Genomic DNA, 72,089 nt, shown 5'->3' with positions numbered 1-72,089 from the left:
GAGTTGCTGTTTGACTCTACAAGCTGTGTGGAGACTCGTGATTTGTGCCCAGCCAGAGACTGTGGCACCCTGGCATTTCCTAGCCTACCCTTTCCTGCTGTGGTGTGTTCAATTTGGAAATAACATGTATTATGGAATTACACTGGCCATGCAGAGGCTTTCGAAATCTTGTTGAATATATTATCAATCTAAGTTGCTACCTCCACAATGCTTTAGGTGTGAAGATATTGTTCAACTCTACCTTTGCACCTTTTTATTACCATCTTTAATTTTGAAGTATTTGGGTTTCTTTAGATTTCCTAGCAATCATAACATTGCTATAGGATATTAACTTCAGTCAACAAGTTGCTAGTTTGATACAGGCCTCTCACAAGAAGGAAATCCCCACCCCGTCTTTTTATGGTAGAAGATCCAGTGGTCTGAAGGTGAGAAATTTGACACATGTGTAAATAAGATTATTAAATAAAATGATTACCATTCATCTCTTTAGTTGTCCATAAAGGTAATGGGAGATCTTGTTATGGTTCACATGCATGCATAAATAATGGTGGAGAAGAATATAACATTCTAAAACTTGAGTCCTTGTAATTTATTTCTCAAGAGATAAAATGTCTTAGAAGCATCCTGTAATGAATCTTCATATCTCTGGATTTTGCCTGTTATTTTGATTAACTGGAATTAGCAGTGCATGTTAATTTTATAGGCAAATCAAGTCAACGGTATATCTAGTGGTTAAGAGTGATTATGAGTTTCTGATTTGGCTCTGCTATTTACCACTGTGAGACCTTAGGCAGGATTATTAGCCTAATGTCTCACTTTTTTCCATATGCAAAATGGGGCTTGAAAATAATAGCACATATTTCAAAGCTGAGTAGCAAAGTCTATAGTAAATCAAAAAGTAACGGGAACACGGAGGGCAATCAATGACTATTAGCAATTATATTTATTTAAATTATTTTTTGTTGCTGGATATCAAACCCAGGGCCTTGAACTTTCTAGGCAAGCACTCTTGACACTAAGCTACATCCCCAGCCCTTAGTGATGATATTTCAAGGAATCTTCTACAAGTCAAAATGTTCCCACCACTTTATTTAGAGAGATAATTATATAGTTTAAGTCTTCCGAGGCACAGAATAAGCTTAAGAAAGAACATAAGAAATGGTATGAAATCAAATCAAATATTTCTGAAACATGAAGACAGCAAATAAATTGCTGCCCAGAACATAGTTAACACACATATGTGTATTTTTATTTCATTTTATTGGTACATCTCAATTATACAGAAGAGTAGGTTTCATGGTGGCATATTTATACAGGCACATACCAGAATCTGAGTTCCCCAGTACCTCCCACCCCTTGTCCTCTCCTCTTGATCATCATCTTCCTATTCCTTTTTCCTATTTATTTCCCTTATATTTTCATGGGGGTCCCTTCCCTACTTTTCTTTCCAGCTTCCATATTTGAAAGAAATCATACAATATTTATCTTTCTGAGTCTGACTTATGTCACTTAACATGACGTTCTCCCTATCTACCCATTTTCCTGCCAATGACACAATTTCATTCATTTTTATGGCTGAATAAAATTCCATTGTGTATATATGCCCCATTTTCTTTATTCATTCATCTGTGGACAGACATATAGGCTGGTTCCACAACTGGACTATTGTGAATTGTGCTCTTGTAGACATGGGGATACATGCATCTCTAAAGCATGCCAGCTTTAATTCTTTTGAATAAATACCAAGGAGTGGGTTCTCTTGATTATATGGTAGTTCCTTTCCTTGTCTTTTGGGGAATCTCCATACTGATTTCTATAGTGGCTGTACTAATTTATGTTCCTGCCAACAGTGTATACAGTTCCTTTTACATCCACATCCTCACTAGCGCTTATTGTTATTTTTACTCTTGAATATTTCCTTTTTAACTGGAGTGAGATGACATCTCAGTGTAGTCTTGTTTTACATTTCCCTGATGGCTAAAGATGTTGAACATATTGTCAGATAATTTTTGGTCATTTGTACTTCTTCTTTTGGGAAGTGTCTGTTCCATTCATTTGTCCATTTATTGATTTTTTGGTATTGAGTTTTTTGAATCCTTTACATATTCTGGATATTAATCCTCTGTTGAAAGAAAAACTGGCAAAGAATCTCTCCCTTTCTGTAGGCTCTCTCTTCATGCTGCTAATGGTTTCCTTTTCTAGGTAGAAGCTTTCTAATTTGATGTCATCCCATTTATTGATTCTTGGTATTATTTCCTGAGCTTTAGGAATCCCATTGAAGAAGTACTTACCTATATGTTGGAGTGTTGGCTCTATGTTTTCTTCTGTCAATTGCAAGGTTTCTGGTTTTATTCCCAGGGTTTTGATGTATTTTGAGGGGCTTTTGTGCAGGGTGAAAGACAGGAATCCAGTTTCAATCTTCTACAAAAGATATCTATTTTTTTTCCAGCACCATGTGTGAAAGAATCTGTCTCTTCTCCAATGTGTGATTTTAGTGCCTTTGTCAAGAATGGTATGAATATAGCTGTGTCTGTTTTTCTCTGTCTTTTATTCTACTGATCTACATGTCTATTTTTGTGTCGGTACCATGCTGTCTTTATTACTACAGTACAATAGTAGTATCACTTGGAATTGAAAATTGCATTTTTTTTTTGCTCAGAATTGCTTTTGCTATTCTGGGTCTTTCAGTTCTTTCGTATGAATTTTAGGACCGTTTATTCTCAATAGAAAATGTCATTGGTATTTTGATGAGGATTGCATTGAATTTGTAGACTGCTTTTGATAATATGGGCATTTTAATTGTATTAATTCTGCCTGTTCATGAACATGGGAGATTGCTCCATCTTCTAGTGTCTTCTTCAATTTATTTTTTCAGTGTTCTATAATTTTCTTTACAGAGATCTTTTACCTCTTTGGTTACATTATCCCTAAGTATTTCTTTTCTTGAAGTTATTGTTAATGGAATTCTTTTTCCTGATTTCTTCTTTTTTATTGGTGCATTATAGTTGTACAATAATGGTGGGATTTGGTGATACATATTAGTACATACACAAAATATAACAACATAATTTGGTCACTATTCTTTCCTGGTACTTCCCTTCTCCCACCCCTCCTCCTCCCCTCTGATCCCCATCCCTAGCTCTTTATCCTCTATTCTACAAATTTCCCTTTGCTTTTCATGGGATCACCCTCCTTTCTTTTTATCTTTATTCTCTAGCTTCCACATATGAGAGAAAATATATGACCCTTAACCTCTGACTGACTTATTTCACTTAACAAAATAGTCTCACGTTCTATCCATATTTCCTGCAAGTGACATAATTTCATTTTTCTTTGTGGCAGAATAAAACTCCATTGTGTCTGTATAACACATTTTCTTTATCCATTCCTGATTTCTTTTTCAGTAATTCATTATTGGTACAGAGTAAAGCTATTGATTTTTGTGTGTTGATTTTGTATCCTGCTATTTTGTTGGATTTGTTTATTAATTCTAGTTGTCTTCTGGTCATGTTTTTGTGTCTTCTAATTATAGGGTCATATCATTGCAAAAGGGGATAATTTGATATCTTTCTTTCTTATATGTATACCTTTTATTTCCTTTTCTTGTCCAATTGCTCTGGCTAAAATTCCAAGTACTATATTCAATATGAGTGGTAAAAGGAGAAATTCTTATCTTGTTCTGATTTTAGATGAAATGATTTCAGTTTTTCCCTATTCAATATAATGTTGGCTTTGGTTTTTTCATATATAGTCTTTATTAGGTTGAAGTAAGTTTCTTCTATTCCTAATTTCTTCAAAATTTTTATTACGAAGCAGTGTTGAATTATGTCGAAGGCCCTCTCTGCATCTATTGAGATGATCCTGTGATTTTTGTCTTTGGTTCTATTTATGTAGTGTATCCCATTTACTGATTTGTACATGTCAAACTATCATTTCATCCCTGAAATGAAACCAGCTTAATCATGGTATATGTAATTTTAAAAAGATGTTAAATTTGGCTTGCTAATATAAGCATTTTTGCATATATGTTCATTAATGATGTTGATCTGTAGGTTTATCTGGTTTGGGTATCACAGTAATACTGGCTTCATAGAATAAGTTTGGGAGTGTTCCCTCCATTTCTGTTACATGGAGTAATCTGAGGAGCATTGTCATTAGTTCTTTAAAGTTTTGTAGAACTCAGCAGTGAATCCTTTTGGTTTGGGGATTTTCTTTGGAAAGCATTTTATTACTGCTTCAGTCTCATTGTTTGTTACTGGCCTATTCAGGTTTGCTGTATCATCTAGGTTCAATTTAGGTAGATTGTACGTGTCTTGAAGTATATTCATTTCTTCTAGAATCTCCAATTTATTGTAACATAAGTTTTCAAAATAGTCACTAATAATCCTCTGGATTTTGGTGGTATCTGATGCAATATCTTCCTTTTCTTTGTCCCTAATTTTATTTAGTTGGGCATTCTCTTTCTTTTGATTATTTTGCTTTCTCAATTTGATCATCTTTTTCAAAAAACCATCTCTTTTGTTTCATTGATCTTTTTCTTTTTTTGATTATTAATATCATTTATTTGAGCTCTGATCTTTACTCTTCATTTCCTTCTGCATGTTTTAGGAATGGTTTGTTGTTTTTCTAAACATTGAGGTATATAATTAAGTCATTTATTTGGATTCTCTTTGATGTTTTTATACAAGCACTCATAGCTATAAACTTTTCTATTTTCTCTTAGAAATGCTTATGTTGTATCCCAGGGATTCTGGTATTTTGTATTTATATTTTCACTTCATTGTTAGAATTTTTAAAATTTCCTCTGATTTCTTTGAAGGTCCACTCATTCTTCAAAAGTATATTTTTAAATCTCCATGAGTTTTTTTTATAGTTCCTAAAGTTTTTTTCTATTGATTACTAAGTTCATCCCATTATGATATGATAACTCAGGGAATTATCTCAACTTTCTTTTTTTGGGGGGTGGGTGGGTATTTGCTGAGACTTGCTTTGTGGCCTTAAGTATCTATGTTGGAGAAAGTTTCATTAACAGTTGATAAGAAATTGTATTCAACTCTTGTAGGCTTAGTAGTCATGAATTCCTTTAGTTTATACTTATCTTGAAAAAGTAAAGTTTTTATATCTCTCCAAGCTTTATGGATAGCTTTGGCAGAGATAGCAATTTAGGTTGACTGTTATTTTCTTTCATCCCATTCCCTTCTAGACTTTTTTTTTTTTTTTTAAGAAATCTGCTATTTTTCTGATTGGTTTCTCCTTGTGGATGACCTGGCATTTCACTCTTTCACCTTTTAAAATTCTTGATTTTTTGGCATTTTAATTATAATGTATTATAGAAAATTGAGTCAATGTATTTGCTTTGTAAACATTTATTACCTTTCCAGGTAGATGAGGGAAAGTAAATCAGTTTTTACTCAGGCAATTACAAGCCAGCTGGGGAAGGCTGACAGGTTCTGAGAAACAAAAATAAACTTCTGAAACGTCAGCATGAGAGGAAGATGGCAACAGACATTCTGTGAAGGATGAGAGTAGGCGAGCTGGAGAGGAGCAGACTTGGAGGATGACAGCCCTGAGCTTGGAAAGTTTGACTAGAGAAGAAAAGATCCTTTAAATGAGGGGGCTTCATGGTGACAGTAAGGCAGGGATTTTTTTTTAACATCTTTGAAAAAATGAATCACGGGTGATGTTGTTAAGATGTGGAGGCTGAAACATAGATTGGGGTAGAAACCCCAATTCGGCATTCTTAGGTGATGCCACAAAAAAAGTTAGCACCCTTCTGGTTGTGCAGCAAGAAAAGGAACAACTTGTGTTCTGGAGACAGTGCGCAGAAGGCTTAGTGGTGAGGCTGCCAAGTAAGGACAGAGTAAGCACAGAGTGGTAAGGAACCAAACTGAGGGAGTGGCAGTGGAGGCAGAAGGATAGGGGGAAAATATTCCAAAGAGGAATGGAATGTTGCTGAATACCCAGGGCAGAGGAAAATTATCAAGATCCTCTTTGGGAGATGAATAATGCCATTGGCACTTGGTACGAAGGTCAGAAGGAGGACTGGGTAGAGGGGAGCAGGGAGTGGCCAGCTTGATTTTTCAGATGCTAAATTTGAGGTGTGGTGTTCAAGGCAAGGGCTGGAGAAGAGTGTTTAGAATCCCCTGCTGACATGGTAGCTGAAGTATCCAGAAAGAATTCTGGAGATCTCTGCAGACCAACAAAGAGTGGCGGAAGCTGCACTGAGGACAGTACTAAGGGGTAAAGTTATCTTCTAAGAAATAGGAGAAAATAAAGTTATTTTAAGAAGAGAATCAGATTTTGGCATTTTTCCTGAGTGCCTAGGTCTAGAGAATTAAAATGGTATGAGGCAGTCATAAATGAGTGCACATTGTATATTGTCACATGAACTTGGAGCAGAATATAAACAACTACATATTTAATTATAACTACATATGATAATTAGTGGTGTGTAGATATTATTTAAATAAATTATTTGAATTTACTTGGTCCTGTTTTCATGCTTCAAGTTCTTAAAATATTCTAAACTTTACTTAAAGAAGAAAACAATTGTCTGGGCTTGGGGGCTCATGCCTGTAATCCTAGTGACTCAGGAGGTTGAGGCAGGAGGATCACAACATTTTATTACCCCCTGCAAGCCCCTCTCCCTTTCTGTCTCTTTTTGTCTATATGTAGGTAAATGCTTTATGTATTTCCTTTACAGCTGTGCATATTTTTTCACAATTTGGAATTATACTGCCTATATTATTTTGCATATGCTTAAAAAATATATCTTGAGCCAGGCACAATGGCACACGCCTATAATCCTAGCAAATTGGGAAACTGAGGCAGGAGACCTGCAAGTTCAAGACCAGCCTCGGGAATTTAGTGAGGCCCTAAGCAACTTAGCAAGACTCTGCCTCAAAATAAAATAAATTGAAATGCTGGGATGTAGTTCAGGGGCAAAGTGTCTCTGAGTTTCCCCTTGATATTAAGAAATCCGTTATAATTGTGCTTTTCGATGGATAGAATTCAGTTTGCCTGGAAATAAAAAAAGAACTTGAAAAGAAGTTAGGGTCAAATAAGTTTTTCCCATTCAGGAGTAACCAGGACTGAGGGGAAAGAACTCATGAGGTGACTGGACAGAAATATCTGTTGAATGAATAAACTGAATGCAGAAATAGAAGAAGACAGCAGAGCAAGGAAAGTGCTAGAATAGCCAAGGTTGGCCTTTGGAGGCAAAGGTATACTTAGGTGAAAAAACATGTATTTGAAGCTGAATAGATAAAGAAGAGAATGCTGGATAGTGTTGATTAAAAAGGGCTGGGGATGGGGCTTTGTGGTTAAGTGCCCCTGCGTTCAGTCCCCAGTAAAGAAGAAAATCATTGACTGATAAGGCTGTGGGGAAAGAGATTAGTATATTTTATTTCTTGTTTATTTATTTTAATTAATTAATTAATTAATTAATTTAGTACTGGGAGTTGAACCCAGGGGTGCTCAACCAATTAGCTTCATCCCCAGCCTATTTTATTTTTTTTAAGTTTTTTTTTTTTTTTTTTGTAAAGCCAGGGTCTTGCTAAGTTGCTGAGGCTAGTCTTGAAAATCTGAGCCTTCTGCCTCAGTCTCCCAAGTTCCTAGGATTATAGATATGCATCACCATGCCAGGCCTCTTGTATTATTTTTTTATTTTTACGTTTCCCATGGATGTATAATACTCTGGATTCATTTCTAGGTGAAGTAACTGAACTCAGACTTTTTAGACAAATTCTTTCATATTATTGAACTCAAAAGTCCTCACTTCTCATTCAGAGATACATGGCAACAGATCTAAATCCCCACTGTTTCGTTTGTTTTCTTTTGGGTTTAGCTGGTATATATAGGAATTATTAATGAATATTTCTGTACTTAAAGAATAAAAATGTTGACTGACAAGAAATGAATGATGAATATTTTCTATTCTTATTTCTCTGTGTTTTAAAATTTTATTTGTTGTTTCTGTTATATATTCAGACTGGGGCTACAGTCAAGATAGCAGACTGTTTCTGGAACAATTTATTCTATTAGTGTCAGTCAAAACTATTAACTGTGGCCTGTCTAGCGGTGACCTTGAACATAGGAGACTCTGGTTCTATTCTGGGCTCAGAAACCAAAGAACCCTGTGGTTTGGGGAAAGTTATTTATCTTCTCTTGCTGCTTTGCTAAATGAAATGATTTCACTTAATTGTTTTTATGGTCCCTGGTATGGCCTGGATATGGTTTGTCCCTGCCAAAACTCATATTGAAATTTAATTGCTAATGTAATGGTATTGATAAATGGAGGGCTTGTAAGAGGTATTTGGGTCATGGGGGCACCACCTTTAAGAAAGAATTACTTAAAAAAAGAAAGGAAGGAAGAAAGGAAGAAAGAAAGAATTACAATAGTCCTGTGAGAGTTTGTTAATGGTCAGAAGAGAAGATTTTTATAAAGTATCTAGCTCTTATATACCCCCTTTCTTCTGCACATACCTGTTTGCTCTTTACTTTGCACAATGAGTTAAGGCAGCATGAGGCTCTCACTAGAAGTAGAAAAGATACTAGTGTCCAGTCTTGGACTTCTTAGGCCCCTGAAACATGAGCCCAAATAAAATTCTTTACAAATTACTCAGTCTCCAGTATTCTGCTATAGCAACAGAAAATGGACCAATACAATTCCATTCAAGGTCCTGAATTCCATATCTTTATTTAAATTGCATAATTATACATCAGAATGGTTAACAATTGTGGTTGTGGGCTGCTTACCACGACACTGACTACTTAGATTATACCAGAACACTGTGTAAAATGACTACTGGAATGAACCCTAAAGTGACTTCACAAAGAACATTGTTACTGGGGGCCTTAGAAGATCAACCCGTGGTTTTGAAGACTACCTAGGCAAAATTATTCATATGATGAGTATGATTCTTTCCCTACCAGATAATCCTCTTAAGGTGCTGCCGAATATCACTGAAAAAGATCACGCAGGGCTCACTAATCCCAAGAAATGGTCACAGTGTACTAAAGAAAATTAAAGCAACAAGAGCAATTATTAGAGTCACAGCAGCGAGGTGGAAGAGAAGGTTGAAATGACATTTCCAATTTAGAAATTCTATTTATAGTCACTGGAACTTTCCAAGACTGTTCAATTCTGGACTAACATGTTTTGGACATATTCTCAGCTTCAAAGTAAATGCAACTGAAGAACCTTTGTAATTCTGTTTGTCATAAGTTCCTTTGAGCTTCTGTAGTACATCAGGAAAGCAAGTTGATATCTTTGGGGGAAAAAAAAACCCAAAGATGTACAACTTCCATATAATGACTTACAACACAATTCATTTCAAACAAAGATCTTCATGAGGTGACTTTAATTAAGAAGTCCTAGCAGATAACATATATTTGAATATTTATCTAGAGTTTCTCCATGACAAATGCTTTTTCTGCTATTAGTATATAAAGAGGCATCCATTTTATTCCAAAAAGATAGTTTTTTTCAGAGAAAAGGCATCAAGTGATTATAGTGCTCTTTTCTAATATACCACTCTAACAAGAAAATTCATGTAATCAATCAGCAAAATATACTGGCAACTCTTACATCTATTAAGGAGCAGGGGACCAGCTGCATATTCTCCCAGATTACTTCATAAATACTTAATAACACATTCTATCATCTGCTTTTGTGGTTTACAACTACTTGGTCTGAATCTGATTCGCAATTTTTGTGCCAGAATATTTAAATTGTGTCTGTCAGAACAAAGTGCCATTGTCTTGTAAAACAAAACAAAACAAATAATAATAATAATAATAATAATAATAATAATAATAATAATAATAAAGAAAGAAAGAAAAGCAAAGAGTGTGTCAGAAATGGACGTTTTACAATATTAGGAAGTAGGATAACTGGGGAATGTTCCTCTGAGGAATTTCTTTAGACAAGATTAAAATAAGATGTAGAGAATAATTTGTTTATCATGTTATCATTGTACATATTTGTTGGAAACTCCCATAGCAAGATGAGTAAATAAATGAAAGCACTAATTCTAATAATTTTGTCAGCAGAGCTGCTCTAGAGGGATTGCTGTCCAACTAGTCAGCTCACCATGAAATGGAAATGGAGCAGACAGAGAAGGACTTAGAGGTGTTCTCTCCGTTTCTACCTCTGGAATGTGGGTTTTCATGATCACTACTATTTGATATCCGCAAACTGTGGGAATTCTTGGCCTCTTCATACCTTGCTGAAGTACCAGAGAAACTCACAAAGTCAATATTGTTTGCCTTAAAAATTCTCATTTGATTCTTTAGGTTAGAAAAGGCCCATGGGAGCAAAAAAAAAAAAAAAAAAAAATCCAGAATCTTCTATGCTTCCTGGGATTTACTTATTTAATAATCTATAAACTAAATTGTTAGACAGTAGTATAGGGTTCCCAGAATAAATGAAGTTTCTTTTTCACTTATTTAAATGTAACCAGTCAGAGAAAACAGATTAAAACAATAGGAAATTACCAAAAGTCAACCAGCTGGACTAAAGATGCACATCATTTAAAAAAAAAAAAAAAGTTTCTCACGTATTTTTCCTTTGTGGGTATACAGTACTTTTCTAACTGCTTGGTGCGCCCTTTCCAACTTTATGAGAATGAGAATTAGACTCTCTCTTCATATTCCTTGTAAAGTTGATGGGAGGTCTGCTCCCTGAAGTACCTAGAGGGATATATTTCCAGGAGCAAATATGTTCTGCTGTTCTTTGGCCAAGTTTGAGAAACAAGCAGGGGTGCCAAATGAAATTAAGATATCCATGTTTTCCAGAAACAGTCACAGTCTGGGGAGAATATCATGAGAGGGCACTTGGTACTTGCCTAGGGTGGAAGCCCAGTAAACCAGGAGTGTAAGTTTATCAAATTTAGTACTTTTAAGAGTTTTCACTTTTAAAAACCTTTCCCCCTTTCACTCCATTGACCATACTTGGGAATTAAATCCAATTCTTAAACATTTACTGAGTGCCTCCTTTGCAAAGCACATCATAGTGGATCCACGGTAGCGAGAGCTTACTTTCTGATTCCAAGGAGCATGCAACTCTTATTTGATCCTTTAAGCAAATAAAGAGGTCAGTGACTAATTGATCAACCTACAGGACACAGTTAAAATTCCTTGCAAAAATATTCTCCCTAAATATCTGTACTTCCCCTTGTCCTTGTTGTACCCATCCCCTTCTGTAGTACCTGTTGTTTAAACACACACACAGGAATTGTTTCCCACTCAAAACAGCTTGTCTTCTCTTCTAGGGAAAAGACAGCCTGGGGTATTCTCCATTGTACCTTCAGTACTTTGAATAGATGGAGAAAGAGGCACTCAATAAACACTTGCTGAATTTGATTGAATTGAGTCTTATATAAGACATGAAATTTGATATTTTAATAACTGTAATTATATTTGTTCTTAAGGAGAAAGTCAGTAGGTGAGTCAGGAGAAGCTTTGATTACCTTCATGTTGGCTCCACCGGAGTGCTGTGGGTAAGGTAGAAGTCTGTTCCAATGTAGAAACATCTGTTGATTTTGCCTGAACAGTATGTATTCCCCCTTCTGGTAACATACTCTGATTTTGCTTTTGCTTGGAAGGATTACTTTTTCATTGTACAGTGAGGTCCTCCATATCTGTAGGTTCTGTGCCTATAGATTCAATCAACAGCAGATTTTAAAATATTTGAAAAAATAATTGTGCTGAACATTTATGGATATTTTCTTGTCATTGTCCACAAAATAATATAGTATAACATCTATTTACATTGCATTTATATTGTAATAGGTAACCTAAAGATGATTTAAAGTATACAGGAGGATATACATAGGTCATATGTAAATCCTATTCCGTTTTATATAAGGGACTTGAGCATCCACAGATTGTGGTATCTGAGGGGTACTGGAAATGCTCTCTTCTGGTTGGTTCCCAAGGAATGGTTATATAATCCTGGTGGCACTGTCTATTAAGATAACCCACCCACGAGAACAATAAAAGGTCATGTGACTCAGCGTAATCCAATCAGATACATTCCCTGGAATTTAGTCTTTCTGCTTAGCGACCTAAAGAATTTGTTAGGAGTTGATTCATTCTAATTGTATTTTTTTTTTCTATTGCTACTGTAACAATTTATTGGCTTAAAACAACTCAGCACAATTTATTGCATTTTTATCCTACCTGGAGAACTTTGGATACTGTATTTTGTAGTGTGAGTCTATGGATGATGGATTATTTCAGTTACTTACCTTTATTTTTTAAAAGATATATTCCACAAATATGGAATAATAGAGTGTGTTAGTTAGCTTTTCATTGCTATGACAAAATACCTGAGGAAAATGACTTAAAGAAGGAAAGATTTATTTTGGCTCATGGTTTCAGAGGTTTTAGTCCTCAGTCAGCTGGCTCCATTGCTGTGGGCTTGTGGTGAGGCAGAGTTATCATGGGTGAGGGGGCATGGTGGAACAGAGCTGTCAAGTCATGGAGGCCAGGAAGGAGAGGGGCATAGGGTGAGATATACCCTTCCAGGGCATGCCCCAGCAAACCTCTTCCTTCGACTAGACTCTGCCTCTTGAAGTTTCGACCATCTATCAATAATACCACCATCTATGAACCTATCAATGGATTGAAGAGTTCAGAACCCTCATGATCCAATTACTTGCAAGATTCACACTGCTGCATTAGGAACCAAACCTGCAACACATGAATCTTTGGGGGACAGTCCAGATCCAAACTATATCATAGAGTGGAAATATAATAAAAAATAAAGTACAGAAAAGTCAAATAAGTTATTATTTTTTTGAATTGACAGATAACATTGTATGTTTTTATTGTGCACAACATGATGTTTTGGAGTACATATACATTGTGGAATGGTTAAATCTAGCTAATTAACAAACCCATTATCTTACATAGTTATTTCTTGTAGTGAGGGCTCATAACATTCTCTCTACATTTTTCAATAATACTAAATATGACTAAACATAGTCATCTTATTTTATAATTGAGCTCTTGAAATTTATTTCTCTTAAATGTAATTATGTATTTTTAGACCAATATCTCTTCCTCCAATTCCCTCCTAACCACCCCAGGCTCCAGAAGCCCCTGGATATTCTCTGCTTCTATAAGATCCACTATTTTAGATTCCACATGTGAGTGAGCTCAGGCCATTATTTGTCTTTTTGTGATTCCTTTCTGTACTTAAGAATGCTGCTTTACCATCTTCTTTCTTGGATTGTTCCTGGTGGGAAATATTTTGTTTTAATTATCCTTGATCCTCTTTATGCTTTATACTCAGAGATTTGAAGATTTTCTTTTTATCAATGATTTTTGACCGATTTAATTCTCTTTCTAAATAGTTTAACTAGATGTTGTTTTCTTCATGTTTCTTGTGCTTGAGTTATTGATATTCTTGGATCTGCTGGTTTACATTTTTTATCAAATTTGAAATTTTATTTACTTGGTTTTTTTGAAAAAAATTTTTAAAGGGTGGTCTTAAGTTCACAACAAAATTGAGAGAAGAGATATTTTGTCTTAGTCTATTTTGTGCTGTTAGAACAGAATGCCATAGGCTGAGTATAATAAAAGAAAACAGTTCTTACTAATCTGAAGGCTGAAAAGTCCAAGGTTAAAGGATCCTCATCTAGTGGATTTCATGGCAGAAGGTGGAAGGGCCAGAGAGCATATGAGAGAGAGAGAGAGAGAGAGAGAGAGAGAGAGAGAGAGAGAGAGAGAGAGAACACAAGGGAGTAAGAGAGGGCCACGCTTTCTTGCTAAATATGTCCACTGTTTTGATAACTAGCCCACTTCCACATGATGACATTAATGAAGGAAGAACCCTCATACCTTAATTGCCTCTTATTAGGCTCCACCTCCGAACATTGCTGCATTGGGATTAAGTTTCCAACACATGAGATTTGGGGGGACACATTCCAACCATAGCATATCCCATATACTCACATATATGTGTAGCCTCCCCATTATCAATATCATATCAGAGTGGCACATTTGTTACAATTGATGAACCTATATCCACATATTGTTACAACCTAGAGTCCATATTTTACCTTAGAGCTTACTCTTGCACATTCTTTTGGGGATGAATGAATAATGACATCAATTCATGATTGCAATACCATTCAGGATACTTTCGTTACCCTAAAACTTCTCTGTGCTCTGATTTTTCATTCTTCCTTTCCCTCAAATCTCTGGTAACAACTTATTTTTTTTTTTATTGTTTCTATTATTCTGTCTTTTCCAGAGACTCTCATCGTGGGAATCATACAGGAAATTTCATTCATTGTTGATGAGAATGCAAAATGGTACAGCCAACTTAGAAGACAGTTTAGCAGTTTCTTACAAAACTGAACATACTCTTACCACATAACTCAACAATTACACTCCTTGGTATTTACTGAAAGGAGTAGAACACATGTTCATACAAAAATTTACGCTTGAATATTTATAGCAGCTTTGTTCAAATTGCCAAAACATGAAAGCAACCAAGATGTCCTCCAGTAAGTGGATGGAAAAATGAACTGTGGTATATTGGACCATGGAATCTTATGTAGCACTAAGATAAAAAGAGGTATCAATACATTAAAAGATATGGAGAACCCTTAGGTATCCTTATTAAGTGAAATAAGTCATTCTGAAAAACAATTGTATGCAAAGGATCTGATTAAAAAAACCCAGAAAGTTAGCCTTTGGTTAACTAGTTTTCTCCAAAGATAAACCTTGCTAAGAAGAATGTGGTGCTCTAGCATATTTCAAAGTGATCACTTTCCCTTGCTTCTGGCTAAAAACATGAGGGTTCCTTTCTTTTTCTTTTTATTCTCCTCTTCTATTTCCTGCAAGAACCTATTCGAGCTTTGGAGGTAAAACTTACGAAGCAAGAAGGCATCCATGTGACTGGGTCACCCTGGAATTTTTAACTCTCAAATTATACACACCATACTTCCAGCAACTGTAAATTACAGTTCAGATTTTTTAAAACTCCCAGATCTTGGTCCTGAAGAGGTACTGGTCTAGTAAGTTATTATTCTCTGAATCTTCCTGTCTCTCCAGTTTTGGAGTCAGCAGTATGCTCTGCCACCTCAATTCTCATGCCGATGTAAGTAGAGTTGTTGATTTTTAAGTCTGTTCAGATTTTACTTGTTAGGAAAAAGTGGTGATTTCCAAGTTTGTTACATGTGAAACAAACTATAAATTGGTAGTTTTAACACTGTAATTTTTGCACACTAGCAGGCGGTTGTTGTTTTTATTATTGTTACTAGTAGGGATTAAACCCAGGGATGCTTAACCACTGAGCCACATTCCCCAGCCCTTCTTAAAATTTTTTATTTAGAGACAGGATCTCACTAAGTTGCTTAGGGATTCCTAAATTGCTGAGGCTGGCTTTGAACTCAAGATCCTCCTGCCTTAGCCTTTGGAGCCTCTGGGATTATAAGCATGTGCCATGGTGCCTGGCTAGATCATTGTTTTTTCAGTATTTTTTTTCTTCCCTTCCTCTTATGCTTCAGGACTCCAAACACAAGTATTAGCAGCTTCTTGCTGTTTTCTCAGACTTTATGATGCTCCCTTCATCCTTCCTTTTTTCTCTTTCTGTGTTAGACCAGGACACAAGAAAAGACCACTGACTCCAATTAAAATCAAATTAAAGCAAGCTTATTATTTCGACTGGCCGGGCTGCCTCTCCCTCCCAAAACCACGGGAACAAAACAGCACCCCCAGCTTTCCTGCAGCCCAGCTTTATAGTCCAGAAAGTTACACAAAGGGGGGTTACAGATAACAGAACTCTGACAAGCATCACACTAATGGTAGTTTACATGTTTTGCTGGCCCCAACATCAGAATTTATGAGGACCATTATAGCCTCAGAGAGGGTCGTTGTCTGGCCAGGGAAGGCCAATATTTATGAGGTGTCACTAAAGTTTCAGAGAGGGCTGCTATCTGGTCAGAGAGCCAGGCATGGGTGAGTTCAAGGCACGGGCAGGTATTCCAAGCAGGTTCAGAATTTGCAATAATTTATAGTAAAGCCGAAATTATCTTTTTCATGGCTTTGTGGCGAGATGGCTCCCAATTTTAAGAAAAGTTCAGGTTGGGTCTATCATCTGCTCTTTTTGGATAGTTTCTAGTACTATGTCTTCAAGTTCAGTAACTTTTCCTGTTGTAATATTTAATAGGCTGTTAATTTTGCGTGTTTTTCATTTCAGACATTATAATGGTCATCTCTAGAAGCTTGTTTTGGATCTTTTGAAAATATCCTCCATTTCTGTACTTAAGTTTTGGACATATGGAATGCAGTTGTAATAACTATCCCAGTGTCCTTCTCTACTAATCCTAATATCTGACAGTTTGGGGGTCAGTTTCTGTTTACTAACTTTTCTCCATGGAGGGTTTGTATTTCCCTACTTCCTTAGATGCTTGATCATTCTTGATTGGTTGCCAGACTTTGTGATTTTTTTTTCCTCGATGAAGGCAGAGTATTTAAAAAAAATTCTTAGAAATGTTATTGAGCTTAATTTTGGGATGTAATTAATTTTCTTGTCAGCTGTTTGATCCTTTTGGATCTTTCTTTTAAGACTTTCTAGGTGGAACTGCATGAGTGCTCATATTCATGCTACTTTTCCCTACCATCTAATTCATGATACAGGAGTAATGACACTTCCCAGTAGGATTTGTGGTAACAGGCACCATTTCTGGCCCTGTGTGCAGATAGGGCTCTGCTCATTCCATTGCTTTGGGTTGTTTTTCTCCTCAGCCTTGGTAGTTTCTGTCCACATGCACTGAATAGTACTTATCGGCCTTCTCAAGAGGCATCTCCCTGGTCTCTGATGGTCCGTCCCACACACCTTAGCAGCCTTGTTCTTTTGGTTGCACAGTTTTATCTCTTCCACTTGAAGAGTCTGCTGAGCTCCTTTTGGATTCCCATTTGCTGTGTTGTGGTCTGGAAAACATCTCAAGACAGCTGGGGCTATTGTAAGGTTCACTTCATTTGTTTCCTATCTCTCGTGGCCTGCTGTTCTTCATTGTTTAATTTTTTAAAATTTTGTTTTAGTTTTTGCTTGTTTCAGGTTACCAAATAACCCTTTAGAATTGTTGAAGAAAATATTAATAACAAGAGAAAATTTGAGGTAAAATAATAAATCATGACTCTTATTCTGTCTTATAATTTACTTTAAAAATGTAGTAGAGGAAATGTTTAGAAGGATAGAGAAATCTGGGGCATCTATACATGTGCTGTGGCTTTTATGAGAGGAAAATATTTGTTATTACTCTAGAACAGAGATGTAAAACATTGCTGTGTGTGTGTGTGCGCGTGTGCATGTGTGTGTGTGCAAGTGCACGCATGTGTGTGTGTGTGTGTGTGTGTGTGTGTGTGTGTGTGTTGGTACTGGGAATCAAACTAGGACCCTTTGCATGCTAGGCAAGTAATCTACCACTGAATCATATCCCAAGCTCCAGACTACTTTTGAAGGACCTATTACTCTTCTGGTCACATTTTTTTTTCATTAATGGGGAGGAATTTGTGGGGTCAAATAGCCTGATGCTAGACCATATCTTAGATATCCAGTACCTCAGAATCTTCTGCTCAATTGGCCCTGAGATTGCTTCCAGGGCTGGCATGGGCTCCATCTACCTCCACTGAATTCCCAACGGTAGATTACAGCTCTAATGTGCACACGCTGTGCTTAAGGGGAGGCTAAGCGTCTGTGCACAGAACTTGAGTTTGAAGCCCAAAGGGATTACATACATGCTAGGGAGAGACTTACTGTGCTCAGCAGAATTACAGGTAGAGCCATGAGGCAACACAGACTACTCTTCCTCTCCATCATGTCCTATCCTGGAGATCTGAGAACTCTAAATTAAAACCTGGATTTCTGTGAACTGAAGTTCTCCAAAGAAGCTGCATCTATATTGAAGATCCTGCAGATTGTTTGGTGTCAGTCGACTAGAACATCGTGATAGCGGAAAGATGGAATTTTGCAGGTAGACAGCCAATATGATCTTGAGCTATCTTTAGTCACTTTAATACTCATTTACTCTCAACTTCTGTATCTGACCCAATGTCCTCATACCTGCTAAGTAAAACTCTTGGAATGCATCACTAAGCTTAGCAGACCTCTAGCTTCTACCAACCCTAAAGCCCAGAATGCTATAACGTCTGAAATCTATGGAAGAGATTTACCCTTTTTGCTGTAGCCCACCTATCTGACACCCCCAACAATGTAGCTGATAAATGCATTGGTTTGTGACTTTCTTTTGTTCTATGACTATAAAAGTTCATGTAACCTCTTCCACAGCAGAGCACATTATTCAGGCTAATCTGAATCCACGTGCCTGGGCCTTGGCTGTTCATATTTGGCTCAAAATAAACTTATCTCCTATTTCCTTTGGAGCAAGAGCTATGTTTTGTGTTGACCATGTTGCTATGTTTGCAAAAGTAGATGATGGAAGCTATTTTGTGAAAAGTTTTGTTGGTGATAATGATAACTTCAAGATATTCAGATACAGGGAAGCAGGCCTCCATTTGTAACCTGGCCTTGGGCACCACAAACATTAAATGTGGGCCTGCTCTGAACAATAGGCAATTTTCCAGAGCTACCTGTAAATAAAGAATTACAGAAAAGAAGATGGATGGACCCTATAGTGCCTTTCTCCTAGGCATTAATGAGGGTTGGATGTAAATGGCTGGACTTTGAGCCCTGAAGCCTAATCAACAACATTCAATGATAAGGTAGCCTTCCCTTAGTAATAGAGCTTTCCTGGAGAAGATTGTATAAAGCAAGATTTTAAAGTGCTTTGAAAATTGGTCTAATTGTATTTTCACTGAAAAATGTGAAGGGAAGAAGGGTAGAATTAAGGGTCCTACAATCTATGAATAGTACTACTGGTCACTTCAAGAAATTTAGAGTGACTTTTTAATAAGTTTTGGACACTTTTCAAAAGACACCTCTTGTTTTAGGAACACAATTATGTTAGTTTTTATTTGTTCTGTATTAAAATAAATTAAAAATTCAGAGAACTTAATAATCCAATGCATGAAACCATCTGTTAAAATCTACAAAAATATATATGCATAGTCTTTTTTCTCATTTCAATGGCTTATGGCTTATTATTCTTAGCAGTACATGCCTCCTTACCAAAGAATCTCATTAAGTTTTACCCACAATCAGAAACTTAAAATATCTACCAAAATCTTTAAATTGAAACAAGCACTATAATATACAAGCTTAGGAGAATTGGCGATATGAAATGTCAAATATTAAAAGATTATTAATAGTAGAGTTTTTGATGACATTTAAATACTTAAAAGCAATGTTTAAAAAATTAGTGTGGAAATATCAGGGAATGATATTCAAATTAAGGGAATGAATTTAAAATGGCAGTGTCGAATTTCACATCAGAGAAATTAACCAGAGTTCAGATTTTGCCACAACTTTCTCTCTGACCTTCAGTATTCTTTCTGAGGATCATAAATATGATCTATTTTGTAGGGTTGACTGGAAGAGGAAATAAGATGATTGTTTAAAGAGTACTTGTAAGTTCTAAGATTTACATTACATTATACAAGTGTTAATCCCTAATAATGCTGCTCCTTTGGGTGAGGAGAGAAGGAAAAAATTATAATAATCACCATCTGTGTAACTGAATTTTGCTTGGCCTATGTCACAAAAGTCTCAAGAGACAAACATTGTTTTCCATATTTTACAGTTGAAGAGACTGAGAGATGCAATAATCTGCTCAGGATCATGGCTTTTGTAAATCTGTCCAATGGAAGTCTGTATTCTCATTCACCATTTGGTAATCTATAGTTTTATAGAATACATTCGAGAGCTATATCTCCCTATTACAATTCCCTTCCTTCTTCTAATGTGTGTAGGATCACAAAAACCTTCCCAGAGTAGGCTGAGTCTTGAAAGATGAATAAATTATCAAGCAGACAGAGAATGAAAGAGAATTTCAGGAGAAAGAAAATCATTTGCAAATTCAGAGGCTCATGAAAAGGTGTGTTCTACTCAAGGAATTGTTAGCAACTTAGTACGATTGGTGCTTATATTCCACATATGTGTGAGAGGACTGGATGTAGGAGACTTGCAGCATGTAGATCTCCAGAAGCAGATAGGAACTAAGAGAAGACAACGAGGGGACTTGTGAGGTATACTCAGGACTTGGGGATGGATCCTGCTGGGGATGGGGAGCCATCATGGATTCCTCCAATTCTTCGGATAAAATATAACAACACAATTATGCACTTTAGAAAAAGCCTTACTAGGGGAGTTATTGATTACATTTCTGCTATCAGTTCTTAGAAAATACATTTACTAAACTTACTTATATTTGACATAAAGAAAATGAAATTTACTCTAAATATCTTTATGCCCAAAGATCTTTTATGTTTTTTAGTCTAATACCCATTTATAGAGTGAACCTCAAATTTATTTTCTTTTTTTTAAAATTTAATTTTAATTTTTTTATTGGTTCTTCAAAACATTACAAAGCTCTTGACATATCATATTTCATACATTAGATTCAAGTGGGTTATGAACTCCCATTTTTACCCCAAATACAGATTGCAGAATCACATTGGTTATACATCCACATTTTTAAATAATGCCATAATAGTAACTGTTGTATTCTGCTACCTTTCCTATCCTCTACTATCCCCCCTCCCCTCCCCTCCCATCTTCTCTCTCTACCCCATCTACTGTAATTCATTTCTCTCCTTGTTTTTTTTCCCATTCCCCTCACAGCCTCTTATATGTAATTTTGTATAACAATGAGGGTCTCCTTCCATTTCCATGCAATTTTCCTTTTCTCTCCCTTTCCTTCCCACCTCATGTCTCTGTTAAGTGTTAATCTTTTCCTCCTGCTCTTCCTCCCTGCTCTGTTCTTAGTTGCTCTCATTATATCAAAGAAGACATTTGGCATTTGTTTTTTAGGGATTGGCTAGCTTCACTTATCATAATCTGCTCTAGTGCCATCCATTTCCCTGAAAATTCCATGATTTTGTCATTTTTTAGTGCAGAGTAATACTCCATGATGTATAAATGCCACATTTTTTTATCCCTTCATCTATTGAAGGGCATCTGGGTTGGTTCCACAGTCTAGCTATTGTGAATTGTGCTGCTATGAACATCGATGTGGCAGTATCCCTGTAGTACACTCTTTTAAGGTCTTCAGGGAATAGTCCAAGAAGGGCAATAGCTGGGTCAAATGGTGGTTCTATTCCCAGCTTTCCCAGGAATCTCCATACTGCTTTCCAAATTGGCCGCACCAATTTGCAGTCCCACCAGCAATGTACAAGAGTACCCTTTTCCCCACATCCTCGCCAGCACTTGTTGTTGTTTGACTTCCTAATGCCTGCCAATCTTACTGGAGTGAGATGGTATCTTAGGGTGGTTTTGATTTGCATTTCTCTGACTGCTAGAGATGGTGAGCATTTTTTCATGTACTTGTTGATTGATTGTATATCCTCCTCTGAGAAGTGTCTGTTCAGGTCCTTGGCCCATTTGTTGATTGGGTTATTTGTTATCTAATTGTCTAATTTTTTGAGTTCTTTGTATATTCTGGATATTAGGGCTCTATCTGAAGTGTGAGTAGTAAAAATTTGTTCCCATGATGTAGGCTCCCTATTTACTTCTCTTACTGTTTCTCTTGCTGAGAAAAAACTTTTTAGTTTAAGTAAGTCCCATTTGTTGATTCTTGTTATTAACTTTTGTGCTATGGGTGTCCTATTAAGGAATTTGGAGCCCGACCCCACAGTATGTAGATCAGAGCCAACTTTTTCTTCTATCAGATGCAGAGTCTCTGATTTGATATCAAGCTCCTTGATCGATTTTGAGTTAACTTTTGTGCATGGCGAGAGGAGGGGATTCAGTTTCATTTTGTTGCATATGGATTTCCAGTTTTCCCAGCACCATTTGTTGAAGATGCTATCCTTCCTCCATTGCATGCTTTAGCCCCTTTATCAAATATAACATAGTTGTAACTTTGTGGATTAGTCTCTGTGTCCTCTATTCTGTACCATTGGTCGACTCACCTGTTTTGGTACCAGTACCATGCTGTTTTTGTTAGTATTGCTCTGTAATATAGTTTGAAATCTGGTATCGCTATACCGCCTGATTCACACTTCCTGCTTAGAGTTGCTTTTGCTATTCTGGGTCTTTTATTTTTCCATATGAATTTCATGATTGATTTATCTATTTCTACAAGAAATGCCATTGGGATTTTGATTGACATTGAATTAAACCTATAGAGAACTTTTGGTAATATCGCCATTTTGATGATGTTAGTTCTGCCTATCCATGAACAGGGTATATTTTTCCATCTTCTAAGATCTTCTATTTCTCTCTTTTGGGTTCTGTAGTTTTCATTGTATAAATCTTTCACCTCTTTTGTTAGGTTGATTCCCAAGTATTTTATTTTATTTTTTTTTGAGGATATTGTGAATGGAGTGTTTTTCCTCATTTCTCTTTCAGAAGTTTTGTCGGTGATACACAGAAATGCCTTTGATTTATGCGTGTTGATTTTATATCCTGACACTTTGCTGAATTCATTTATTAGTTCTAGTAGTTTTTTGTAGACCTTTTTGGGTCTTCTAGGTATAGAATCATGTCATCCGCAAATAGTGATAATTTAAGTTCTTCTTTTCCAATTTTTATGCCTTTAATTTCTTTCATCTGTCTAATTGCTCTGGCCAGTGTTTCGAGAACTATATTGAATACAAGTGGTGATAGAGGGCATCCCTGTCTTGTTCCAGATTTTAGAGTGAATGCCTTCAATTTTTCTCCATTCAGAATGATGCTAGACTGAGGCTTAGCATAGATAGCTTTTACAATGTGTAGGTAAGTTCCTGTTATCCCTAGTTTTTCTAATGTTTTGAACATAAAGGGATGCTGTACTTTGTCGAATGCTTTTTCTGCATCTATCGAGATGATCATATGGTTCTTATCTTTAAGTCTATTGATGTGGTGAATAACATTTATTGATTTCCGTATATTGAACCATCCTTGTATCCCAGGGATGAATCCTACTTGATCATGGTGCACAATTTTTTTGATGTGTTTTTGTATCCAATTCGCCAGAATTTTATTGAGGATTTTTGCATCTAGGTTCATTAGAGATATTGGTCTGTAGTTTTCTTTCTTTTAGGTGTCTTTGTCTGTTTTCGGAATCAACGTGATGTTGGCCTCATAGAATGAATTTGGAAGAGCTCCCTCTTTTTCTATTTCCTGAAATAACTTGAAAAGTATTGGTATTAATTCTTCTTTAAAGGTTTTGTAAAACTCCGCTGTATACCCATCTGGTCCTGGGCTTTTCTTGGTTGGTAGTCTTTTGATTGCTTCTTCTACTTCATCCATTGATATTGTTCTGTTCAAATTGTGTGTATCCTCCTGACTCAGTCTGGGCAGATCATATGACTTAAGAAATTTATCGATGTCTTCACTATCTTCTATTTTATTGGAATATAGGTTTTCAAAGTAGTTTCTAATTGTCTTCTGTATTTCTGTAGCATCTGTTGTGATATTGCCTTTTTCATCCCGTATGTTAGCAATTTGAGTTCTCTCTCTTCTTCTCTTTGTTAGCATGGCTAAGGGTCTGTCGATCTTATTTATTTTTTTGAAGAACCAACTTTTAGTTTTGTTAATTTTTTCAATAGTTTCTTTTGTTTCAATTTCGTTGATTTCCGCTCTGATTTTAATTATTTCTTGCCTTCTGCTACATTTGCTGTTGTTTTTCTCTTCCTTTTCTAGGGCTTTGAGATGAAGTGTGAGCTCATTTATTTGTTGGTTTTTCCTTTTTTTGAGGAATGATCTCCAGGCGATGAATTTCCCTCTTAAAACTGCTTTCATTGTGTCCCATAGATTCTGATATGTTGTGTCTGTATTTTCATTTATCTCTAAGAATTTTTTGATTTTCTCCTTTATGTCTTCTGTAACCCATTGATCATTCAATAACATATTGTTCATTTTCCATGTGATGTAGCATTTTTCCTTCCTTCTTCTATCATTGATTTCCAGTTTCATTCCATTATGATCAGATAAAATGCATGGCATTGTCTCCACCCCTTTATATTTACTGAGGGTTGCCCTATGGCATAATATATGGTCTATTTTTGAGAAGGATCCATTTGCTGCTGAGATAAAAGTATATCCACTTGATGATGGTTGATATATTCTATATATATCAGTTAAGTCTAGGTTATTCATTGTGTTATTGAGTTCTATAGTTTCTTTATTCAACTTTTGTTTGGAGGATCTGTCCAATGGTGAGAGAGGTGTGTTGAAGTCACCCATAATTATTGTGTTGTGGTCTATTTGATTCTTGAACTTGAGGAGAATTTGTTTTATGAACATCGCAGCACCATTATTTGGTGCATAAATATTAATAATTGTTATGTCTTGTTGGTGAATGGTTCCTTTTAACAGTATATAATGTCCTTCCTTATCTCTTTTGATTAACTTAGTCTTGAAGTTGATTTTATTCGATATGAGGATAGCCACCCCTGCTTGCTTACAAGGACCATGTGCGTGGTATATTTTGTCCCAACCTTTCACCTTCAGCCTGTGTATGTCTTTTCCAATCAGATGTGTCTCCTGGAGGCAGCATATTGTTGGATTTGTTTTTTTAATCCATGTTACCAGCCTATGTAGCTTTATTGGAGAGTTTAAGCCATTAACGTTTAGAGTTACTATTGATATATGATTTGTACTTCCAGCCATGTTTGATTATTTATCTTTTTTTTTCAATTTAGTTTGTTTCTCCATGATTAGCTTTACCCCTGCCCTCTGTCTTTACTGAGGCACTTCCCACTGTTGGTTTTGGTTATTGTTTTTCATTTATTCCTTGTGTAGTGTTTTGCTCAAGATGCTTTGCAATGCTGGTTTTCTGGCTGCAAATTCTTTTAACTTTTATTTATCATGAAAGATTTTTATTTCGTTGTCATACCTGAAGCTTAATTTTGCTGAATACAGAATTCTTGGTTGGCATCCATTGTCTTTCAGTGTTTGAAATACGTTGTTCCAGGATCTTCTTGCTTTCAGCGTCTGTGATGAAAAATCTATTGTTAACCTTATTGGTTTACCCCTGAATGTAATCTGCCTCCTTTCTCTTGTAGCTTTTAATATTTTCTCTATGTTCTGTATATTGGATATCTTCATAACAATGTGTCTTGCGGTTGGTCTACTGTGATTTTGTGTGCTCGGTGTCCTGTATGCATCTACAATTTGTATATCTGTTTCCTTTTTTATTTCTGGAAAGTGTTCTGTAAATATTTCATTCAGCAGGTTACTCATTCCCTTGGTTTGAACCTCTATACCTTCCTCTATCCCAATGACTCTTAAGTTTTTTTTTTTATGTTATCCCATATCTCGTGATTTTTTACCTGCCTTTCTGAGTTGGCTAGACTCTTGTCAAGATGATATATTTTGTCTTCATTATCTGACGTTCTGGCTTCTACCTGCTCCACTCTGTTAGTGATACTCTCATTTGGATTTTTAATTTGGTTTATAGTTTCCTACATTTCTAGAATCATTGTTTGATTTTTTTTTATAATCTCTATCTCCTGATAAAGATGCTTAACTTCTTTTATCTGTTTATGTAATTCATTTTCAATGTGTTCTTTCACTGTTTGAATTTGCTGTCTCATATCCTCTTTAACGTTCCATTCCATCTGTCTAAGGTATTCCTTGAGTTCTTTATTTGACCATTTTTCTGATGACTCTAGGTCCTCCTGAGTATTTAGGCTGTCCTGCATTGTTTGTACTCCTTTTCTTCCTTGCTTTCTCATGCTTCTCATGTTACTTCTTGTTCTGTTTGACTGCTGAGTTACTGTTTACTCCTATAAATTAATTTGATGCTTGGGAGGAAAGGTATTAGAAGGGAAGGGAAGAAGTCACTAAAGAGAATGAGAGTAAGCAGGTAGAATTCAAGGAAGGGGTAATAAGGAAATTGAAAAGAAATGAAAAGAGAAAAGAAAAAAATAGAAAAGAAAAAAATAATAAAAAAATTAAAATAAAAAAAATTTAAAAAATAAAATGAAAATGAAAAAAACCCAAATTAAAAAAAATTAATAAATGCAGTCTTAGAGTTTGATTAACTTCTCTTCCAGTAGGTGGTGCTGTGCCCACCGGGCCAAGCTTCTCCTCTCAATATGTGGGAACCAATCACTGTGCAGCAGCTCCTCCTCCCAGACTGGGCGGGTCTCCAATCCTGAGTGCCTAGGGCCTTCTCTTGTGTCTAGTCACTTCCCCACTTTTCCTCAAGCCAGGCCCCGCTCACCGGTGATGTTCACCACAATACTGGCTACACGCCAGGTCTGCTGCTCCCAGGAGCCCTGTTTTCATGAACAACTGGGCACATTCTCCCTGTTTGCCATTCCCTCAGACCCTAAGTTTGTAGAGCTTGGGGCTGAGAACCCTCAGCGAATTTTGCTAGCCCTCCGGTTGCCACGCCCCCGGTAGCTGGTGCAAGAGACCTCAGTTGTCAGCACTGGTGGGAGCGGTAGCCAGGAGTTCCTCGCTGTGGTCCCGCGCCACTCCTGATTCCCTCGGTCTGGCTATAGCGCTCATGGGAGAGCTGGGAGGGGCCTTTAAGGTTTCCCCGCTGTGTGGAGAGGGAAGGCTAGGGGGTTACACACCTGTCGCCGCTGGTTTCAATGAAGTTATCTCCTCCGCCGCATTCTGGTGACGTCAGTTCTCTGCCATGGTGGTATCCCATGCAAATGGCGACAGTTCGTTCCCTTTGCCGGGCGACCAATGCAACGGGTGGGTCCCTACTGTCTCTCCCAAACCCCATTTCAATCCTGTGGCCACTGTCTATGAAGGCTCGGTTGGCATTTACCTCCGTAAGTTCAGAAGGGCCGACCAGTTGTTTCAACGGGATTGTTTAGTGCTGAGTCACAGCAGTATGTCTGTGAGAAGCAGGCGAACGGGAGCTTGAATTCAGCCAATCCGGGCTCCGTGTTTGTTCTGAGAGGCCCAGACTGTTCACCCCAGATCCACGTCAGCTCAGCATTGCCTAGTGATCCTGAGCAAACAGCATTTAGAGGGTTTACGACTCCCTATGCCCGCGCAGCTGAAGAGGTCAGAGACTTGATCTCTCTGCGCCTGCCGCCATGTTGGATCTCCTCAAATTTATTTTCTGATACCATGATTCTCTTGAAATCAACTCATTTACTTCAGCATTTCTTCATTATTTTTAAATTTCATTTGAATTCACATTGGCAAAGATGGATCAAATAAAGTAAGAAGTCATTATTGCCTCAGTGGGAATATATTCTGATCATTGGAAATTAATGTGGGTAGCTGATGAGTTAAGTTGAATAGAGAATGTGTAGCATACCCAAAGGCTTTAGAGACTCAATATACAAATGCAGAGTGGCCAGACTAAGTCATTCTCCTTATCTGTGGGGGATACATTCCAAGGTGCCCCAGGGATGCCTGAAATTGCAGATGGTATTAAATCCTCTAGATGCTAAGCATTGAAATACTGCAATTGTCAATCTGATAACTGAGATGATTACTAAGAGACTAGTAGGCTGATAGCATATACAGCATGGATACACTGGGCAAGGGATGATTCAGGTCCTGGGTGGGACAGAGTAGATAAAACCGATGGCATGATATTTCACCATATTACACAGGACGGAGAACAATTTAAAACTTATAAATTATTTATTCCTGGAATTTTCCTTTTAATATTTTTGGACTTTAGTTGAATCTGGGTTTCTGAAACCATAGAGAGTTAAACTGGGCAGGGGGGTGGAGGTCAGCTGTATTAAAATACAGAACTATGATCTACAACTTGCATTAACCACCCTTAGGAGGCCAAAGCACAACCATAGCAACCAGTCCAGGAAGCCAAATCACAACCTCTATAGAAATTGTCCCCAAATGGAAAAATTATGGCTTCTTTAATCCTTCTGTCTGCTTCCAGTGTAAGACCATCCACAGAAAGCCAAATATGCTCCTCTAACCAGTCACATAAAATACCCCATTTCTAGTTCCTCCACCCTCACCCTCATGAGAATGGTCTACATCAGAGCATACCCAAAGCCTTCCTCTCTATCAACTCTGAAATTTTCCCACTCCTTTGCCTGCTTTTGAGTATTGGCCAAGTGCAAATGATGGTAGCTGACTGCTTTGCTACAGCAAGCTCTGAATAAATAACTTTGCTTATTTTCTTTTGGGTAGCCATTCCACCTTCAGTCAATGAATATTGCTGACTCAGAGGGTGGTTCTAGGCAAGGAATAGTTACTGCAAATAGTTATTTGCCCTCATATCTGACAAGATTCTTAAAATTGAGGTTTTATAAAGGCAACCAGTGATTTAATGCAAATAAATCACACTTATATGTAAATTATGTATGTCAACCTAACAGGTAACAAAAAATACACATATATGTCTAGAAAACTAGCTACAACAAAGGTAGGATGAGTGTGTGGTGCTCTCTCAGGTCCTCCTCCATGATGGTGATAGTGGAATTGCTAAATCTCTGTTCTGTCTCAGTTCTCTTCTTTCTTTAATCTGCTCTGTTTTACATTGGATCTTCTCACCTGTGCTCTGGCAAAATGCTGTTTTTCTGTATTTTACTTAGGAATGACCTTTGCTATTATTTGGCTGTGGTTTGTCCCCCAAGATTTCATGTGTTGGAAGGTTGGTCCCCAGCGTGGCAATGTGAGAGGCAGTGGAAACTTATGATGTTTGACGCCTAATGGGGAATGGTTAGCTCATTGAGGGTGCTGCCCTTGGGAGGAATCACTGTAGTTCTCCTTGGACCCCTGCAAGAGGGTTGTTATAAAAGAGTGAGCTGAATTTCTCTGTGGCCTCCTGTCTTGCCAAGTGATCCCTTCCTCTTTCATGTGCTCCCACCTGGATACTATCTACCATAAGGTATTCCTGAAGCGTGTACTGCACTGTTTGAACTTCCAACTTTCAAAACAATGAGCTACATAAACATTTTTTCTTTATAAGTTACCCAACCTCAAGCATTTCATTATAGCAAAGAAAAATAGACAAATATAGCTTCTTTAGTTATGAATAGTAATAGGGTCATAGTACTGGAGAAATCTAAAATAAGAAACTTGTTGCTTGGTTTTCCTTAAAAAAAACCTTCTTATTATGCTGAAAATATTCCTTCTCTGGTCCTATTATTAATAGGCTTTGAATTCTGAGATTTCTTTTTATTTGATGTGGACTTGTCCAGTTCTAAGGGGTCCCTATCATCTATCTTACTTTGCCTTTTCATCATCATCTTTTCCTCCTTTGTTCCCTCTAGTCCCTTTTCCCCTAAGCCTTTTTCCCATTCTCTCTCTTAAATGCATCATAAACAGACATTAATATCTGAAATTTGTATTCTCACCCACAGTGAAAAAGGGTCCGTGTCTGCAATAGACTATTCTACTTGACCTAAAAGTGACAATTGTGGGACAGTTTAGAACTGAAGAAGATGTTTGGAAGAAGTTTAAAAACGCTTTGCTATCCTGTATGCCTGTTAATGAAAACGTAGCTGCAACTTTGGTTATTGTGGAGTTACTTGGTTTTTGATACTTTTTTTAAAAAAGTTATTTTGTCGCCTTCTGCACATGCTCCTTAGGGTCAGACACACAGCCAAGTTGCTAAGGATCGAGTGGATGGATGGTTTGTCTTCACAACACATCTTCCTTGTTGAATCATCTCTTATCCATTTTACTTGCTCCTTCTGAGAATTTAGAACCAGTGACTTAGTTGATTTGCCTTTATTCCTAACAGCCTATTCTCCCTGCTCCCAGCCCATCTATATACAGAGAAAGACACATGACCAACCTTGGTAAGTCAGAGAATCTCTGTCTCTCGATTGGTCCCACACCACCCTGAAGGATGGGCAGAATTGGCTGACTGCCTGGCAGCTGCCAAAGGTAAGACCTTACGTTCATTCATTTGTGTATCTAAGGTACTTAACTCAGTGCTCATCACAGAATCAGCACCCCAGCAATGTTTAGGGAACTAATCTGGGGGATGAACAATGCTCTGAGGCAGCTGGAAGTGTCCCTCCCTGGGGTCAACTACTTCCTTCCTCCCTTTGTCTTCCAACAATGTCACATACACTGTCTCCTTGAATTGGTATCTTTGCTGGAAAGTTTCAGTTTAGAAATAAATATATTGCTTAGAAAAAGATCCACTTTTGCGTTCCCTTCTCTGTGTTGCTGAATGACTGAAAGGGCCACCACTGCTGGACTTGGATCTCTGGCTGCCCATCTATGTTCTGCTTTCCGCCAAGTTGCTGGAGTTTGGTTAGTGCCTGCTTTGTTCTGGCTGGGGTGAGGGTCTTCCACTCCCTACTTGCTCTGTCTACTCATAAGTATCAGCCCCATTGCCACTGAAGCCAGAGTTTGCAAGTGTCCACTGGTTTCTTCCCACATAGTTAATCAAATCAAATGTAAGACCCATCTGTGGCTACTTTTATTCACATCGCTGTTAAAATTCCTTTGAAATTTTGAGAAAAGAACAATTGAAAAGAGAATATTCTTTTTAACGCACAAATGTACTTTTGATCATTTCTTAATAAGTTCCTACTGAGACCAATTTCAAAAGGAACTATTTGAATTTTAACCTGTCTCTCATGCATTCTAATAAGGATGACAAGATAGAGAAACCATCTGCTAGTATGGAGGCGAGAATGCAATTGTGTGTACATGTGCTCACACATGCTTGAACTATTGTAGAGGAGAATTGATGTCCAAGGTCAGGGACTATTGTAATCCCTCAATTTCACACTGATTCCCAGTGTCTTCCACAGGGCATAGCATAGAGTTGGTACTCCATAATTAGGGTGAATAAATGAACAAGCCTAATTTTGATCTGGTTCTGTGTTAGAACTTTTTTAAAAACCCCAGCTTCGGGCTGGGGTTGTGGCTCAGTGGTAGAGTGCTTGCCTCACATGTGTGAGTCACTGGATTCAATTCTCAGCACCACATATAAATAAATGAATAAAATAAAGGTCCATCAACACTAAAATTCTTTTTTAAAAAACCCAGCTTCATGGAGGTATAATTATTATGTGAATACTTGCATATATTTAATGTGTAAAATTTCATGAATTTGGACATCCACGTGCACTTTTGATACTATTACCATTATCAAGGTAAAAAATATATCCATCCCCTCTAAGAGTTTCCTTGTGACCCTTAGTTTTCTTAATTGCTTTTTCATATGATAAGAACGTTTTAATTTGGGGTCAACCTTCTTAAAATTTTTAAGCATAAAACACTGTATAGCTAACTATGGGAGATATGTTACACAGCAAAACTCAGCACTTACTCATTTTGCATATCTATAACTTTATACAATGAATGTGTGACTTGACTTGGGGTGGGGTATGTCCCAATACTCCTATTGTAAGTTGAAAATATTGTAAGTAAAAAATGAATTTATTGCACTAACTTACTGACCTCCTAGCTTAGCAGCCACACAACACTGTACAGCATTGATTTATCCTGTGATTATGTGACTGACTGGGAGGTGTGACCTGCTACTGCTGTCCAGCATTATGACAAAGGATTGTACCAAATATCACTAGTCCTGGAAAATATCAAAATTCAAAATTTGAAATGTTGTTTCTAGTGAATTTGTATCTCTTTTTCATGATCATGAAGTAAAAAATTAAGTTAAACCATTGTTAAGTTGGGGACTGTAAATACACTAATCAGTCTTAATAAAGAAGGAAGTCCCGCCATTTGCAATAACATATAGAGAGACCTGGAAGACTTTATGTTGAGTGAAATAAGTCACAGAATGACAAATGACAAATATGGCATGAAGATATCAAAAGTGATCAAACTTACAGGAACAGAAAACAGAATGGTGGTTGCCAGGGGAGGAGGGAGGAGGAAATGGGCATAAAGTCAGAGATCTATAAGATAAATAAGTTCTAGAGATCTGCAGACACTTTTTTCTTATGATATTTCTTTTAATCTTGATAGTGTCATTTCAAAGTTTACATTAGGGTGTGGAGAGGTTCAAACAGGTGGAAAGACTTGTGCTAAGATCACAATTCTGCCCTTTTCTGTGACTTGTGGTCTTGAGCAAGTCATTCAACAATTCTGTTTCCCTTTTCCGATTTGTAAAATGGGAAAACTAATAGATGCTATGCAGAATTTTCATGAGGATTCAGGATGATAAATGCAATGGTCCAGGATATGCTAGAAATAACTGGGACTTCTAAGGCTACTCAACCACTCAGTAAAGACTCTGGAATTCAAAGCAGTCTGATGTAGTTCCAAAGCTTAAAGAGGGACTGGGGCCTCAGGGATGCCACGATCTGATGAGTAGAGCATTTAAAATTATTTTATAGGCCTCTAGTGGATGAAAATTCTTTGCAGAAATCAAGATAGTTGTATGCATGTGAGGTTTATCTTAGAAGATGCTGAACATAGCAGTAATTCCTTGTGTTTTGGTTATTTTATGAGTCATCTTTCTTAAGCACTGTTTAAAATACTTGTGTATTTTCTGTGCCTAATGTGCAATTAGCTAAAAACATTTTTTTTCTAATGATAAACATTAAAGAAGTTAACCTCTTGTTGGGTGTCTGTAGCCCTGTGTCAGAGTTCAGAATTTCCTTGGTCTTTCCATCAAGAACCTGGCAACAATCAGACAGAAAACCAGTTCCCTGTCATTATACAAGACAAGGTACTAATGTTTCAATAGCTTACACATGCATATTTGGGAAGTAATAATGACTGTTGCCTTGATAAATATGAACTGATATTGATTGGAATACAAATATGAGTTTCTAGCTGTATCAGCTACTAGTGTGATTTTTTCTCAAAGCAAATTTAGTAAATATCTAAAATTGAATCCTTGCTGAGTTTCAAAATCTTACCTGGTGATTTGTGAGTCAGGTCTTTAAAATTGCATGAAACAATAAAGACCCTGGTGTTCAGACATGAAGCTTGTCAGATAAATACATCATCATACAAAGCAATCATGATGAAGAAAAGAAACTCAGAGCAATTCTTTATTATAAAATTCATAAATCAGAAAACGGGTTCTATATGGATAAACCAAAGATTCATTTTATGCAAATTTAATCCTCAGTAACATCTTTTGTTTCGGGAAATATTTTTATCCTTTTAAGTTTGTGCTAACTTTGTTCCAAGAAATGAGCTTACCCATGTAATGTTACTACTGCAGTTTAAAATATATTATCTTCTCTTTTCTCTTGATTTCTTCTATCCTTAAACTCACAAAAAGTAACTTCATGACTAGAAAATACTATCAAGTAAAATAGGAAAGATTACCTAAAGGGATAGAAGGAATGCATGCACTGGAGCACAGCACTAATTATTTAAAGTTAATGAAATTTTTAGGTAAATCAAGGGCCTACTATATGCTATCCATCATATTGGGTACTTTAGCAATAAGAGAAGGACATGTTTACTTTCCTCATGGATTAAAAACTTTTTTACTCTCCTGTCTTTGGTTTTATTATTGTTATTATTAATTTTGTTTTATTTTATAAAATATAATATATTGTAATTATACAAATTATGGGGCACAGTGTGATAATTCAATACATGTATATAAAATATAATGGTCCAATTGAGTTGGTTAATATTTCTATCTCTTTAAACATTTAAAGTATTTTTGATTAACACATATCAGCTACGCATATTTATGGGGGTACAGTGTGACATTTCAGTACATGTATATAATATACAATGATTAGATCAGGGCAATTGGCATATCCATCAGCTTGAATGATGATCAGTGTGTGTGTGTGTGTGTGTGTGTGTGTGTGTGTGTGTGTGTGTTGGGAACATTCAGAATCCTACTTGCTATTTTGAAATGTACCATTAAATTGTTGTCAACCGTAGCTACTCTGTGCTGAAGAACATTGGTCTGGGTCTAGTTTCTGATCCAGCTGGAGGCCACTAGACAGTTCTGCTGATTCTTGGGAGAGCTCAACTATGGACAGACCTTTCCTCAGGATATAATTTGAACATTAGGAGAAGGTCACTGAAAATAGAAAAGCCATTTCTTAAACTCTGTGCCATGACAGATGACCCAGCAGGAGCATTCTGAAAAGGAGGAATGGTCAAAAACTGGGACTGAGTCCTGCACCTGTCGGTGACCAGCAGTGTGAGCTGGAGATTAACTGCCCTGAGTCTCAGTTGTCCAGTTTACAAAACTGGGGTGATAGCATGCTATGTGCATGTGCACATAATATTTTTGAAGACAGTAAAGACTAAAATATTTTATATTAGTGCTATAAATAGTAGCTTGCAATGCCTGAACTCTGGATTTTTGTAAGCAGAGGATTAATTTATTTGGTATGAATTTTAATTCAAGCTATATACAATTGCTACTCGACCAGGTTAAATGAAGGGGAAAAATGTACAGTTAGGGAAGGTTACCAAGTGTCAGAACAATGTCCAAAGACTGGGAGCCAGAGACTAGGGTTCAAATTCTGTCTCTCACGTAATAGATGAAGATGTATGACCTTAAGCAAGTTCCTTAATCACTGACATTTAACTTTCTTCACTGGAAAATAAGGATAATGGTAAATATGTTGTATTCTTTGAAGAATTGTTGATGGGCTTTTCTAAGGATGAATTTACCAAGGGCTTATTGTGATAGATGCTGCCCATTATCCCCAGTGGAGTGATATTCTGTCTGACTCCTCATACACACAGGTGGGTGATCAATTACCAGAGTGGTTTAACTAATTGACAAGCACAGAGGGCATTAGCAGCAGCAAATATAATAATTACGTGTTTGGGCACAAATAGAAGGTTGTTGACATAATTCCTTCTTAGCTGAGAGAATGCTCTAGTTTGCTGTCCTCTGGGATACCATTTGCTGCAGGAAAACCCACAGACCCTAAACTGATGTGTGCTTTTGGATAAACTCTTAATTTTTACTTTAATAAAAGTCTAAGCCCTACAGATCGAGACATGCTTCTTAACTTCTCACGGAGTGGAATTTCTGAAGGCTATATATTTTCTGGGGTCAGCCCAGGATATGTGCTGCCCTTAATTTTACAAAATGAGAAGCAGAACCAAAGTCAGACAGGGGGAGGATTGTGCTTCTGCAGTGTTTAGAGTATCCAATTCCCTCTATTTGTTCATTCATTATTAATTTCCCCTGCTTATTCTCTGGTCTCCTGGTGAGATTCATAGGGTCGTCCCAGCTCATTCCCTCAAGGTTTACATTCTCTCTTTTGGTTGAGTGTAGTTTTTATTTCTTTAGTAGCATCGGTTTTGTTTTATATAACCCTGACTGATATTTCCAATTCTCTTCTGATCTATTGCATTTTTAAAGGAAAGAAATATCATGCTAAAACCACAGAGACTTTGAAGCAGCAGAGCATTTATAATTTATGCTGAGGAGGGGATGTGGAGACCTTCTCTGGGACCAATAGATTTTAATGTGTTTGAAAAGCTCAGATTTTCAGGACAAAAATCACATAAATGTTCTTTCAGATTTGTAAGCTGGACCAATTTGTTTAGATATTTTTAGCTTGGAGAACTTAATAAGCATCTTTCATTTCAAAACCATCAAAGCAAAATTGAAAGTGGAGCATGTCGCTTTACTTTTCCATTACAGGGGAGGGGAGAGGCAGCTGCAGAATAGATGGAACAAGACTCACCTACCACGGGGTTTGTGCCAAACTCGGGGTCTTCACATCCTGACCATTGACTCAACAGAGAAAGGCAATACAGAAATAGCCCAGGGTCATTGCATTGATGGACCCATGGCCTCAGTAGAAAGGGCTGAGAGCTGCTCTGGAGAGGATGGTTTAGGATCTGTGCTTGGCGAGTGGGGTGAAGGTGACTGTGAGTGTAGTGTGCCTCTGAAGTAAGTGGGCAGCTGAGCATTTGTTCTAGGAGGGTCATTTGCGTTGAAAAAGGAAGAGGTGAAATGGGGAAGGAACACACAATCAATTGTGCTTTACAGGTGCAATTTCCTGTCATCCTTAATTCAGCAGTTTCCCCCTATCCACAGGGAATACATTCTAAGACCTGGTGGATGCCCGAAATCATGGAATATACTGAACTTTATGTATACTATTTTTTTTTACATACATACATAATACTTATGGTACAGTTTAACTTGTAAATTAGGCATAGTAAGAGATAAATAAAGTAGAATAATTATAACAAAGTAACTATGGTAAAAGTTATGTGACTGTTTTCTCTCAAATACTGTTTTATACTGTGCTCATGCTTTTTATTGTGATTATGTGAGTGCCTACATGATAAGATGAAAGGTGAATTGAGTAGGCTTGTGATATAGTGTTAGGTATTGTGTAAGAGTTACTTGAACACAAGCACTCTGATATTGCAATAATCTCATAAGGGAGATGTCAAACAGGCAGGTAGCATATACAGTGGGGATACGCTGGACAAAGGGATGGTTCATGTTCTGGGTGGGAAGGAGTGGGACAGCAAGGGATTTCATCGTTCTACTCAGAACAGAGTAGAATTTAAAGCTAATGAATTATTTCTGGGATCTTCTATTTAATATGTTTGGACCATGATTGGTCTTAGGTAGCATAAGTGAGGAAAGTGAAACCACACATAGAGGGGGACTCCCGTATTTCCCTGGGGATGATATTTTGATGTTGAAGTGCTGAAGCCCCACATGGTTAAAATAATTTGCTCATGGTCACGCAGCTAGTAAATGACAGTGTGGGACCATGACTTATATGTCCTTATCTTTCTGGGACAACACACCAGAGGAACTTGAGAACTGTTCTTCTCTAACTCTGTGATTCTTTGTTAGGTTCAAAGACAAGAAGGAGAACTTCAGGCAAAAGTATGGGTCTTCCTCTTCTGGGTATTGTCTCAGCTTTGGCAGCAAACACAACGCTTCTCTAGTGACAGAGCCAACGCAACACGTGTGGATCCAAATTACCATGATTTGATTGCTACAAACTCACCATGCCTTCTCCCTGCTCTTCCCTCAGTGCCTCCTCTGTTGGTCTACTTTGTCATGGCCATCCTCCTGTTCTTTATAATGACTTGCCTATCTCCCCACATCTGCTGCTTGCTCACTGGAGGAGGCAGTCTGTCCTGGATCACTGTCATGGTCAAGGCAGTGAATGGTCCGCAGCAAGCCTTTCAAGTATCTGAATGTAGGAGCAGTGGTATGTTCAGAATCTGGGTGGAGGGCAGCTGGAGAGGGGGGCTAAAACCTCACTGTGATCTAACCATCCCAAATAACCACAAGACCTAGGTGGAAAGACAGCTTCGAGACAAGTCCCCTAGCCCTGCTTCCCCAGGTGGCTGCCCCGTCCAACCTGTGCTGAACAACACTGCAGTGTCACTTGAATGCCACTCAGACACCGAGGGTCAGGAGTCTGGACTTTATAAATGAAAATGCCTGTCTGTCTCCCCTTCACTTTTCTTTTCTTCTCTCACTCTTGCCTTTTAAATAGAGAGGTGGGCAGGGCGGATTATTGCCCCAGGTTGGTTATTTATGAATTCCAACTTAGACGTTATTTAAAAAGATTGGAATCCAATGGTAAAAACCAGTATTAATTCTAATATCCTAAAATGGAAAACAATATATTTGTATTTAATGTAAGTGACAACTTCACTTGAACAGGAATAACTGTGATCAATGACTGTCCCTTCCCACTGAGCATTGAGCATCACTAATGCTAACAAAATAGTTATTCTGATTTAATTTTTTTTGTGTGTGTATCAGAGCAAGAGGAATCTGGGCTTTCCTAAGTGATCCCAGGTTTACGGTTTAAGATTCTGGGCATAGTTAAGATCCTGGGACTTATTGGAAATAATGGTCCTCTCCTGTCTAGAAATGATGGTATATATATACAAAAAAATATTTTGGCAGTGAGGAAATTGATGGACACTGGGGCCCGTTTACCCCAACTACACTTAGTTCTCTAGGTTATTGGTTTTCCTTCCATGTAACTGTGATGCTATCTTTCTGTCTTCAGCTTTAAACTTGTGAAGCGATGCTTGTCATTCCCTGGCTCCGAGAAGGGTAGTTTACTTTCAGATAGTAACAGGAATGTAGGAGCTAGTGCAAGGAAGTAATAAAAGGAAACAGGACATAGAAACACATGCTCTTTAGGTATTAAGATGCTGTCATCTTTGAATAATGGCTGAATTGCCTGAACAGAATAGAAGCTGTGGGTGGATTTTATTTTACCACTATTACCTTCAGTCACAGTTGTAGGGCCCTGTTTAAAAGCATTATTTTCTAAAATATATAAAAGTGCACCTATAATGTATACATAGGGAAATAATGTAACATATAAAATTAATATAACATGACTTAAATAAAGAGAATCCCATAACTAGAGTAGCCACAAACACTCTCTTTCTGTGTGTGCTCACTCTGAAGAAAGAATGCCTAGGCAGGGCACATAGATCCCCAGTATGGCCAGAGGACCTGGACATCTTTGAGCCACGGAACTCACTTGTTAGGACTTTTCCCTGCCCACAACAGTGTCTTCTCAGAACTGTCTGTAGAGACACTGATATCTAAAGGGTAATTGTAGCAGGATATGGGGGGCAGATATATCAGTGGGTCTGGGTGTCTTAGTCATTTTGGGTTGCTATAACAAATTGCCGTAGCCCATGTGGCTTATAAACACAAGAAATTGATTCCTCAGAATTCTGAAGGATGGAAGGCTGGAATTGGTATGCCAGCAAGGTTGGGTGCTGGTGAAGCCCTCTTCTGAGCTTCAGATTGCTTTCTTCTCATTGTATCCTTACAATGAGAAGAGCAAGGAGAAGCAAGCTCTCATGGCTTTTCACCTAGGGGCAGTAATCCTGTTTGTGAGAATTCCACTTTCATGACTTAATCATTTCCCAAAGGCTTGATTTCTCAATTCTATAACATTGAGGGTTAAGATTCCAGCCTGTGAATTTTGCTTCTCTGAATGGTGTTCACAGGAACATTTGGACATTTTAAAAACAGATGAACAGCCCATTGCACTAGGTATTGAAATCTCAAAGACTCTCTCATAAAACTGCTGGATGAGGCTTTGGGGAATATCCTTGCTCTTCTGATGGTACCCCAATAGGGAGGGGGATAAAGAACAGACAGAAGTGATTTTGACCAGTGACACTATGACATTGATGCACAAGCACAGTAACTGCTCTCTGGGGGACCAGAGAGAGGTTAGCATGAACCATAAAAACATGGATTGTGATTCCTACTTCATATTTGGAACAGAAAAGTGGCAATGCCAAGTGTCCCAGACGTCCTGTTTGGACATTACACATCTTTCAAAGCATGGCTTCCATTCATTGATTTGGTCTGCATATTGGTTTGAATTTTGTTCAGTAAAAGCTTTGGAACTGCGCACAGGGCCTTTTTTTTTTTTAACTTTAGAATGCCTGTCGTTTTCTGTTACAACACTCTCTCTCAATGACGTGCGTTAAGATTTAGTCAGAATGCCACAGCCGATGGATGGCATTCTCAATAGTCTGACTTGGGTGCAACACAGCCGGGCACCATATAAAAATTTAGAAGTCAATGTTCCCCTAATTTTTCCTTAAAATAAGCCATCAGTTCCATGGCCACTCCTTAGAAGCTGTGGTATCAGGGTCGGGAACTGATGCTTGGGGCGACATCTACACCAGCGTACAAAATCCTTCTTGCTCCATGTTTCTTCTGCCATCTTCCCTGATGGGCTTGAGACCCGTCAGTTTCAGTGGCCTACGACATCCAAAATTAATTTCCTGGGGGTTGGCTATAGCTTTGCAGCACAAGTCCTCATTCTGGGACCCCAGCTGATAGATAACCCCTAATTGGGACCTGCCAGGCTTATGGCAGAGGGAAAGAGGCTGGGTTAACTCCATGATGGCTTTTAAAGCATCTGCTGAGAAGTGGGTCATGTCAAATCGACTGGCACTTCATAGGTCCGAATGGACTTGGTCAATGTGGGAAGAATTATAGTCCTTCTGGAAAGAAGGGCTGATGGGACAGCACATAGGTATCTGTACAGTAAAACAAACCACAGCAAGCTTTATCTAACCTGTCTCTCCCCATGCTCTCTCCTAGCAGGGGTGCCAACCAGCCACCTGTGCTAAGGACTACACTGTATTCTCACCGACTTCCATTCACCTTTCCTTGCCCAGAATGTCCACTCCTCCCTTACTCCTCTGGTAAGCTTCTTCTCCTTGAACCATCACATCTTCAAGGAGGTCTCTTCTAACCCTCACAAGGAATATGAAATGTTCTTTCTTCTTTCTGCCATGGTCCTTGGTACATGAGTCTGACCTACCCTGTTATAATCACAATGGAACTGTTCCCTTCAAGGGATAGTGACATTGGGGATAGGGCACATGTCATGTTCTTCTCCAGGGACTGGAGTCCAGGGCCTGCCAAACATTGTATGCTCAGAATTTTATTGAATATTAAATAAATGCAATAGTGCAAAAACGGGTGGAGAAAGCTACGCTCTATCCCAATCCTTATTTAGATTAATGCTTCTCAAATTATCTATGACAGAGGATCATGTTTAAAATTTCAGATTTTGATGCAAACCAACGTTTTTGTAAAATACCATAAAACAACATACCAGAGAAATGATCAAGCACATTTCAAGTTGTTATCAAAGTTTCTAAATGTTTATTCTTAATTTCTATGTGTAATTCACTGTGGGCCAGTAGTAAACATTTGATGGTCTACAAATAATGCACTGGATGGTGCTGAGTTAGATTAATTTATTCTTTCGAAGATATTTAGAGTTCCCTTGTGTGCCAGGCAAATGTTTGAGGAAGGGGATTTAGCAATTATCAAGACAAACAAATTTCCTGTTCTCAAAGGGCTTACTTGTTAGTGGGACTATTGTACAATAAGCAAACACCCAAATCAATAAATAATGTGACTTTGAATACTGACTAGTGCTTTGAGGGAAGTAAAACAAGATAATGAGACAGGGTGATTGAGCAGGGAGGTTATTTATGAGTGTGGTCAGTGAAGCTCTAAGAAGGTGACATTTTAGTGGAAATGTGAGCATTCTAGACAGAACAGAAAAGGGGGAAGTTCCAAAGGAAGAACAAGCATGGAGTAATGTACTGCCTTACCACAGGCCTAGAAACAATGGAACCATGGATTGAAACCTCTGAAACCATGAGCTAAAATAAACCTTTCCTTCTTTAAGTGATTTGTCTCAGGTATTTTGTCACAGCAACAGAAAGTTCAAAAAAACGGAGAGAAAGCCAATGTGACCAGTGTTTGCTAAACACAGAGAATCTGGGAGTCACACTAAAGCCCGAGTCTCCAGGGCTTTCAGGCAATAGACAAATGTTTTGATTTTATTAAAAATAACATGGACACTTACTGAAAGATTTTGAGTGACAATGCCTCATGATATGGTTTATATTTAGAGAAAATTACTCTGGCATCTGTGTGATAAGTGAATTGTGTGGAGAAAAACAAATCAGTTAGGAAGCTATTTCAGAAGATCATGTGAGAGATGAAGGAGGCTTAACTCAACATTAGGTGTGGCCATGGATAGAAGTCAACCCATTCAGGATGTATTTTGGAGAGAGAGCTGATGAGAACCATTGGTGGATTTTATAGTAGATGAGAGGGAAAAGAGAAATCAAGGATGACTGCTTGAGGAACTAGGTAAATATGTTTGTTAACTGAGATGAGGAAGATGGGAAAAGTATTAGTAAGTGATAGCAGGCAATATGCCTGAAAATAAAAATAATTCATATAAAATAATTCATTAAACATGTTTGTAGTAGGTTTCTGTAAGATCACCTTCATCAAATTATAGAAATTTTATTTTTTCTAAGTGACATTTTAAAATTTAAAAAGAGATACTGAGGGGCTGGGGTTGTGGCTCAAGTGGTAGCGCACTCGCCTGGCATGCACGGGGCGCTGGGTGTGATCCTCAGCACCATATAAAAATAAAATAAAGATGTTGTGTCTGCTGAGAACTAAAAAATAAATATTGAAAAATTCTCTCTCTCTCTTAAAAAAAAGATACTGAATTGTATTGAATGTTTCTTAAGAAATCCCTAAGAAAATTATCTTATTTCTTTTCTTTAATCCAGAAAAATTTTAGATTACCTTGACCAGTTTCCTAATGTTGAACCAAAACAGCATTCTATGATAGATCCTCCTGGTCATGGTATATAATATCACACTGTACAAATAATTGGAGAGTACAGACTTGTTATGGTTTGGTTCTGGAATGTCCTTCAAAAGCTCGTGTACTGAAGGCCTAGTCCCCAGCCGATGACACTTTTGAGAGGGGGTGGAGACTTTAGGAAGTGGAGTCTAGTTGGAGGAAGTGGAACATTGGGGTTGTGTCCTTGAAGGGCATTTCTAGTTCCTGGCTTCTCTCCCTCTCTCTATGCTCCCTGGCTACCATGGAGTGAAAAGCTTTCGGATGGTGTGCTCTTCACTGTAAGGTATTGCCTTACCACAGGCCTAGAAACAATGGAACCTATTGACCATGGACTGAAACCTCTGAAACCATGAGCTAAAATAAATCTTTCATTCTTTAAGTGATTTGTTTCAGATATTTTGTCATAGCAACAGAAAGCACACACACACACACACACACACACACACACACGCACACACACAAAAGTCATTTGTGAAAATTGACCTTGTTTTACATCATAATTTTAAATAATTGCTGTTACACATTTTATGATAACAATGAAATTGAATTTGAAATAAGTAACATGATAAAAACACTTCAGAATTTTTAAAAATGCTTAGAATAATTTAAATGGAAGTTAGAAACTGCATAGAACATTACAGAAATGTAAACACTACATGTCAACATTTGTATGGTGTGGTTAAATGAATACTTTAAGGAAGATTTTTAGCCTTAAATACTTACATTACAATAATTATGTTGCAAATTTTAGGCTAAATCAAAGATTCAGGCTTAAAGCACACAGAGCTATCATTTACCATGGTTTCAAAGGAAAGACTTTATCTTATTTACTTGTTTGTTAATTTAACACCATAGAGTGTTAGAGATACATAGAAAATTTTCTTGCTGACTTCCTCTGGATTTTTATCTTACTATTTTCCTAACTTATCTTTTATTTCTGGTCATGCATCCAAATCCCAAGTTTTTCAGATGTGGTCACTAACCAGGCTTTGGCTCTGCCTAATCAAGGAGTCTGGTTAGAGACCACATCAGATAAAGTTAAGTTTGGGTGAATAATTCCCTTTGCACACTGAAACTCTAGATCACTGGGAGCACTGTGCATGTATATTCCTAAGGTAGCTGATGGTTTCAGTGTGTACTTACTAGCCTGGGTGGATACTCTGGAGGTATATCCTGACTTCTATTTTTTCTTTCTTTTCTCTTTTGCAAGCTCATACATTTATTTAACAGGTTAATCTATTTCAATATTTTCTTCCAAGCATTTAAAAGTGTTATGTAGCATTAAGATTTCAATATTTCTCATCTTCTGCACGGCTAGACCCTTCAATCTATCCAACTATTTCTGTTATGTACTGTCTTTCAGTTACAAATATTTCATTATGATTCCTTCTTTATATTTCATATTTTCAGCATGTGGGGATTTTTCTGCCTTTGTTTTCTATTGCTTTCCATTTTTGATGCATTGTGGCAACATAATTTGGTTTGTATCAAACAGTCCCCTTTGTATTCATGGAAACTTGTTTTAAGATGAGTATACTCTGAGTTTTTATAAACATTTAGTTCTTCACTTAAAATGTGCATTTTAAAAAATCTTTGGGTAGGATCACACACATGCAAATCTTGTTAACCATCTGCTCAAGGTTTTGTGTCTATACTAGTTTGTCTGCTTGCCCTATCAGCTGCATAGAGAGGTGTAGTGTAGCAATGTCTCCTTTCAAGATTGTGGAAGTGTCCGTTTCTTTTCAATATTCTTCCATGTTTTTATTTGTATATATAAATATACATATGTGTATATATATATATATATATATATATATATATATATATATTTTAATTGTAAGTAGACAATACTTTTATTTTATTTATTTATTTTTATGTGGTACTGAGAATTGAACTCAGTGTCTCACATGTGTGCGTGAGTGCTCTGCTACAACCCCAAGTCTCATTTGTATATTTGAAACTCTCTTTTTCAGGTCTTCTCCTAGGAGTTTTGATGATTTTGCTCCAAAGCAGCTGTATCATTGACTCACTTGCTTACCTCTGGCACCCCGTTTCCTCAGTTCTTACATTCAAAATGATTTTTGCACATTCTATCCAGTATTTCTAAAGGGTCGAAATGAGTGTGTGGGGTGGGCTGGGGTCAGATTTTATCTTTCCAGAGTCTGAAATTGACAGATTTCATTTAACCTGCAGAACTGCCTGAGATCTTTAAGGGAGAGAGTGTAAGATAAAGAGAAGTGCAGGGTGGCTGATCCACAGGGAGCTCCAATATTTAGTGGATAAATGAAAATGAGATAAACCAGAGTATGGCCTTCCTCTCTCCTATAATTTCTGCAAACCCTGTTTTCTTCAGAGCGTTCATAAATTCTCAAGTATGTCAAAAAACAAATAAAACGTAGGTAATAAAACAAAGGTCAGCCTTCCCCACATACTCATTAATATCTTAACCAAAGATAAAATGTGGTAATAAGAACATTGAAACGCCTTGTGTCTTTGGTGCTTGTTTTTCCTTGTATATTGAGATGTGTCAAAAATAATTTTTCCTCTTATTGAGTGCTAAGCATAAGGAAAACTTTTATCGTGGCATTTTATAAAAGTAATGTGATGTCTACTTTTATTTGTTTTATATTGAGCCCTCTGGCAAAAGACAGTATCATCATTGTTTCTTGTCAATCTTGAGAGAAGGAGGGAGAGAAAGCAGAAGGATTTTAAATTTGTATTCTCTGAGAGAAAAAGTAATAAAAGAAGTGGCAGAGACAGATAAAAGATGAGCAGATTTGCAATCTCAACTATACTTTAGGGATGAGAGAACATCAAAAGACCCAGAGGACAGTGAGATTATGGTAAATCCTGAAAGTTCTGAAAGATTTTAGAGATCTACAGGAAAAAAAAGCCAGAAACATTATGAAACATTTTCTGTCATATCTTGGATGCTTTGTAATTCTCAATATTAATAATCACATTGTGTGGAGGCAATTAAAAACAAATAATTACTTCAGTATATAGTCAATGAACAATTAACGAGTATTCGAACTTTGGAAAGGGATAAATGAGCTAAAAGTCATGGTTGACACATTTTTGCAATGAGAAATTAGGTATAAGCTGCTCAAAAATGAAGAGAATTTTTTTTGCAATGTCTAAATTTTCAGATGGAAAAACCAGTTCTCCTACATTTTTAAACATACGAATCTATATGATTGCTTTCAATAAAGTTACTGATGTTTAATTTGGAATGTACACAAACAGCAATTGAGGCTAGGAATCAAATGATAATAATAATAATATGTTATTGTACTTGATTATTATAACTGATTACAGACAATCTGAAACAGAAAAGAAGTACTCTGAACTTTCATCTTTCTTAGCTTGACATATGAGCTGACGGTATTTTACCATTAAGAGTTTGACAGAATATGTGTAAAATTCTGCATTTGAAATGGTCACCTGGTTAGAATGGTGATGATTTTCCCAACTTGTAACTCTGATAGTTTAGTGGGCTTACATGGGGTTACTAAACTTTCAAAATGATGGAGGCAGAATTGGATACGAAGGGTAGATTCAAATAATGGCAGTTGGATACAAAAGCCTATGTTTAGGATCACATGCCATTATTTTACTTCCAACTTTTGCATTATTTTGATGGTTTATGGTGTGCATTCCTCATGAATGATTTATGTCTTTCTCAACTGTATAATTTCAATTTCAGAATTTTTGGTTAGTTACAGAGTTATATGTCTGTTTTCCTACTTTGTCGAAACTAGAACCCATTATATAGCCTTCCCAAACCACTCCTTACCTTATATTTTCCTAGTAAACTATGGCCCTTTGCTGCCAAAGGGGGGAAAAATAAGCAAAACTAAGTGTCACCGTTAACTCTTACATCTTTCTCGTTCCTGCCCCTGTTCAACCAAGTGCTCAGTATTACTGAAGCTAATCGTCATTAGCTAATTGTCATTAGACTCTGACTGTCTGCAGTGTAGGAGGTGACATCACACTTTTGTGTCTGTACCACCGCCACACTGCCTAGTTGATCTTCCTTAATCCTGCCTTGTCTCTCTTTAATCTTTTCCACACAATGAGGCTCTGCTCTGCATATCGGATCAGGGCACTGCCTAGGCTAAGACTCCTTATCCAACCTTTCAAGATCGTAATGTAAACGGTGAAGCTATTAAAGTATTTAAAAACTATTAAAGATGTTTTAAAAAGCATTTAAGGCACCTTATAGTGTTAGAAGATTTTAAAAGCAACTTGGCAAATTCAGAAGCCCTAGAGATAAAACAGACTTGTTTATTGTAGGGTCCTCCACATCTGGCTGTCGTCTTTGGTTCCTCTTCTGCTGCTGTCCTTCAGCAGCGCTGCAAAGCTTTAGTTGACCTTTACTCGTTGGTTGAGGGTACAAGTCATTTGTGGGAAGATGATAATGGGAATCAGGATGCCTAGACTTTGTTTCGGGCACATTGTTGTTATCTGAGAAATGAGATGGGTGGATAAGGGAAGGCTACTTGTCCGCAGGTTACCTTCTAGCCCCCAGAACTGACAAAATCATTGTGTTGTTGTTGTTGTTTAAGCCCTTCACCCCAAGTCTGTGGTATTTTGCTGTGGCCGCCCTTGTAAATAAATGCAGTGAGATCTGATGATTCCTAAGACAAGAGTTCTCATGCTTCATTTTTATAAGGAGGATGTGACATCCTGCCCAGCTCTGCCCAGCTCTGCCCAGCTCTGCTCCTCCCATGGCTGGGGCCAATCAGCACCTCCACTCCCAGCATTATTTTTGTTTCTGAGATTAATTCTGACCCTGGATAGGACCAAAGGTTCTGCAGATTCACCGGAGAGTTTGTATGGTCCTTCTTCTGGCCTGGGAATGGGTCTCCTGTTCAAAACGGATATTTTCTTCTCTGAATGCCCTGACTCATCTTCTTCCCTTCTTTGGTCACCTGCCACCCGTGGCTGGATGTCTCCCTGCATCAGCTGCCACTCTGCATCCTGACCTGATGTAGATCTAACTATGGAGATTTTGGGGTACATTGTTTGGAAAATGGGGTCTAAGATGTTCATCTTTTCATGTGTATGTGTGTGTGAAGAAGTTCTCTTCCAGACAGTTTTGCTTGATGCCCAGGCTGGATTGAATGACTTCTTTGGTGTGCTCTGAAATATTTCAAAGGCTTTCAAAGGATGACCAATCCTTTTCTCTTGCAAGCATCTACTTAGGTTTTGACATTAACTTATTGTCTTTGGGCTTTGCAGTACTTTGGCCCTGTAGAAGGGATTCATGAAGAAATTTTCTGAGATTTGGTTTTACGAGGGAAAAAAGTACAGCATGGTTTGCCAGGAAGCCAGTAGACTCAAACTGATTAAAAATCTCTTTCACAAAGTGCAGTAGCAAAGAATGGAAAATGTAATAAAGCTGAAATCAGAAACATAACTTTATCCTTTCTCTTTAGTATTACTCTAATTGCCCTCCTGGAGGCCCCTTCCTTGAAGTATAGCTTAATCTACTTTGTACAACATCTGATTGAGGCCAAGATGGCTGACATGCTCACGATGACTCAGCAGAGCAGGAGTGAGGTGCTGATGCACGTTAGACAACAGGACTGAGTACTGTATGCACCAGATGCCACTGTTCCTGCAAACTGACCATAAGCCTCTGACAAAGTTTTCATTTTTTTTTTTCTGTTTGCATGTAGAAGTTACACAAGCATCTTTGGGCTACTGTGAGAATAATGGTCCCTCGTAGATGGCAGTGTCCTAATTTCTGCAACCTGAGACTGTACCTTCCATGGCCTAGGGCTTTTGCTGGTGTGATTAAGTTAAGGGTTTGGAGATGGGGAGATGATCCTGGATGACTGAATTGAGTCTAATGTGATCACAGAGGTCCTAATGTGTGGAACAGGGAGAACGTGGAGGCACAATTATGTGATGTGAGACTCAAATGACCTTTGTTGGCTTTGAAGGTGAGAAAGGGGCCACAAGTCAAGGAAATTTAGTAGCCGGTAGGAACTAGAAAAGGTAAGAAAATAGATTCTAACCAAGGGCCTCCAGAAAGGAGCACCATCCTTCTAACACCTTGATTTTAGCCCAGTGAGACCCATTTTGGACTTCTATCTTTTAGAACATGTTGTATTTGTGTTGTGTTAAGCCCGTAAAATTGTGGTAATTTGTAACAGCTGCAATAGGAAACCAATATAGCACCAACTTTGATAATCAAAGACCATCTGCTCTAAGATCTTTCTGTTTATCCTGCATTAAAAAAAATGCTGCCCCCTCCTACCCCCCAAAAGCCCAACCTTGACTTCCACCTTGATTGCCTAAAATCTGAAACTATAGGTAAACTAATTAAAGACATTGGAAGAGCAAGATAACTAAACCCCTTGGAGCTCTTTAAGGTCATATCTGCTATGACATATTGTTCTCACCAAGGTTCCTGATTAAGGTTTGCTTGAACTGCTCAGTCAGTCTAGACTGCTGGAAAATGTATATTATGTTGAAGGTGGAATAAATTCATGCAATTCTTTCCTCACTGGTTTGTTATAGGGTAAATTTATTCTATTATAACACATTTCAAAATTTATTTTCATTATGAATTTTTATCAATGTACCCACAAGAGTTCACAGAAAAATGTGACTCTTACAAAGCATTTTAAACCAAGAGACTTATTCCTGCCTTTCTGCTTTACAGGAGGTAAAGAAGGTAAGAATTTCTGGACTTATACATATGGCTTGCATATACTGGCAACTTGGAAATGTTATCCTAGTGGCCACAAACTTTAGGTTGTTGTTCACGAAGTAGTGATTTACTAAGTGGGAACATTTATTGAATGGCAATGTGCCGCAGTCTCTGGCTGGGCACAAATCACGAGTCTCCACACAGCTTGTAGATTCAAACAGCAATTCTTTATTCCCGAACTCACACCGGCCGTCTACAAACACGTTCTGGGGGAATCCATGTTCTCTGCTCAAATCCCCACCGCATGGGCTTCTGTCTCCCAAAATATACTGTCTGACCCTAAGCACTCAAGAGGAACTCAGCAGCAGGATACGCCCTATTCTAAAGGGGGAACACCCTAATCTCCTATTATGCTAAACTGCCCTATTCTAAAGGGGGAACACCCTAAACACGGATCCTGCCCTGGTCCTTGAGCAAGGTCACCTTTCAGAAGTCCTTCCACTAGACAGCATGGGAGTAAGCTGGCAAGGAATTTGTCATACCTACTTGGCTGATGGCTCCCAGCAGCAATGGCTTGAGAAAGTTACAGAGATCCCCATATGCTTAGATTGCTAGTATCTAGCCTCTGGGATCATCTCATTTCAGTACTGAACAAACAAACTAATATGGCAGCAGAAGACTCACTCTTATTTGTGAACTATTATGTACTACTTCACAAATAAGAGTGAGTCTTCTGCTGTAGTTTTACAATAAAGTGTATACCCCTTGTACTATTATAAAGGGGTTTGTGGTTCGGTAAATTCTTTGAGTTATTCTACCAGAGCCAGGCCTCAAGGCAAAGTCATCTTAATTTTTTCATGCACATGTTAGTGGTCCTTCACAACGTTGTGAAACTAACCTGGGTCGGGGCAGTCATTCTGTTCGTAGTTAATTCTTGTTGCTGCAGATTGAGGAACATTTATTTTTCCATGATTGACTTAGGCTGGACTATCTTCTTTTGTTTGACTCGACTTCTTTCCAGACTGGAATACCAGACTCCAAACATCATTTTTTTTTTAAAGGTATCTTTAATTGTCCTCTCCTACACGCCACTGGGATGGTAAGAAGCTTGCGGCTTTTCCTTCTTATTGACAGTTCATAGATTTGTAGAATTTTCTAGAATTTGTAGAATTTTCTAGAATTTCCATGGTCTCAAGGGATTCGGTGCCAGATAGATAGTAGTTCTCTGATTCCATGTACTTGTTCTTGTCCAGGATCCTTTAGGTAGTGAGAAAAGAGTAGAGAATTAGATCGGGGACATGGAGGCACACAGGAACCTTTGATATGGAACCATGGAGATTTATGGGCACATTGTTTGGAAAATGGGGTCTAAGATGTTCATCTTTTCATGTGTATGTGGGTGTGAAGGAGTACTCTTCCAGACAGTTTTGCTTGATGCCCAGGCTGGATTGAATGCCTTCTTTGAAATGTTGACATTTCACGGGTTTACACCTGTTGCCAAACACTGAGGTCCTTGAGGGTAGAGGCTGTATCGGCCTCATCTCTAAGCACGACTCGTACCCGGGGGGCGCTTTCCTGAATGTCAGTTCAACTGATCTGTTTAAATGGCTTCCTGGCATCAGGGAAGACTTTGGTGATGTCGATAACAGAAACTAGATGATGAAGGAAGAAGTAATGTGCTACGAGAAATTAGTTTAGCAATATCGTCTCATTTGTGCTTAACTTATATCTAACAATTTAGATTAGTGAGATATTAGAAAAAGACGAAGTATGACACATGCTGTACTGCATCTGTTCGATGAAATTTGATGCAGTGGTTTTATCATGTCTACCAGGCTTAGAACATAAAGGTGACAAAAAAGGAAAACATCATCATAATTTGTTTGAGCACCCTGATTACTAATGATGATTAGGATCTGCAGTGTTCCCCAAAGTCTGGTGTTTAAAGTACAGTCCTTAATGCAGCAAGATGGGGCAGAGCTTTTAGGCAATGATGAGAGCTCTGACGTCATCAGTGGATTAATCCTTTGATAGCTGAATCGACTACTGGGAGGCAGGATCTAGTTCATGGAACTTAGGTCAGTAGAGACATGCCCTGGAAGGTTTGTCTTCTCCCTGGCTGCTCAGCCCTCTCTGATTCTCTGCTGCCTAGAGCTGAGTAGCTTTCCTCTGCCCTGCCTTTCCACCATGATGCTCTGCTTTCCTCAGGCCCAGAACAATGGAGCAGGCTGACCATGGACTGAAACCTCCAAAAACATGAACCAAAATAAACTTTCCTCCTTTAAAGTTGTTTATGTCAGGTATTTTGGTCACAGTGACGCAAAGCTGACTAATACAACATAAAAAAAAAAACAAACAAATATAATAATGTTGAGACCTTGAGAAATCTTAAAACTATTTTCCCAAATGGTCTAAATGCCTCACTCCTATTTTATAAATAAGAAAAGACAGATTCTGGAAATTGTTTTTGTGCAGCACCGTCAGGAGCATTGATTTCAGATGTTAATTTCATTGTAAGTTTCATTTCATTATGACACTGAACTGTGTGTTTGTTCTGTCGTCATTATTGTGCTCCGTCTCTTGTTATTGGATCACAGTTAAAAAGCATCATAATTGCTAGTTAATATGATCAATTAATATTTATTTACTTTGAATGTGCTATAGGAGATGGGTGACTGCTATCTATCTCTACTGGCTTGAGCATCACTGTGATTTGTGTAGGATACCTCTGCATATATAGTTGCATGGTATATTAGGAGCTCAGACTCTGGACTTGCATAGACCTATGCTTATGTTTTCTATTGTCACTTACAAACTAGGTGACCTTGGTAAACTTACTTCACTTCTCTAAGCCTATTTTTTTTTAAAAAATTGTAAAATGAGACTAATAATTGTATTAGCATTTTGGTATTATTTGGAGGATTAAATGATACTGTGCATACAACAAAATTAGCACGAGAGAAAAGACCATGTCACCTGTGATGATGGGTGAAGATGACTGCATAGATAATGGTCAGTTATCCAAAATAGTTGAAGAAGCAGGTGGCAGGAAGTGCTACATGCCTTGCAATATCCATGGTTCCCTTTTAGCGGGCACATTGTTATTAAACATTTTCCAGTCTCTTTTCTCATCAGTGATATAGTCTCCAAAAAAGGAAGAAGTAGAAGAATGTCCTAAATTTTTTTCCTGGTGCTTATTTGAAACATGGGTGTGAGGCTGCAGCACCATCTTCCATCTCAGACCATTAGAGCAAGGGCCACATTTGAAGATAGCATTTTGGAAATGAACAAGCAATGCCTCAGTGAACTGCTATTTTAATCCGGAATCATTTTCTCTAGACTTAGAAAATGAACTCAACTTCTAGATTATTTAAATCACTATTAGAGGTTTCCTTTTTTTCTTTTATGGGCAGATAAATTGAATTACAGAATATTATTACTCTTTGTTATGGTTTGGATCTTAAATATCCCTCAAAATTCACGTGTTAAGGGCTTGGTTATAAATGTAGCCTTTGGAAGGTGATGGGATTTAAAATTTTTTTATTTATTCTTTTTAGTTATTTATATAACTTATTTCTATAACTTAGTTATTTATATAACTTATGTGATGGGATTTTGAGAGCTCTGACCTCATCAGTGCATTAATCCATTGATAGATTCATAATTTAATGGACTATTAGGAGGTGGTGGAAACTTCAGGAAGTAGAGCCTGGCCAGAGGAAGTTGGTCATTGGGACTGTGACTTGGAAGAGAATATCTTAGTGTATCTTTCCCCCTACCCTATTTCCTCTCACTCTCTTCATTCTAGACACCATAAAACAAGCAGCTTTGCTTTACCAACATGTTCCCTGCCAGGACATGCTGCACAGGCCCAGAAACAGGGAAGCCAACCAACCTTGGACTGAAACCTCTGAAATCTGAGCCAAAATAACTGTTTCCTCCATTAATTTGATTTCTCTCAGGTATTTTATCACAGTGATGGGAAGCTAACTCAGTCTTTATATAAAAGAACAGATTTTATTTCCCTAAGACTTTTATCAAAATTCCAGAAATATCTTTGCTTTAGAGACAGAAATCAACACAAGAGAAAGATTTAAAATCAGGATGTACATGATTTTGAATTAGGTGGAAGCAATGAATTTTCCAAGAAGGTAAGTTCAATCTAGGGTTGTGATGGTGGAGTCTCTCTGCCACTAACACTGGGGAAAGAGAGGAAGGGAGGGGGAAACTTTGTAGGCAGCCTGGAAAGTGAGGAGAGAGCTATCTATCAGATGAGTTTTGGCAGGAACTCTGCAGAGCACCTGTCTGGTTAAGGATATAAGAGCGCCTGCATGCATTTCTTTTCTCTCTACCATAGTGTGTTTGCTTTTATTTCTGGGGCTTAGGCAAAAGGCCTGGTGTGTATGTATTATGAGACTCTGATAAAATAGGATGGCTTCTATTTTTTTGCTGTTTACAGACTTGTTGCAGCAGTGACTTATGCTATTGACAAAAGGCATATTTCTTTTTATAAAAGTATCTTTAGAGGATCAGAGTGGATGAGTTGTAGGCAGCATAATGCAGGCAAGGCCCACTAAGCATGCACTGACCGCCACCTGGAATCTGGTTATTATGGAAATCAATTCCATCGAAAGATCAGAAAAGCTTTCAAACGGAGAGACAATTGGAGGATTACTGTTATAAAATACTGGGTTTTATTTGGATGCAAGTGGGATGTAAGTTCTGAAGGATGTGAAAAGCAGACTAGCCCTCTTGTTCCTATTCTTTTTGGTTTAGTTCAGTTGCTTTGTTTTCCCCAGAAAAAAAAATTAGGCCTAGAATTTAAATAAACCAAGAGGAGAAAATGAGTTGCAGAATGGGGTTTCTCTGTCCTTTCTTCACCAAAGGCAAATCTGTCCAGCTCAGCTGCAGTGGCTGAGTCATAGTTTGGGCTTCCTTTGGAGCTACATTGTAAGTGAGTCATCAGTAATTTCCAGCTTCCAGGAAATAATATATACAGTGAACAAAGGCCTGTATGTTTTTCCTCTTCAGTAACCCTCCTTCTTTAGCCCCCACCCCTTAAAAAAATGATACACACATAGAAACGATGTCTTTTCCTGCTATAATAACATTAGACATTAGGTCACTCTGTGCTTTCTTCCAAAAGTGACTTTTTAGAGGTGCTAAAATCCACATGCACACATGCTACAACTTAGAATGGGTTTGTGGCCTAATAAACCATCACAAGTTGAAAATATAAGTGGAAAGTTCACTGAATACAACTAACTTGCCGAATATCCTATCTTAGCAACATAGCACACCTTAGGTGGAGCACTGGTTGTTTTTCCCCACAGGATTTCTTGGATGATGGGAGGCTGTAGGTATGACTGCCCAGCATCATCAGAGAGGATCAGACTACATATTGGCATCCTGGGGAGTAGAACAAGCTTCAAAATTCTAAGTACTATTTCTACTGAATGCATTTCACTTTTGCAGTACAGCAGAAAAGTCAAGTGCACACACACTTGAACTTTATTACTTTATTTATTTATTTTTGGGTACCAGAGATTGAACTCAGGGACACTCAACTACTGAGCCACATCCCCAGCCCTATTTGGTATGTTATTTAAAGACAGGGTCTCGCTGAGTTGCTTAGGGCCTCGCCAAATTGCTGAGGCTGGCTTTGAACTTGTAATCCTTCTGCCTCAGCCTCCTGAGCTACTGGGATTACAAGCATGTGCCACCATGACATCTCCTGCCATAGAGGCTGAAGATGCTCACTTGAACATTATTGATGGAGAAATTTGAGTAAGGATACAAGGCTATGTGGTTTTACATGTTTTTAATAACTATATCTCATTCCTTTCTTTTTAAACTGAAGAGCTGTTTTTCATTTCAATGTCTTTATGGTTTGAGTTTCCCCAAGATAATGCCTTTTGTGGTCCCATGTTTCTCATTTTCAGTTCACTTTACTAAGTTTTTACATGGAGACTCTCAAGTTATAAGATGATCTGTCAGTACGAATGTTTCTTACTCTGATTTCCTCTTCTTCTTACAAATAGGACTTATATTTGAGGATAATACTTTTTTATGTAGATACAGCACATCTGGTTCTTTTAGTTCTGTGAAGAGCTTTTCCATGGGGAGTGAACTCAGGATGCATCATTTCTTTTGGGAAAGGAGTCCCATTTGGAGCCAAAAGTTAATGAACAAGACCAATCAGCTTTGAATAAAGTAATCCCTGCTATTTTGTGTGCATGTGTGTATCTCTCTCTCTCTCTCTCTCTCTCTCTCTCTCTCTCTCTCTCACTCTGTGTGTGAATTAGTGCTTTCATCATCTGTTTCTTTTCAGATTTAGAACTATCAATATCTTAAATCATCTTTATGGAAAATGAAACTACAGAACTTCTCATACTGCATCTGAGAGCTGATATGGCATTTTACAACTAGGTATATGATATCTAAATCACTTGTAATGCAAGCTGAGAGCATCCTCAGCTTTTATGTTGGTTGTATATGTTCCAATATCATAATTATGAATAATGCATTGGGTTTTGTTGTCCTCTATAACTGCCTACATTTTAATGCAGGGAGGGATTTCCACTATGGTGGTCCAGATTTGAATTACATAGTTTTTCTTTGTAGCAGCTGCTCCAGAATTATGTGAGCTCATTGAGAATATTCATAGCAAATAAAACTCCTTGCTCTCTTTGTTTTATGGAGATAAAATCTCAAAACTTTCTCTAAAGATTTGCTTATCAAATATAATTTAATATTTGCTAGATCAAGGTCTCCTAGTTCAGATGGATAGAGCTGGTCAAACCATAAAACCTTGTATCCTTGATACATTTGAACAAAGAAAAAAATAGTTTACCTATTATCTTGAATGATATAGAAATTTCATAACAATGAGATAAAGTGTTCAAAAGGGCTGAGTGATCTTTATTTATCACCCAAACATGAGGTGGACCGTGATGTTTTTAGCTTTCCATGTCTCACAAGAAGCCTATCTACATCTCAATTAGGTTCAGTTTCAAGGACCATGTAAGAAGAGACTGCACTTTGGAGCCATGATGCTAGGTCAGGTGATGGATGTTAGGTGAGACTGGCAATGGCAGGCTGCTTTCTATGTCTCCATCATTGTGATTGAACAGGCTCAAGCATCTGAACCAGGACTCGCCTGTAATTCAGAACTACATAGTTCCTGCCATAGAGGCTGAAGAGACACTGAGCAGGAAAGCAAGCTGTTGTGACACTTGCTGGGATTTGGGGTGGTGGTGGTAAATGAATGACTTCTTGGTATTGCTCAGATTAAAAGTTGGGCTGTCTGACATCTAGATCCTGTGTAGGATTTAATATATTTTCATTTATGAAGTTTTACTTGACACATTTTCCCCATCTACCACATTATCTTCTAATAACCCATTCCAAACACTACTGAAAGCATACTGTAGTGATATGGGTATTTGGAGAGAGTAATAAAAAAGTGGGAAGGAGTATTCAGTTAAATTCTTTCTTCTAATATAGTTCATAGGACCTTTCCTGGAATTGGAAATTGGACTGTATGATATTGGAACCTTGGAATTGGACTTATGAAATTGCTCTAATTTTCAACTACATCCCCACAGTTAACAAGTATTGAATCTGCCTCCTGAAGTCTTTGTGTTTGAATTTTTCCTTTCTATATAATTAATTAGTCCAATTTTCCTTAGTACTATTTGCAAGATATTGGTCTAAACATATTATTATTAAGAGCATTCATAAGGTGGTCAGTTGCTGAAGTCAAATTTGAGGCCTATCTAGAGAGAGAAATATTATGAATTGGCTGTGAATAAGGTTCAAAATGTTCTTCATGTATCTAGCTATACTGGGAAGATGTTTTCCCCAGACAGGGTCCCTTTGTTCCTCCAAACCTATGCCCATCTTGCGTGCCCTGGTTATATACAAAAGTCAGCACAGCAAAAAAGGAGAGAACATTTATTTTAATTTAGAAAAGGAAAACTCTGAGACATGGTAGTGTCAGAATGATGACTGAATTAGAGAGAGATGAGCAATTCAAATGCTCTCCCTCATAAATCTCACTCAGAAGGGAAATACAAGACAGATAGTTTCACTTAGAGACAAGACTACACCAATCCTCAGAGACAGGACATGTTGATACCACAGTGACAAATGCAATTTCAGCTATAAGAACACTTTGTCACCTGCCAACTGAGCCAATGAGTTGGCTAAAATGTAGGAAAGTGTAAAGAATTGAAATGAAAGCTCTAGAAGGGGGAAAAAGATTTTCAGAGCAAAATCTGAAGTTAGCTCAAGCAATAAAGTCTTGGATCAGTGGTTTCTCCCTTAATTGCTTCTAACTTTGGGATAGCATCTTGCATTTTATACTGATTTGTCATCAAATAGCTATTTGCAGGGTAGAATAAGAAATTCGAAAAGAACTACCTGGCTAATATGATTCTGCAACATGTACTCTCAGAAAAATGAGAAATTATAACCCATCTATGTAGGATATATCAAAATGAATAAATGCAGTCTACTGTCATGTATAACTAGCTAATTAAAAATAAATAAATAAAATAAAATGAAACCCTAGAAATAACAACAACAAAAAATAAATGTGAAAAGAAGATGGAAAATATAGAACTATGTTATGAAGTTACATTGCTTGCTTCTATACGGAATAAATACATGACATTTAATTTCAAAATGAGTTCAATATCGCCATGGGTCATTTATATTTGTTTTTATCAATAATATCTGTCTTAGGTTGAAAACTACATGTGAGATATTTTGCCTACTACAAATTGTAAAGCAGACAGTTCCCACCTCTCCCCCATTTCTTCTTACTTTTTTTTGAGGGGGAAGTGTCTCATTTATTCATTTAATCATTTTTTATTACTCAGAATTTTTTTATGTGCTCTGTGAAAGGCAGTGTGCTGATGGTCAAGGGAGATGCAAATTGAATGAGGTAAGTGGTATGAATATTTGTTCTTCAGTTCTTTCCTCTATATGAATATAAGGTTTATGACTTTACTTTTCAATTAACTTTAGCAGAATCTCTTGAATTTTGGTGGTATTTGCAATATCGTTGTTTTCAAAATATTTCTCTGTTACTACTGCAATTTCTTCTTTGACACTTGTATTTTCAGAAGTGCATGGTTTTCAAATATTTAGGAATTTTCTGGTTAATTTTTGTTGGTTTTAAATTTAAATTTACTGTCGTCCGAGAAAATATTTTTATATTTAAAATTTTTGAAATTTATTGAGGTTACTTAAGAATATAAGGATATTGTATTCTGAGGATATAGAAGAACAACAAACTCAAGTTTCTCCTAGTGGATACTCACAACACAGACATCATTTCTGTTGTCCCCAAATTTGTGAGAATTTCTCCTCACCAGCAAGTAAGCAATCAGTCCTGCAGCAGACACCAAGCAGACACTGTGCAATCTATCCACACTTAGTATCAGACCCCGAAGGTTGAGGGCTCGGCTCTACAGGAGTGCCCTACCTCAGACACCAGTGGCAAGTCCAGGCCTCTGAAACTCATGACTGGGTACAATTGGGGTTCCCAAAACCCGATCCTTAAGCTTGATTATTTTACAATAGTGACTCAGAGAACTTAAGTCACAATTACATTTACCAGTTTATTATGAAGGACATTTTCAAGGATGCAAATAAACAGCTGTTTAAAGACACACATGGGGCGAGGTCTGTAAGGGTCCTGAGTGAAGGAGGTTCTGTTGCTGAGGAGCTGGGGTCTGTGGATGAGTTTGTATTCACTTTCCCGTGAGCCTCCACGTGTTTCACGGTCCAGAGGATCTCAGAGCCCTGTCCTTTGGGGGTTTTATGGAGACTTTCCTGCACATGCATGATTGAAGCTTGGACAACTGTAGAAGTGGTATTGGACACAAGGTTATGGTCTAATGCTAATGGCCTCTCCAGATTCCTCTTGGTCTCTCTCATATTCCTTCCTTTCACATAAGGGGAAGGACCTTTTCTGAAATAGAAGGCTTAGGATCCACTATCAGACGAGATAGGTCAGAGAACTTCTTTATGGCTAGTTCCAAGACAGGAAGGTGAGGAAAGTTTTTGTATTTTTATTTTCTATTTACTCTCATTGAGGAAGAGAAACAATATTTTCTATGTCCTGCATTGGGGGCAAAATAAGCAGGGGAAAGGATCACAGGAGGGAGTCAGAGAAGAGAGAGCAGTTTTACACTCCGATGCCTGATTTCAGGGCCAAAGCACTTCAACATTACCTTCACCTTTAACTACTCCAAGACAGACAACCAAATACTTTTAAAAAGTTCTGATTATTGTTCTAGGCATTTATGAAATAACAAAAGCTAGGGGTGTTCTGAGCCAGGAACTGTGGACAAATATCTCATAATATCACAAATGGAATATAGTCAATTTAGATAAATGGTCTTCATGCACTTGGAAAGACTATATATTACAAAGTTGTTGGAAACCATACTCAGTGTCAATCAGGATAATTTTAAAAACATGGTATTCAATTCTCCATGTCCTTGCTAACTCAGTCTGCTTTTCTATTGATACTGATGGTGGTATATAAAAATGTCCTCAATGATTGTGAATTTTTCTGTTTGTCCTTTGAATTCTTTCAGTTTTGTTTTATTAATATTGAAGATACATATTTTGTACACAATTCATAATTTTACCAATGAATCAAAACATTGGTCTTTGAGGAAAAAAAATGCAATTAAATATTTATCTACAAGAAAACACGAGTAGCTCCATTAAGCTGTGGCACAGATTAATCCTGAATGAAACGTAGAAGAAAGGCCCGAGAGTAAAAAGCAATTGAAGTTTCTGGTGAACGGAGTGATGTATGCAGAGGTGAGCTTAAGATCTGAGTGTGGCTGGTTGTGTCATGTAGAACGGACTTCACAGGGGAGGAATGGAAGTAGAACAAGTGCACTTGAGCTTGTTGTAGTTCAGGGCAGTGTTTCCTGACCGTGGTTAATACATCGCTAGGGGGTTCTACATGGGGTTAATGGAATGACTTTACGTGATTCAATAAATAAACTAATTATGTGAATGTTTTCTCTTTTGTGGGTCAGTTTGAAAGCCACCTATTTTCTATCTACTGAATGAAAGTAAAGTGAGGAACCCGGAGGACGGATGAGTGAGAAATGAAAAGATGGAGACCAGGCAGAGACAGGAGAGTTTATTTGTCAGAGATGACAAATAAAGGTCATTTCTCTATAGGAGAGACAGGCAACACAGGTTTGGGTTTCAAGACTTTTATGGGGGAGCCTCAGGGATTAGAGCTGGGTGAGTCCTGATGTGGGAAGTTGAGGGTGAGGCCCTTGGGTGAGAAAACAAAATTTTTCTTAAAATGGCGGCTGTCACTTAAGAGGCCATCCAGATGCTAAACAAAGACCTTACACTGAACATGTGGGGAAATTAGTGGAGATCAGATGAACATACTAATGGTTCAGTTGCTTAGAAGATTGTTCATTCAGTTTTTATTCTTAACCATATGCTGTTTAATTCATACCCATACCCATAATTGACCATTGGGTAGAGTCAAGAAACATATGGGCTGTTGACATTGAAATATAACAGTTTAATGATAGGCATACAATTATGATATGCAAATTCACTACAAGATGATTTTTCATGAATCTGTAATTTGGCAGGCATCTGATCAAAATTCTTACCTAGAATACAAAAATCTTACCAACACTTCAGTAAGCAATGTTAGAAGGGACAATATTGTGATGATTTTATTTGATTTGTCTTGTCTGGTTGAGAAAAGGATATTTCATTCCTTTAACATCTTATTTGTGGAGAAACCCTTACAAACGGTGTGCTGAAACTTTTTCCTCTTGCTATATAGGAACAAAATATAAGCATTGTAAAAATAAGCCATTTGATGATTTTAAATACATAATTTACAGAAAGTGCTTTAAAACCTATTATTGATATTGTAACACATGGTATATGTGAATGCATGTTTTAAAAATAATTCATTCTGAACCAAAATATGATATATGTGGGATTGACTCGAAAATGAATCAAAGGCCCTTTTGGCAATTATATTTGTGAACTCAGTTCAGTGAAACAAGAACAAAGGTCTGTGCCAACATTTGTTGGACTGGGGAGGACTGTATTTATGTTGGAGTTTACTTTATACTCTAGGGCTTAGAAATTATGTGCAATATATTGGAGGCTGATGAGACATCCGTGAATCCCAGATCAATGGTCCCTGACACACATCCAATTAGCCTACAGGCATAATTGTTCTTTTAAAAGTTTTACTTCCCCAAGAGAGGTTTGTTAACCTTTCAAAAGGTCTACAGTGACCTTCATTCATGCAAATGTTACCATCTACAGCCACGGACTCTATGAAGCATTCTATTGTAAGGTGTAGTTCAGACCATTCTGTCACATCAGGAAACAACCTTATTGTGCCTTTGTTTTAGGGATATATAAGTTGACAGTCACATTCTTTCAGAACTTTAAAGACATTCTGTCATTAGTTACATTTTTCCCTCCTTTCTCTTTAGTAATCGGGTATCAGCCATGTTTTTGTTTAGTGTGTATTTTCTTCTGACTTCCACATGTATGATTTCATCTTTAGATATTAGCAGTTTTACTCTAATGTGTAGGACAATTTATGTTGTTTTTAAATTTTGATTGTGGATTATTATACTTGGCTGAATATTTGGCTTGATTTAGAGAAATCTGAGTTCATTTTTCTTTACATGCTGCCTAAGTCATGCTATTTGACACAATTACCTTTATGTCATTATGCCCCTTCTTGCAGGTCCCCCCACTTCAGACCGGTGGTGTGAATCCTTGGGGTCTGAGGCCTAATAACCTCTGGCAGACTGATGTCACACATTTTCCCTCCTTTGGAAAGCTTAAATGCATCTTCTTAACAGTAGATACCTTTTCTCGTGCATGTTGGACCACTGCCCAAGCAGGAGAAAAATCCAAACATGCCATAAGTCATTTTTTACAATGTTTTGCTATCAAAACTGCTTTTGGCGAGTTCCTCAAACAGTGGCAAATTACCCATACCACGGGGATCCCTCATAATCCCAGAGGACAAGCAATAGTGGAAAAACATAATGATCTTTTAAAATCCCAACTAATAAAACAAAAAGGGGGAACACTCCCCCCACCTCCATGATCAGTTGAAGATGGCCCTTTTTACTCTCAATATTTTAAATTTGGCCAAAAGTGAACATTTCTCACCTTTCCAAAAACATAGGGCGACAACTATATTGGACAATCCAAGTCCGATGGAGAGATCCTCTCAGTGGAGAATGGAGGGGTCCAGATCCCCTCATTACAGCTGGAAGGGGATTCGGCTGCGTTTTTCCCACTGATGAAAAGAAACCCATTTGGGTTCCTGCGAGGGACCTCAAATATTGTCCCCCTATGGAAGGGGACCCCGATGATATTGATGAGGTCCCAGAAGGCTCCCCGCCTTCTGAGGATATCCTTCTCTCTTCTCTTTTTCAGGACCCGAGATGAATTCTACAATATTGGTTTTGCTGTTCCTGGGGTTAAGTACGCAGATAAAGATTGTTGGCTTTGCTTAAAACCAGGTCCATTACAGGCCAATGCCATTCTTATTAATTCCTCACAGACTGGAACCCAATGCCCACTCCTGCCCCCCCCCAGGTCTGGAGTCTATTTCGATCCTTTTTCTCCTAGAGGCCCGTGTTTTAAGTCTGAGCCCTTTCCTGATAATTCCACCAACATAGATGTGGGCCAAATACATTACTCTTTTTGTCAAAATAATATTTCAATCAATGGCTTCCACTGCTGCCCTCCTAATGGGACTGTCTTTATTTGTGGGGGAGACACACTTAGTTTTCTCCCAAAAAACTGGACTGATCTTTGTGCCCCTGCCATTATATTGTCTGATATTGGGGTGGTCCCAATAATAGGAGCCTTCCTATCCCCACATTAGAACATATGGGGGGAAAGTTAAAAGAGCCATCTAAGCACTTCCGCTGATCTTGGAGTAGCTGCCAGGGCTGGTACTGGCATGGCAGGATTGGGGACCTCTTTGCATTATTACAAGGCCCTATCCCAACAAATGATTGATGGCTTACAAGCTGTGGCAGGTACTATCTTAGACCTCCAAGCACAGTTGGACTCCCTAGCTGCAGTGGTTTTACAAAATCGCAGGGGACTTGACCTCCTGACTGCTGAGAAGGGAGGGTTATGTCTTTTCTTACAGGAAGAATGTTGCTTTTATGCAAAATGTTCGGGAATAGGGAATAGTCAAGAACAAAGTAAGACAGCTGCAAGAAGATCTCGAAAAGCAGAGAAAGGAATTACAAGCCAACTTCCTCTGGACAGGGCTGCATGGATGGCTACCTTACCTTCTACCTTTTTTTGGCCCTATTCTCTTATTACTTCTACTCTTTACCTTTGGACCCTGTATTGTTAATAAGGCTATTCAATTTATTCAAAGCAGACTAGAGTCAATCCAGCTTATGAATGTCCAAATGCAGTACCAGAGGCTCACCCAGGTTGACGACCCATACGACGAACGCCCTGCGATGTGGCCATGATCCTAACTTCCCCCCTCACTGTTTCCCCATGAGCCCATGACGGGTAAGATCTCTGGAGCGGAGACAACCTAGGACAGGCCTGGGGATGGTTCACTTTTAGGGGTCAAAGAAACTGCAAGGTACTCAATGATGGGTAAGATCCCCTGAAGGGGACAACCTAAGACAGGGGCTTTGCATAGTTAACCCCATTTTAAAACAAAAAAGGGAGAGCTGTTGGGACATTTTACCTCCCTTGGGACCACGGCCATTATTGGGTGTAGTAAGCCATTGTTGTAAATTGTGGCCGCCATTAGAAGATGGCGCCGGCTTCCACTGTGGCCTGTGATAAATCAAATTCCTTTGTGGAGAGTTGGCACGCTATCTCTTGCCACCCTATAAGAAAGACCCACGCGGCAGCTTAAGATTGGTACGTGGGAGGCTTTATTAGGCTGTGCTTGGGCCCTCAGAGAGAAGAAGAAGAAAGAAAGGGAGTCACTAAAAGATACTTAAATCAAGGCCTGAATAAACTGCTGAAAGAAGATTCCTGAGTTGCGTCTTCCTTGCGGGCAAGGGGTCGTGACAAGTGGTGCCGAGACCCGGGAACCAGAACTTTCAGCAGTCAGGGGTGGTGCACCAATTAGTCCCAGGTAAGGTGGGACCTGCGATTAAAGCAGAGATTAGTCCCAGGTTAATTGGGACCCCGGTTAAAGCGGAGATTAGTCCTAGGTGATTTAGGACCCGCTGTCAAGGCGGCAGCTCCTCTGTAAAGCCAGAGAGAGCATTAAATCTTATTGCAGCTGCACTGTGTACTTTTGCTCTTACTTTCACTCTTGTTTGTTGTGTGTCTTTTGTTGTGTCATGGGTGCCGTATCTTCAAGTCCGCTTCTCCTGGCCCTAGATAACCTGTTACGTTCCAAGGGCCTAGAAGTGAAACGTAGTACTTTACAGAGATTTTTACAAAAGACAGATATTGCTGCATCGTGGTTTCCGTTCTGGGGCAGCTTTACTCTGCCTAGCTGGGATAAGTTAGGCACAGACTTTGACTTTGCTTCTGAGCAGGGCATATTAGAGGGTGGGGTGATACCCCTTTGGAAGATGATTCGTAGTTGCCTCACAGATAGCAGATGTCAGGAAGCACTTACTAAAGGACAAGAAGTTTTAGAGCAGTTACATGAAGAAAAATCAGAAATGGCAGGCAGTGAGGTATTTCAGGAGGGTGGGAGTGTGCGGAGCGAGAAACAGGGGAGGAAACAATTATCTCCGGCAGGCAGTGACGTATTTCAGGAGGATGGCAGTGTGCGAAGCGAGAAACAGGGGAGGGGGCGATTGTCTCTGGCACGGAGTGAAATATTTCAGGAGGAAAGGAATGTGCAGAGCGAGAAACGGGGGAGGAAACGCTTGTATCCAGATCTCAGTACACTGCGCACACTCCCATGCAAAAGTGGGTCAGAAGAGGAGGAGGATGAACAGGAGGAGCTCGGGAGACTGTCTCGGCAGCTAGGGAGTTTAACTATGGGAGAAGGGAATAAAAATAAACAGGAGCTCAAAAAAAATATCCTCCGGACCCGCCGCCGTACGGTGGGGGTGTTTCGAGGAGAGCTTTCCATGCCCAAACATAGAGGGGGCTGTTAACATTTTTACTGATGGTTCCAAGTCTGGAATGGGAGCCTACGTAATTAATGACTCTCCCCCTATCCAGCATCAATTTGCTCCTGGAAATCCACAATGGGTAGAACTACAAATTGTTATTGAAGTTTTTAAACAGTGTTCTTTTCCTTTTAATCTTATTTCGGACTCCAGTTATGTGGTACAAGCACTAAAAGTCCTGGAGGCCGTGGGAACTATTAGTGATGCCCACAATGTGTCTGTTTACTTTACTCAGCTTCAACAGCTTATCTCTAACCGCACTGCTTCTTTTTATCCAATGCACATCAGGGCTCACACCTCTCTTCCTGGTCCGTTATCCCAAGGTAATGCCTGTGCGGACTTAGCCACTAGAAGTCAATTGATATGCTTGGCTTCCTCCTTAGAGAGGGCTAAGTTGTTTCACCAAAACTTCCATGTTAATGCATTAACGCTGCGCAGGCGTTTTTCCATTTCAAGAGCAGATGCTCGGCAGATAGTATTGCAATGTCCCCATTGTGTCACATTTCTTCATCCCCCTAATTATGGAGTAAATCCACGGGGATTAAAGCCATTGGTTGTTTGGCAAATGGATGTGACACATATACCTGACTTTGGTAACCTTAAGTATGTGCATGTTTCCGTTGATACGTGCTCTGGAATTATCCATGCTTCTGCTTTATCGGGAGAAAAGGCACGTAATGTCATTACTCACTGTTTAGAGGCATGGGCAGCATGGGGTGCACCTGCATCCCTTAAGACTGATAATGGACCTGCTTATACTGGCAGACAATTTACAGCTTTTTGTTCTACCATGGGAGTGCAACTTACTCATGGTTTGCCTTATAATCCTCAAGGACAAGGCATTGTTGAGCGTGCTCATCGCACCTTAAAGGAAACTTTACAAAAACAAAAAGGGGGAATAGGAGCTGAACACACTCCTAAAGAACGCCTGTCCTTAGCTCTCTTTACCATTAATTTTTTGAATTTGGATATTCATGGTCGCTCTGCGGCCGATAGACATGTGTCCCCTCAGCCCTCTGTGATTGGCTATGTTAAGTGGAAGGATGTTCTTACAGGCCAATGGAATGGCCCTGACCCCGTGCTGACATGGGCACGAGGATCTGTATGTGTTTTTCCCCAGGATCGCACGGAACCATTGTGGGTCCCTGAACGCTTGACAAGAAGAGTCTCGACATCAGCTGACCAGCAACAAGAGATACCACAACAATCCTGTGATGAGGATCTTCATTCTGCTAAGTGCTCTGGCGCTGGTGCTGGTGCCAATGGCACAGGCGACACCAATGCGGTGGTGGGCAGTGGCACGGGCCTGGCCAATGCCGATGCCGGTTCATGGTAATTCTAATGTCCTCCCCACTCTTTTTTTCTACCTCATGTGAGATGTCTGCTCCCTGTGCCTCTCCTAGAGGAGACATGGAGAGAATTTTTAATCAATCTCAAGTTAATCTCACAGGAGCTTTTTGTTTCAGCCTTAAAAACGCTAATTGCATTAGCCTTAAGACCAAAAATTTGACTAACTGCGGTCCAATCAGGTCTCAGGAAGCATTATCAGTGCTGTATTGAGCAAAGTAGTTTCGGGGAAGCAATCAGGCTCAGGGACCCCCGCAAACAGCAGCTCTGCTCTTAACATAACTACCTTGGCTATTATCTCCGAGGTACTAATCCCAGTGCCTCCTTCTTCTAGTAGTATTTATAATGCCACTCATTTCAAGGCCTCTCCTTACTGTTCCCCTAATCTTGGTTTCCCCCCAACATTTACGCCTTGTCAGGATCATTCTTGGGAGAAACATCAAGTTGCTAGAGGTTTCTCCCTTTCCCCCTCTCTTAATAGGTATGTTTATAACTTTAACAATAGTGCCAGCTCCTCTACAGGAGTAGGTTGGTCCTGGTTTCAATGGCTGATTTCTAATGAAAAGGGGGCTTCAGCCGATATTTCTGCATTGGCTCAGTTGCTAGGAGCCAAAAGTTGGCTGGCTAATATTTCTGGTACTGTTAGGGAAAGTGAACAAGGTAATAGACTTACATGTGTTTCATTCAACTCTCTGTTGTATAATGCCACATTGCCTCCTGCAATGGTCTGTGTCCAATCCCCCTTCTTATTCCTTTTGGCTAAGGCCACCTCATCGGGGATGCTGGATTGTTCTCATACTACCTGTCTCTTATCTGAGTGTTGGAATGGTTCCTGGACTGTAGCAGTGGTTATGAAAATTCCAACTTTTGTCCCAATCCCGGTCACTGCGGATCCTGATAGATTCCCTATTGTTGAGCTACTTAGAGTCCGCAGAGATTTTGGGATCACAGCGGCTATAGTGACAGCCGTGGCGATATCTGCTGCTGCAGCGGTTACGGCCGGAATGGCTATGGCCAATCAAGTACAAACTGCTGCCACCATTAATCAAGTTGTCCAACAAACTTCCACTATACTTGAATCCCAAAATACAATTAATCAACATATTTTGTCAGGGATTTTAGCTGCCAACCAAAGAATAGATTTACTCCAAGCTCAGGTAGAAGAATTGGCTGACTTAGTACTTTTGGGTTGTGTTGACCAACGTGCACATTTATGCATAACCTCTGTCAGATTTAATGATTCCAGGAATGCTTCCCGCATCATTGGCGAATATTTGGCTGGAAATTGGTCCATGGAAGCGGAAGACATGATCCAGTCTCAACTAACCCAGATAGCTGTCTTGAATAACACCCGTGTTGATCCCGTGACTTTGGGTCAATTCACCGATTGGATATCTTCTGCTTTTTCCTTTTTTAAAGAGTGGGTGGGGGTAGGCATTTTTGGTGCAATGTGTTGCTTCGGTATGTTTCTCTGTTTGTGGTTTCTCTGTCGCCTCAAGGCCCGCAATGCTCACGATCATCCAAGCTCTTGCTGCTTTAGAAAATGGCAATTCACCTCAAGTCTGGCTTGCGCAGCTTAAACAGTAAATCTTTGACATGGTCGTTGCACCCCAAGTTGTTATAACATTGCACTGGGATCGGCATGTCTTTCCTCGTTATTCTCTTAGTGTTGGAAAGCCCTTGCACTCTGCCGGTCTTGCTGCCATTGCACGCAAGTGGGTTTCCACACTAATACTTCTCTATCGCCTTAAAGTCCGTGCCTTTCTTTCAGGGTGCTGTCAACTCGTTTGTCGTTGTGTGCAGCCACAGAACAGCCTTAGCTGTCCCCCTTCGTCCACCTTCATCACGATGCAGGATGCGAGGCAAAGCACTGCACTTGAGTGATCCCTCAACGGACCTCAAGGAAAGCATGTCCTATTGCATGCGGGTTTGACGTCCACACCCCCGCCCTACGAAAAAAGGCGTCGGCTGATATGGGGTCAGGTCTGGGGAAGGGCCCTCCTTAGGACTGAACCATACATTGCAGCCACTTCTGCACAGTAGGATAGGACCTCTACTTTCGCCTGCATTGTTTTATAAATTAGAAGGGGGAACTGTAGTAAGCCATTGTTGTAAATTGTGGCCGCCATTAGAAGATGGCGCCGGCTTCCACTGTGGCCTGTGATAAATCAAATTCCTTTGTGGAGAGTTGGCACGCTATCTCTTGCCACCCTATAAGAAAGACCCACGCGGCAGCTTAAGATTGGTACGTGGGAGGCTTTATTAGGCTGTGCTTGGGCCCTCAGAGAGAAGAAGAAGAAAGAAAGGGAGTCACTAAAAGATACTTAAATCAAGGCCTGAATAAACTGCTGAAAGAAGATTCCTGAGTTGCGTCTTCCTTGCGGGCAAGGGGTCGCGACAATTGGGTATTGGCTGATGTGGCCTCGTGGGTTCTTCCAGAGTATTTCCATATACGTGACCTGGCTGGATTGGCATGCATGGTCTAAAAGCCCACCTGCGGGCTTTTGACCTTAGCCCCGCCTAATGGTTTAGTCTGAAATCTGCCTAGGCCCTTAGTGGTAGTGACGTAACTGCCCCCTATTGGTTCTCGCTACTGTCTCTTCTTACTTCCTCCTTCTATAACTATATAACCTTGTCCCTGACACAATAAAGTTGAGATTGCTGCACCTTCACGGTTGACTCAACTCCTGACTCGGTGTGATTCTTGGCCAGACTGGGTGGCAGGCCGGGTAGCGACACTCATCATCTTGCTCAGCCCCGGAGACACTAGCTGGTCTAGTGCGCTTCACTCCCTCTGTTGGAGGGCGGTTCCGACACCTTTACATACACGATAGTGCTCTGTGTATGTACTTTTTTTCTGTGCTTCAATGAGCACTTTTTATACTGACTTATCTTCCACTTTATTAGTGCTGCATTTGTCCACTGAGTCCAATCTGTTCTTTAGTCTAAATTTTATTTTTTTGCTTCTAGAATTTCAATTTGATATTTTAATAGTTCTCCATTCTACATTTCTGTTTATATTGACAATATGTAACAATAATACTGAAAATATGCTAGTAGTTATTTATTTTTATTTTTTAAGCTACACTGTAGTGAGATATGATTGACACACAAAAAGCTACACACATTTTGTGTATTCTATTTGACCAGTATGGCAAAAATTTACTTCTCCCTCTTATTTCATATTATTGGTTCCAGAATTTACTTCTTTTTATGTTATGAAAACATTTTTGTGATTATAGTTATTCTTAGTATTTTTGCTTTTTTTTTTTTTTTCTTTCAGAAACACAGATTTATTTGGGAAAGCAGATGCACATTTAGGAGAGATTGTGGGCTGTTTCAATGGAGAGACAGCTTTCAGGATAAAGTAAGAAATATACATTCAAGTGAAAATGCAGGCCACCCCCAGGGGGAGAGGTAGCTTTGTCTTGTACCTTTTACACCAGGATTAAAAGTGCTTTGTGTACTACATTACAGATTACAGTATTGCTTATTTTTCTATACTTTTACCAGTGAGATTTATACTTTCATATGTTTTTGTGTGTTGCTGTTCAGTGTTTTTTTAAATTTCAATTTGAATAACTCCCTTTGTATTTCTTGTAAGACTGATCTAGTGGTGATTAGCTCTTTCGGTTTTTATTTGTATGGGAAAATACGTTTTATTTTTTTAAAGAGACAGTTTTGCCCGGTATAGTATTCTTTTGGGGGTGGTGGGTACTGGGGATTGAACTCAGGGACACTCAACCACCACCGAGCCACATCCCCAGCCCTATTTTGGATGTTATTTAGAGATAGGGTCTCAATGAGTTGCTCACTTTGGCTGAGGCTGGCTTTGAACTTGCTGTTTTAGTCAGCTTTTTTGCTGTTTTGACTAAATGATCCAACCAGAACAATTGTAGAGAAGGAAGAGTTTATTTGAGGGCTCATGGTTTCCAAGGTCTAAGTCCATAGAAAGCAGGCTCCATTCCTTGGGGCTTCAAGGTGAGGCAGAACATCATGGCAGAAGAGTGTGGCAGAGGGAAGCAGCTCACATGTTGATCAGGAAGCAGAGAGAGACTCCACTCTCCAGATACAAAATATATGCCCCCGAAGTCATGCCCCCAATTCCCACCTCCTTCAGTCACACCCTACCACTTCAGTCACCACTTGGTTAATCCCATCAGGAATCAACTCGATGATTAGGTTAAGAATATGACACAATCACTTCTCCTCCAAACCTTTTTTCATTGTCTCACATGTGAGCATCTGGGAGACACCACATCTAAATCATGATTCTCACGATTCTCCTGCCTCAGCCTCCTGAGCCACTGGGGTTACAGGCCAGGAGGGATTACAGGGTGCCACCACACCTGGCTTAGGTATAGTATTCTTAATTGCTATTTTTTATTATTTCAGTCTTTTGAATATATCATCCTACCCTTCTGGCCTTCAAGGTATCTACTGAGAATCCACTGATAGTATTTTGGAGGTGCCCTTGCTGTTCTCTTGTTGCTCTCAGAGTTCTTTGTTTTCAACTTCTGACAACTTCATTATAATGTAGCCCTCATTTGATGTAACCAATTTGGTAGCCTTTGAGATTCACAAATCTAGATGTCCCTTTCCCTTCCCAGATTTCAAAAGTTTTCAATCATTTTGTGTTTTAATAAACTTCCTATTCCTTCTTCTCCCTTCTTCTGGACGTTCCACAGCACCTAGATTGGCTTACTTGATGTGTTCCATAGCCCTATAGGCTTTCTTCACTCTTTTTCATTTCTTTTGCTTTTTGCCTCTCCTCTCTGTCTGTATGATTTCAAACCATCTGTTTTTGAGTTCAGAGGTTCTTTTTGCCTGCTCAAGTCTGTTGTTGAAATTCTCTATTTCATTTTACGTCTTAGTCATTGTCCTCTTCAGCTTTAGAGGTTTTGTTGATTGTTTTATTTTTTTATGGTTTCTACTCCTTTGTTACAATCGCTCATTTTGTTCATGTAATTTTCCTAATTTTGTTTAGTTGTCTCTCTTCTCTTACAGTCTATTGAAGAGGTGTTTTTGGATTCCTTTCTGTTTTTCAAAATCATGTAACATCATTTTTTTTTTCAGTGCTGGGAATCAGAATCAAGTCCTACTACTTATTAGGCAAATGCTCTATAGCTGAGCTATAGCCCCAGCCTGAATTCTTTGTTAGGTCATTCTAGGTTTCTCTTTCTGTAGGGTCCATAACTAGAGGGTTTTTTTTTTTTTTTTGATACCAGGGATTGAACCCAGGGGCACTTAACCACTGAGCCACATCCTCAGTCCCTTTTAAATTTTTTTTATTTTGAGATAGTCTTGCTAAGTTGCTTAGGACCTTACAGCACCTTGCTGATGCTGGCTTTGAACTTATCATCCTCCTGCCTCATCCTCCAGTGCTGCTGAGATTGCAGCCACGAACCACTGCGCCCAGCTCTGAAGCTTAATTTTGTTCTATCGGTGGTGCCATGTTTTCCTTATTCTTTGTAATCTTTGGATCCTTAATGCTGATTTCTGCACATTTAAGGAAGCACTTATCTCTTCAGTCTTTATAGACTGGCTTTGATAGGGAAAGTCCTTCACAAGTCAGCCTTGCCAGAGATTCTAGGTGGCCTGCAGGTCAATGAAGTCTGTGGGTGGCCATGGTGCTTAAGTCTATTGGTAGGCAGGCAGGTCTTGTGCCAGAGACTATGGACTGAGGCTGAGATATGAGATCTGGGCAGTGAATGTTGACAACTCCTACCTCTACTTTGTTTTTCCTTACTCTCAGGTAATCTGGTCTTGTCAGTTCCCTCAGTGTT

Source organism: Callospermophilus lateralis, unplaced genomic scaffold (assembly GCF_048772815.1).
Source record: "Callospermophilus lateralis isolate mCalLat2 unplaced genomic scaffold, mCalLat2.hap1 Scaffold_1277, whole genome shotgun sequence".
Lineage (NCBI taxonomy): Eukaryota > Metazoa > Chordata > Mammalia > Rodentia > Sciuridae > Callospermophilus > Callospermophilus lateralis.
This window is presented reverse-complemented; position numbering follows the sequence as displayed.